General features: G+C 44.6%; 2 protein-coding genes across 2 annotated transcripts in view; both read left to right on the top strand.

The window, feature by feature from the left end:
• Positions 1-7,826: 7,826 nt before the first annotated feature.
• Positions 7,827-45,962, top strand: gli1 (GLI family zinc finger 1). Its single transcript, XM_076141217.1, has 13 exons — positions 7,827-8,209; positions 37,762-37,872; positions 39,019-39,251; positions 39,534-39,620; positions 39,717-39,915; positions 40,056-40,224; positions 40,422-40,529; positions 40,775-40,915; positions 41,024-41,173; positions 41,249-41,413; positions 41,811-42,053; positions 42,361-42,685; positions 42,924-45,962. The coding sequence occupies exons 2-13, from the start codon at positions 37,802-37,804 to the stop codon at positions 45,476-45,478; spliced, it is 4,446 nt and encodes a 1,481-aa protein (XP_075997332.1). The 5' UTR covers positions 7,827-8,209; positions 37,762-37,801; the 3' UTR covers positions 45,479-45,962.
• A 6,623-nt stretch (positions 45,963-52,585) lies between these two features.
• LOC142991236 (zinc finger E-box-binding homeobox 2) overlaps positions 52,586-56,637 on the top strand; it is a 25,440-nt gene continuing 21,388 nt past the window's right edge. The window contains exon 1 of the mRNA XM_076141289.1: positions 52,586-52,823. Coding sequence (XP_075997404.1) covers positions 52,763-52,823 — 61 coding nt within the window. The 5' untranslated portion in view covers positions 52,586-52,762. The remainder of the gene's footprint in view (positions 52,824-56,637) is intronic.

Here is a 56,637-nt window from a genome sequence, read left to right as displayed (position 1 = left end):
CTTTGGTTTGGTATGCTATGGTTGTTGAGCTCCTACCGTTTGGATTATTTTGGTAACTCTTTTGTGTTGCACGCACGGACAAGTGAGGACAGGAAGATACCCTGGGGTCTACATCTTGCATCACGTAGGTTTACCTGTTGTTAGAGTGAGCACCACCCACTGTATTTTTGGGTGCTTAGCACCTGCTAGGGGGTTGGGGTATTGTTTTCTGTTGTATTTTTATTTGGTGCCACTAACAGTCCTCCTTGATCCCTGTGTTGCTTTTTGTCAAAATAAACATTATTTAATTGATATTCTTTCTTGGTGTTGTATTCCTGCACCCTCACCTAAGTCTGTTGCCTTATGTTGCGCCCTTCCCCTCTGAGTTACTACGGGGAAGTGACAGCTGACAAGTGAGTGATTTCATGAGTCAGAACACCAGTCTTGCTTTGACAGCCCTCAACCGCCCAGATCTCATTTCCAGTGTGTGATCGAATAAGTGGACTCATACATGCGAGCAAATTATTTCTCTCCCCTCAAAGCCATTTGTCATGAGAAGAGAAACAAACCACACCACGCCCACAATACCTTTCCAAAACCATCAGTCACAGGCAAGTCAGAATTGGTTGAGGAATCATTGTAAACATATCCAAACATGCAACGGCCCTTACAGATTTGACTTCAGTAGAACAACAATTATGAAAGTCCAGTCATGCATCGGAAGTCGTCTTTGGCACTGTAAATCTGGCACTCTGTTGGCTTACAAGTGGAAATGGCTTGGCGCTATCAAATCAGCAAATCAGCACCTTTGCAAAAACAGCATTCCAGGTCTGTTTCAAATGATGTTTTTGCTGTTACGGTTCATATATCATACAATAAAAAGGTACCCCAATCAGGATTCCATTTTGAGTGGACTGCATAAAAGGGAACTGACACCCTCCTTGCTTGATTCTTGTGGTTCTCTTGAAGATAAGCAATGGTTATGGATTTTGACCAAGGATGCACATACCTTGTTTGGAGGTACAGGTAGTTGAAACCTAGGACATGAAACATCTAGGACAATGACACATCCCCCAAGACTTCATCGGTTTGATTATAGACGCTAGAATAGAAAAGCCAAAAACAAGTAAGACATTAGAATGTATTTTCAAAATGCACCTCACACATGGCCAGCAACACGCAACATCAGTGATCAGCAGCTTAATTCAGGTGGGACATTGCAGGTCAGCAAGCAATAACAAGTTGATACAGGGTTTGTAGTTGGTGGAGTTGCTGTGGTCCTCAAACATATCTGTTAGAATGTAAAAGTTCAGTTCACTTGAAAGGCAGGCAGTGGCTCAGTGGGTAGAGCTTCCGCTTGGGAATTGGAGGGTTGCCGGTTCGAGCCCCTGCCGAGGCGCCCCTGAGCAAGGCACCGAACCCTCAATTGCTCCCCCCTCTGCGAAGGGTGGTATTGTAATGTAAGTCGCTTTGGATAAAAGCGTCTGCCAAATGATCGTAATGTAATGTAATGAAAGAGGTCCATGTTACCTTCTGTACCTTTGTCTCGCCAATGAGCTTTAGCTTGCTGTCTATTTCTGTGACAATTCATGGACTTGTAATTTGAGGGGAGTGAATCTTTCAGTATATGCTTGTTATAGGGGATATCTTTAGCAAAATGCATATGCACAAAATGTTCTTTCTTTGCTTTTCAAGAAGTGCTAATTTGAGATGCCCAGTGGGACTCGACGCTCGCTTAATCAGTAAGAATCAACTGAGAGCTGCAGCGCCCTCCTGAGGAAAATGGGAGAATTATAGAATGCAACAATAAGAGATAACGTCCCTTCAGTTGGTGTTGTGTTTACTGTCCACAACTCATGGGGGGAGCTGGATGTAAACAGATCATGATCTAACAAGAGATTATAGCTCAGGGAATTCATGTCACAGTCCCGTCACTGTTCCACCTTAATCCTCATTCAGGTCATACCACACAGAATGACCTGTGTGGACCTAATTCCCTCAAGGAAGACTAATGGAATCTCGCCAATCAGATTACTAGATGGCACAATTTATGCGCTTACAGATATGACATTCAAGATTTGCTGTTAATTCAAATCAATGACTGAAATACAATAGTTGAGATACTGTTTATCCCTCCCATCAATATAAGCATAAAACTAATCCTAATCAGTAATTTAGAATACAAACTGTAAACAGATAAACCTTCAGTATATATCACTATAGTAGTGTTAATGCAATATTGTTAATACAATAATATACAATTCAATATTCTTGTACAATACAATATTGTTGTAAAGACTAGACTGACATACTGTTTGTAAAGGATGAAGCCTTTCATTTACCAGTTGTATTGTGTATCGTGCCTCCAGGCTCTGGCTCTTGGCACCTTTATGTCCTGTTGTTCGACTAGAACTTAGCTTGTTGGCACTCTTGTTCTCTCTGAGCTAGATCTTTGCTTGTGTTGTGTTCTAATCATATATGTACGTCACTTTGGATAACACTGTCTGTAGAATGATTGAATGTAAATGTAAATGTACCGTGTTCTGCATTCAAAGCCTATTCAAAAGAAGGAAATTATCTTTCAAAGGGAGGTCACATCATGTTTTCTTTGAAATATGAGAAGGCAAACCACCCAATTCTTCAAGCACGGGTTTTTATTGTGGTAGATTTGCATTCTAAGCAGAAAATGAAACTATGAAACTGCCTGTCCAAACCACATAGTTAATGGTCTGCTGAATGGTAGACATAATACATGCTATTATCAGAATCTATCAAAAGCTGCACAAATGCAATGTATTTCTGCACGAGCAAGTCCACTTCAGAACAATTCATATTTTACCAGTCTGTGTGTAATCTGTGCAGTTACTTTTTCATTTACATTTGCATACTCACCCAGCTAACATATAAAGAATCTTCACAAAGGCCTCTCCTGTCTCGTCAACTAGTTGCTGAGATGATATGGGATCTGGTTCAACTGGTTAAAGTTGCAGGGCTGGAAAAGACACAAGGCAAAACTGCAATGTATTTTCAAATATTGCTTTAAATGCGAAGTTAGATCTATGTGGTGTGTGCACCAAAATTCTAACATCTGCCTTTTGGAGATGAATAAACACTCAGGGAACTGATTAGCTTTGTTTATGGATTTCGTTTCCTTGTCAGACTTCATCAAGTTGACTTAAAAGCATTTCAGTGGTGTTTTGGTTCATCTTGTCAGACTTGTACAACACCGTCCTCTGGTGATCAAGACTGGAATAAACAGTTGTATTGTTTCTAGATTACTTGGAGAACTTGCTAAATGTTTATTTCACAATCAGCAGGATGCAGCATAATTAAATTGAAAAAGTTAAATGCAACCCAACTGCAATGCAATCCAGCGTTAAATATGAACTATTGATTACATACGTCATACATCTAATGCATTTACGTGAGTTATCTGTAAACCTCTGGGGCCAAGGTGAGGTTTTATACTATAAAAAATAATGACATTTGTGTTTTCTGTAAATAAGCCACGACAATACATAATTAAAAAGCTCAGCAAATGTATTAAGGCCTTTATTCAATGGTTTTCACTGATTATAACACAGTGTAACTATGATTCGTTTTAGTTTATTTTTTTTTATTTTTTTTATTCATCAATGAATCATTAAAATGTCCTTGTCCATTCTAGGTCTTCTTTAATTGTTTTACAGTCTCCTCTGCATAATCCATTCAAAGCAGCACTGTTGATTGCAATAGCACGTAACTTGACAACAGGTGTCGCTATAATGCTTCACACTGTGAGACACACGTGCCAATTAAAACGTACGCTTCCCCGTTCACACAGTTACACGTCACATGTTATCAGAGGTCTCTTTATCGTAAATAAACGATGTCACCCCTACATAGATAGATAGTACAAGAGTTATTAAATCTGTACTAACTATTTATGTGTATTTAATGCTTTGGCTGTGAACCTGACTTTTGGCACCTGCAAAGAGACAAAGTCAATATTTATATTTTGATGTATTCAGTCATGATATGAAAAACACTTTGAGAGTAAATTTGGATTAATAAACTATTACCTCTACACAATGTTCTGTATTAAATGATTGAATGATGTATTATTAAACTGAAAAATATCTTTCTATTTGAAAGTCTGTAGTATGGAACCAAGTACAAAAAAGTACAATTTGCCTTTTGAAATGGGTAAAGTATAGCAGACCTGCTGTATCTGTTTAACATGTCGACAGTTTTACAATTTTATGATTATTATTTTATTCTATTTAAAATATCATTAGTTGTGCAACAAAAATATATAGGGCCGTATAAAAGTTATCAAATTCAAACCATTTCCAGTTTGATCTCATGGTTAAAAAAAAAAAGCTCTTGTTTATCTATTTTTATTTACTTACATTTATATGTTGATGTTATTCACAGTGCGGTGCAACTGACTAAACTAAACTAAATCAAGCTGATCAAGCAAATCACTGTTTTTCTTACCTGGTGGTGCAAACCTGCTCTCCTAATGTTTATCTCTCCTCTTTAGTGTGTGAGGGCCTGAGGTGAGACTAGTGCAGGGAGAGAGCATCCTTATAAGCAGTATCCACAGAGCCACACACTGCCTGCCTGCCTGGGACCCTGGACCAATGGGAAGAACATGCATGCAACGGACCATCTGCAATGGAAAAACAAATCCTGTAAAAGATTTGGTGGCTTTCACTGCTCGGGGTGAAAGGTGTCCAGCTGCCCACGAGTCTAAGTGACAGATGCTTTCTCTACCTCTCACTGGATAACACACACATGTTCCTCTGCATCCTCCAACAGCCTGAAGTAAATTTGGATGCAGTCCACCCTCTACCTATTCACCACTTTCTTTAAGTTTTTGCAGTACAAGTCGTGTACAATAAAACAGACGGATCACATTCACTTGTTTTATAAGTCAGAGAAGGATAAGGTAAAGATACAATTGATAAGCATTCACATCAGTCAGCATTGCTCCTGTGGTTGTAAATGACAAAGGGACTATATATTGACAAAGGTTCTCTGCTTAAATGCTTGAGCTACAGTTTCAGTTTAAAATTTAACATAACTTTACCAGAAGCATTTGGTCCGTCTTACTTACATTACTTACCCTCTGTGTAATCCCTTCAGCACTGTAAGCCCTCTATGAGCTTTGGAAGAGGACATCTGTAAGGTTTATTTCTGTCCCATTCACTGTTCCTCTGCAGACTTCATTGAGAATTTATTTCCAATTACCAAACATAAGAAATGAAATGATACTAAAATAATTCATGCGTAACGTTTCAGGGAAGGGGCTTTTCATTTTTGCATAGAATTTGCATGACATCGCCTCTTTGTTCGGTGTTTTACTGATGTATTAACTGGATAAACAACATTCCTTTTTCCCCCCCAAAATGTCGATTTCCTCTCTGACACATCTGTGTGAGAAATGCTGGAATTTATTTTGTAATCTTTGGTCATTTGTGAACAAAAATAACCTGACACAATCGGTTCAATTGAGCACAATTGAACCCTTGCACATGCTGGATTTGCTCCTTCACCTATGTAATCCCTGTCCCATTCTGGTCCTGCTCACCTGATCAGCCTGGATCAACTTGTCTCTCTGTTACTCTGTAGTCAGATGAAGCATATGGCTCCAGCATCTGTGGGTCTGGTTGCATCCAAGCATTCTCCTGCTTGGCTGAGACAGAAGAAGCTATGTTGGGACTAAAGCCCACAACTCTCATTGACAAAATCTGATTTAGACTCTGCCCGTATGTTCACAATGGGCTCCAGCCTCAGATCAGGTCACCAACAGCTCTCTCCCCTGTGGACATGAGAAAGACACCTTCATACCTAAACACTTGTGTCTGTTCGATTGAAACAAACAGACTGAATCACTTTACCTTAACAGTAACGTTGTTTAAATGATGAGGTAGTTTGTTATGTCGCAATACTGAGGAGTTCTCTTCAAATTCTGTTGTATTAAGTAACATAGGACTTCAGAGACTACAACGCTGTAACATTACAAAGACTGGCTCTGCTAAACAACTTTAACCAACATAAATGAAAATATGTACACACCGTGTCATGAAAAGTCACTTAATAGGACTGAAAGTGTCCATATTAGGTAGTCTCTTGTAGCCAGTTAGCATGCATTTAGCAGCAGCTAAAGCCTGGCTGGTGAACGAGGAAAATAGTCAACCTTTGCGAGATTTTATGAAATATTTAAAACTTCTAAATAGTTATTTGTTCGCCTTATTCTATTAAATTATTATTATTATTATTATTTTTTGCTAATAAATATGATTTATACAGCAGCTTGGGGCGAGTTCTGCTGCTTGTAAGGAACTACCTATCACTGCGTTTCACAGTGGCTACTGCCATCTAGCGGCGTAAAATAGGGATCGCACGAGAACAGCCAAGATTACGAGTAACATTAAATCTGTCATTTATTTATAACAAATAATATTAGGGAGGTATTTCTGTTTTCCTCTGTGTCCCTGCTGTGTTTTGTGATCCTTGTTAATTTGATTTGTTATTCAATATTTGATGCCAATTCATTGAACTAATATTTTGGAAATGTGTTTGTTTTGAATTAAATAGTTTGCTCTTTCTGCAGAACTTTAAAAATCTATAAATCTATAAAGTAAGAAGAAACCAGAAACGTGTTTTGAATCGTATTCACCAACATATTGTTCATATCTGGAGACAATTTTAAGCACTGTTTGTGTTTGGAAAAACTGTATTCTATGTGTAAAAATACACACACAAAAAAAGAGTTTACATTTTTCTTCTCTGTCCAGACCACATTAGATAATACTGCTCAACAGCTACTCGGACCTGGAGCACATTACCTCTTTAAAGCCAGAGACTTGATTTGAAAGTTTGTTTTAGATTTCCCATGCCTTTGTTCTATTTTCTCTCCAATCCCATTTGTGAAATATTCATTTTGTTTGTCACTTTGTTTGGCACATTTTACAATTTGTTCTGCAGACCACATAAAACCAGATAAATCCAGGTCTCGATTTTGTTTTAAACCGTAAAGGGGCATTCCGTGTTTTTTTTTCCTAAACAGACGATTTACAACACAGTGAACATCACAAACCTCTGAATTAGGACTAAAATTGGAACAGTTTTTAGAGTTTAAAGATGGTGTAAAACCTCATCCGTAGAACATTTACTCTACATGTAAACACACAAGAAGAAAAAGTGTTACAACTTATTATCCACTCAGATCACATAGATAATCCAGATCCGGGTGAATCCAGACCTGGAATAAAAATTCACTTTACTTATCCGAGTCAAACCTGTAGCACAATCACACTACGAGACCAAACTCAGATTTAAACCCAATTTCTGAAGCATTAATCCCATCTGGGAATCCACAGGTTAAAAACTCCAGTCCGGGTTTTGCGGCGCTCTGCAGCATCCACACACGTAACCAGCCACACACGCTGCCTATGAAGTTACACCATCAGAATAAACAAAACATTTATAGACAGATCACTCAAATCACTCGATAGGAGGACACTTTTTACAGTCACAACCATGTCAGTACAAGCGTTACATAAGTACATATACGCATGCTCTAATGCCTTTATATAACCTAAACGTAAAAGTAAAAGACTTTTGGATTCACTTTACTTTAAGAAAAACAAGAAATAAGAATCATGCATCGTGCTCGATATTATGTGTGTGTGATCTGGTGTACATGTTTAAATCTGAGAGGGGGAGAATTTTCAGCCAGCATGCTTCTTTTTTTTTAAGAAAAACAAAAAGTGAACTTCCTGTTTCGGGGTGGTCCACAGACTTGTGGAGGGAGGGAGGGAGGGGTGAGGAGGAGGAGGAGGAGGAGGGGGCGCATTCCCGCATTGGCCGTGCAAGCCAAACTCCAGCGCCTTGCGGGACTCCACAGCCCGAACATGGGGTTCACTTTTGTCCCCGTTTGCTCAGAGTGACTCGGAACGTTTGTGGAGAGAATTAACAAAAAAGGGCCACGATGGAGAAGAAACACCCGTGAAACAGGATAAAAGTGTCGGTGTGTGTGTCTCTCTCTGTGAATGTGAAGAACTCCAAGTCATCTCCATCCGAGCGCGTCTGCCAGAGCGGAGAGAGAGAAAGAGAGAGAGGGGAGAAAGAGAGGTAGGCTTTATTGGAATCTCTCAGACTTCCACACGGTCCCTCTTCCCAAGGAGCCTGGGAACCGAGTCCGGCTGTTTCATGCTGAATCTCCCCGCGTTCACTTAAGGTAAGAGGCGCTTTTGTGATGATTCTGATACAGCAGCGGATCAAACCGGGGAAAGAAACGAGTTAAAGCACCGGAGGAAAGTTGTGTTTATGTTACTCGGCGTGGTAAAGAAAATCCCAGTAGCGGATCTTTTTGCAGTAATATCATCCCTGGTGTTATATAAGATCATTCCCTTCTGCTCAGGTGATGATGTAAAACTAATAACTACACTCTCTGTGCCGCCTGTTAATTGTGCAGTAGTTGGCCTGGCACGTTATTTTCCAAGAAATGATCCCAAACACAGCTGGTTTGGGTGGATTCGCTCTGAAGCGGATGAAGGAGCTTCTGAGACCTGCATGGGGAAAGTCTCAAACCTCCAACTTTCATTCCTTCACCTCTTTGGGAAGCTTCTCTCTCTCTCCCTCTCTCTCTCAAGGCTTTGACTCCCTGCACATGAATCCTCATCTGGTGTGGCCCAGGGTCACAGGGTGGCCACCCGGGGAACAGCTGTTTCTTGTAACCTGAAATATTTTAGGTGCCAATATCTTTTCCAAATGTGTTTCTGTCAGGACACCCACAACAAACTGCAAACAACATCATCACATAGACCCAGTGTCCCCATCTGTGGACATCCTGATACTGACTTACTGGAAAGACAAACTTTATTTCTGACTTTGTTTCCTTATCACCCCTGAATACTCTATCTGTCTATAATCTGTGTCATTATCTGTGAAGAGGCGACAGTATAGCTGCTAATGTGGGCAGATTAGGCTGCTGGTCTGTGCTGTGGTGCTGTGCTGAAGAGCGTCAACACTGGACTGAATAGAAGAGCCAAACTCTTATTTATTCCAAACTGACAGTGAGAAGTGCTAAGCACACAAAGTAGTAACCTTCCTAAACAGTATGCACACACAGGCACACACACACACACACATACACACACACACACACACACACACACACACACACACACACACACACACACACACACACACACACACACACACACACAAACACAGCAGATTTGTGTGAAGTGTGAAAGTCAAGAGAAAAGACAATGCGTTTTAAAACAATGTGTTATTACTGCATGAGCTTCTGAATCACTGCAGTCTTTTTTAAAAACAAATATAGAAATAGTCTTAATTTTAAATTAGACTTGGAAATTTCAGAGGAACTTGGACTTTGTAGGGCCTCTTGTGCTCAGAAGGAGCTTGTGTAAAATAAAAACAAATCTTTAAAACATGCCAATTGTTCAATTCTGAGGAAAAGATAAATAATAACAAATTAAATGACTCATCAATTGGAATTTTTTGTCTAACATGAATTAATTTAGTTGGTTATCAATCACATAATCCATTATGGAGAAGCTTGTGGGCTCCTTGTCAAGGTTGAAGCAGTTTATGGTGGAAAGTGCACTTGTCCTTTGGCCATGTGTGAAAAGCTCTGCAGGGGAGCTTCCTCGCCCTCCCTGCTCTTTATCAGTGTGTTAAGGCCAAAAGGCACCGTAATGAGAATGCTCTTAAACAAATAGACCATACAGGAAGGAACCGTCTGCCCTCAGCCAGGCCTAGGGTCTGGATCATCACAGAGAAAGTGGCTAAGGTGATAAGCTGATGGAGCTGGATACAGTTGGAATGAGTGAGTGAAGCTCACATCCAAAACGCCTGAAAAACCACCAAAACAAACCTCACACACGTGTCAAACATCGACACATCGCAAGTGTTCTCTCCTAACGTGCATTCTTTGTCATTCACAGTAGGATGACATGGAAGGCACTAACAACAGTGTGGGTTTGAATTCGAATTTAACACTTTCGAAAAGTGCAAGGGGGGAAAGAAACGCCTCTAAAAGTGGGGAAAAAAACTATTAGTGGCTGAGATTGAGTGAGAACAGAATTCATGGAAGTTTGAAACTCTTCCAGTCAGCAAGTGTAAGTGAAGTAAAAAACAAAAACAAACTGTAATTACATGGAAAACATTTTTTTACATCTGTGTTGGCACCTGGTCATGTGACACACACACACACACACACACACACACACACACACACACACACACACACACACACACACACACACACACACATAAACACTAAAGCAGGCAGCAACAAGTGGTGCGTTTTTGTGTCCAGAATCCATTTTGGTCCCCTAAGCAAGAAACATGCGTCACGTGACACTCGCAATCCCGTCTCTAACCCCACTCCCTCCCCCCACCGCCGCCCCACTCCTCCTCTCCAATACCCTCCTCCCGCCTTCCAGAAAGAGGTGGGGTGAGAGGGGGAGAGAGACCACCCTCACTGGGATCACAGCCCCTCAATCAGGCCCTTTCACACCCTGTGAACCTGAAACAATCAGGGTTTAATAGCAGCTGTCTGTCTGTACTGGCTGGGCCAAACCCGTGAAGCTCTGGACGCAGAGAGTGAGACAGGCCGCAGTGATGCACTGATGGATACGCAGACAAACACACACACACACACACACACACTTTCGGTCTTTATCCCCTGCTAGTCTTTTCGCTCCTCATCTGTTAGTTTTCTTGCAATTACTTGCTAAGAAACGATGGCGTTGGTGGTCTGCACCCTCCGCTCACCAATGTCAAGGCCTTTTACTTTGGTTCACTTCATTCACTTTGTGTAGTTTTCAATCTTATTTCTGTGTACAGTTATACTGCAGTGATCATTGTAGTGGAGTTTCCTGTAGAGAGAATCCTCCTTCTTCCTAAAGATGATGGCGGGACGGGACGGAAAGGCGGAATGAGGAGACACGGGGGGGCGTTACTAAGTAGTGGGCTGACACCAGAGGGCAAAGGCATTAGGCACTGAGAAAGCTTGAATTGCATTAACCGCGTGGCACAATGGGACGGGGAAATGTCGCCGGCATGGGAAATATTCGGAAAATCTTTCTTCCTGGTCAGTCGGGTCCATTCCCACCCATTATTAGGCGGAGTGGGAGGTGTGGAGACGCAACATTTGGAAGACAATTGGAAGGACAAAACCAGAAAGATGTGGACTATATATCATTTAAATTTAAGATCCCAAAACTAATTTGAATCATAAATACCAGATTTATTTGCATGTCTTACTCACAAACATCTGAAATCAACTCTGGTCAAGACGTCTATGTGGCGGCAGGAAGCGTGAAGGAGCGATCATTGCCGTATCTGATGTGCAGGATGTGTGAACATTTGGTATGTTCACCAGTGTTTTTGTGCAAGCATGTCCACGAGGAATGTGTGTGTGTGTGTGTGTGTGTGTGTGCGTGTGTGTGATGTAATTTCAGGCATGCCACTGACAGTAATAGGCAGCGTTGATCTGCTCTCCTTCATTCCTCCTCCTCCTCCTCTTTGGCTTTGAATGAGGGTGGCGGTTTTAATGCGTTTGGTTGAGAGTGTGCATTGTATGTGTGTATGTGTGTGTGTGTGTAGTGTAGTGCATATACAGTATATGTGTGTGTGTGTGCTTGACTGTATAGTCTCATGTGTTTGATATTAGAAATCAAACCGGTGGTAATAGGAGCCAGGTGAGATTGGGAATGGCTTTCATCTGCGCTACCCAGAGTGATCCGTACTCATTCCCCTTGGTTACGTTAATAACAACAGGCCTGTGATTGGGGAACCTGCGAGTGTGTGTGTGTGTGTGTGTGTGTGTGTGTGTGTGTGTGTGTGTGTGTGTGTGGAGGAGGAGGAGGCAAGAGAAAAGACAACTTTGGGAGATTGTGATGTGCTGATTTAGTTAACAAGTAAGTATTTGTGCACGCAGGTTTCATATTCTCTCAAGATTGTGTACCTGTGTGTGTGTGTGTGTGTGTGTGTGTGTGTGTGTGTGTGTGTGTGCGGTCAATGTGTGTGTTCTGATGACTCACGCCACGCTGTCCTGTCGGCACTGCGGAAAGTGAAGAGGAGGCGGTGTTTATTGTTTCACTGAGTTGCCATAGCCACGGTGCGTTCAGGGTACTGCCATCATCAATGTAATTACAATGCAGCGTCTGCCAGTCAACGTCCCCTTTGACTTCCAGCAATTTTGGAAAACTATTAGAGGAGCGTGTCATGAAGGTAGAGGAGGGGCGTCTGAGGAGGTTGGTGTGATTTATTTTTTTGGATTTAAATGGATGCAACAAATCCTAACCAAAATCTTTACTCTGACGTGATTCCCTGTCACATTTTACTGCTGGAATATTTATTTCTGACTTTGGAGAGAGAGAGAGCACAGAGACTGATACATATCCATGTTGCGTGTGTGTGTGTGACGGGCCCTTCTGGACAACAACTCTGTTATCTAAGATGAGATAACGCACTCAGAACCTCTAACCCTTGCAGTTCCACACCCACATGCATCAGAACATCCACACCACACACTCCTCATAATACACACACACACACACACACACACACACACACACACTCCTCTTTAAAACAGCACGAACATGTGTGATTGCATATCGTGAGACTTTAGCATGTGTAAGTTGTTTGTACAAAATGGAGGACGTTTCGATTTGTTCCAGGCTTGCAGAGTTACAATAACACAATTTAAAACAATAGAAGACTCAAACCCCTTTGGATATGTTTGTGAGAAAAGGAATAATGCGGTCAGACCCACAGAGGAAGAGGAAGAAGCCTCCCCTCTTGTCTTTTCTTCTGCTATTTCTTCTCGTCCATCTCCTGTGACTCTCATCCTCCCTCGTTCGTTGTCATCCCTTCTTCCCCTTCCCGTCCTTTTTCTATTTCTGTTCTGGCACTTTACTTTTCAAGCGACGGTCGTGAAAAGCGACGAGCGGCTCGCTGATGCCACGTTTTCCCGCTCAGGTGCCAGGAAACAGGAAATCAGTGCACACACGGTGACAAACAGGGATGACTTACTACCTCTGTAAGCCAAATGCAGGCTGAACCGTCACTGATACGCCGACATGAATCTGCTGTGGGTCAAAGGTAACAGCACCCTCAGTCAAACAGCCTCATATTTACTACAACCTACTTTACATGGCATGCAGAAAAAATGATCAGACTGCAGGCCTTCCACATGGAAAATCGTCGAGTCGTTCATGGTTTAAAAACTACATTTGCAGCTTCATTTTAATTTCAATTTAATGAAACATCTGTAGATTTTTTTTCTTTGCCTCAAAGAGAAACATCTGCAATCACACTGAACCCATTTAGTCCAAACAGCTACAACATAAACAGTCACAAAAGCGATGTGGTGAACTTGTTTTGTTGGCTTTACAGAGTCTAAACTAATGTAAATTAACTGGAATTCAAATATTGTTTGTAGTTGTGTTCCTTGCGGTCCATTGTCATACACCAGCAATCTACTTTCCATTGAAGTTGTTATTTAGAAAAAAAACCCTTAGGAAAGAATAAACTATTGAAAAGTTTTGTTTTTGAGGTGTAATTACGTTTTTTGGGGGGTTTTTTGTTGCGAAACATTTGCCAGCAGCCCATAAGACAATCCCTTCATGCACGGCGGGAGTGAAACAGAAAAATGTAGTTCCTGTGCATTTGCTGCATCTTTTTTGCAAAGATAAACACGATTAACCCTTTGGAAAAATACTATTACTGGCACGGGGACGTCCCAGGGAGCTTTCTTTTTCATTAAGGGTGGAATTTGTTGTTGGAAAAGGAAAGGAGCAAAGAGAAAAAAGAGCGAGGGGTGAAAGAGAAACATTTCATAGCGAGCGTGGAGGGGAGAGTGAGAGAGAGAGAGAGAGAGAGAGAGAGAGAGAGAGATGCAGATTGTTTTAAATCCGCAGCGAGTCAGGCTCTCAAATTTATGCCCATGGGCTGCTTCTTGGGTGGGCTGCAGGGAGGGCGGCGCGCTAGCTGGAGCAGGGGAAAGTTGCCGACTCCAGACTGCTCGCCTCGCTCTGAAGCTTGTCTTTTCCTGCTGGAACACATTTACGACTCAACCGTCCTGACTAGCTGCCTGCCTGCCTGCCTGCTGGCCTGGCTGACTGACTGGCTGCTTGGCCCTGCCCTGCCCTGACTTCACTGCACTGCACTGACTGAATAATTTTGCCACTTTCAACCACCACAGTTTTCCCAAAGTGTTACATGGTATTTTTTTTTACGACGGCTTTTCCCTGAGTTTATCCCTGGAATGTTGCTGGAAGCTACAGCATGGTGGTGTGGGGCGACGAGCACGGAAATCAGACAAAACATTATTATACAGTAACTGTGTTTTTCAGTAAAAAGACGTCATGTTATTAAAGGAATTCCAGGTTTCAGCTGACTTTCTCCTTGACAGTTAAGAAGCAGTTTGTGCTCACAGACAATTCCCGTCTAAACCCAAGGACTTCAGATCAGATAAGGCTTAATTCTGCCTCCTCTGTGTTTCGTGCCAGCAATGACTGTTTGTTTTGCTCAACATGAGAAAGATCCGGGCCACATCCAGCCTCGTTTAAGATGGAGGGAGAGCAGCTCACTCAGCAACCAGCTGAAAAACACACCATCAAAATGGTGTGTTTTTTTTAACAGTGGAGATTCAGGATGTTAGACTGTTTGATGTTATCGCTCTCTTACCTGCTCCATTTAAAGATTTGCTTCAATCAGTAAGATTTTTCCTCCCATCTGTACTCACTGAGAGGTGAAATCGTTCTTGTTCCTTGTGTTGTTTGTGGCCGGGGAAGGTTTCTCCTGCGTCTGTGACAGAACAGACGAGAGATGACATCAGCAGCATGTAAATCAGCTTACAGCGGAGGAATAATCTACTTTCAGAATAACACACACATGCGGACACACAACAGCACTAGAAGACTCCGAGCAATAGTTATGGTATTTATCTGCACATTTACTGCAGTCAGATAAATAATACATATCTAGAACCGAAACAGATAGATAAGAAGAACCTTTTAAAAGCTCTATATGGGTGCGTTACGTCTCCTCTCACTTCACCGTGTACATCTGGCTGCTTTGCGAGCTAATTCACTCTGAAGGTATTATGGTTATTGGAAGGCTTGTAAACCATTTAGTCTTTATTTACAAGAGAAAGAAAACGGGGTCTGGCTGACTGCAAAGGGGGCTAGCCGGGGTCTTGGCACGGGCGCTGACCCCACTGTAAGAGACGAGAATGACTGGAGTCCTTGACAGACGGGCCCAGAAGACATCTGGTCTTATTTGCAGCAAACTGCAGACCTCTCCTCAATTACATAATTGTGCCCATTAATTACACGAAGAGGGCGCTCATTTCCTGGTAGCCAGTAACGAACAAGAGTGGAAAAAAAGCCCCAGTAAAGGGAAGACACACATGATTATAGTGTGTGTAGTGAGACATGAAACATGCAGGAGTGGCTCAAGGTTACTAGGCCATATTTTGTATCGCTGCTGTTAGGAAGAGTGTGTAAGCATCAGATCACGGTGCTGCAGCTGTTGGTTCAACGCCATGAAGCGACAATTATCAGGACAGGACAGGTTGTTGTTTGGTCCGCATCTGTTTCTGGCCACACACAAAGCTCCCTGCAGGTCATTTCTGCAGGAAAACATGCTAAAGTGTCTCACCTACATGTTGTGTTGTTGTGATGGATGGATGGTGTGTGTGTGATGGCTTTCACACTAAGATAGAAAGCTACTGTTTGATCGTTTCAGCGCGGTCGGAAGGATTGTGTTGATGCAGTCGTCCAGCTATTAACACAGGTCAGTGGACACTGAACGCTGGATCTGAAAATGGAGTTGGTTATCTGGGTTCTCATGCCGTGAAATGACCCACTGCTGTACTCGGCGTGAAACAAATGTTGGAATGACAATGCGGCTGTTGCAGCTGTTGTTTTTTCAGGTCCTGAGCTGTTGTCCTCTCCTCCTCCTCCTCCTCCTCTACCACCACTTCTTCCTCCTGATGCTTGTCCACCTCAGCTATTCTCCACCCCACTCTCCCTCCCTCTCACTCTCTCTCTTTCTCGTCGTCAGTTTTGCACCGGTGGGTTCAGAATGGGGGTGTCAACACAAATGCACCTGCTCGAAAAAAGTTTGAGGAGAGCGTGGGACCATTAGAGAGAGCGACTGTGTGTGTGTGTGTGTGTGTGTGTGAGGGAAAATATCTTTTTGTGTGAGTGTGTGTGTGTGTGTGAGAGAGAGGGAGAGAGAGAGAGAGAGAGAGAGAGAGAGAGAGAGCGAGCAGAATACAGTGAAAGGGAGAGGCTGTGAGAGTGGGTTTGGACTGTGGACAGGGTCGAGGTACCATGCTGGGCATTTATGCCAGGCTTATGCGACCAGACTCAGCTGAATACACAGCCGGTCAACAGGGATCCACACTCACTTGTCTTTTCACACACTGATTCTCTGTCTCTGGCTCTCTACAGTATGTTTCGGCACGGCAACCGCCTGGCAAACGGTCCAGTGTGCTGCTCTGCGTGTTGCCAAACATATGCCGGAGCAGAAAATGAATCAGAGGATAGATGGGCTGTCTAATCACGTCTGTATACATCGCAGGCTCTGTACTTATGCAAATCAATCTCAAAGCCGTCCAAAAAATATGCTTAAAGGTTCTTTCATCGTCGTCAGCTGCCAGTGGTGCTTACGTTATACTATCTGTATGATCCGTCCAATCATTCTGTTTACAGGAACAAGAGCTTTTATTTGCATACAGTAGTAGAATGTGTAGTAATCCAGTGTTACACATGGTGAAAAGAGAACCAGGCAGAATGTTTAAGTGTTGTTAAGTTGTGTGTTTCTGTTCTTATACTCAATTAATAAACAAAACATTATTTTGGTTATGGCCTGATTGTTGTGTTTGGTAGAAGGACTATGTTGATTTACTGGCCATGTTTAAATTGTTCCGGAAAATGCTGTGTCTAAATGTTTGACTGCACCTAGGACTGCAAATTTGCAGTTAGGGTGCAGATCCCATTTGTCCCACCACTGCCAGTGAGGACTGCTGACTACAGTGCATGTGGGGAGTTAATTCCTCCTTAGAATACACATACACACACACACACACACACACACACACGCACACACACGCACGCACACACACGCACACACACACACACACACACACACACTCATACACATACACCTGTCCAATCGCTGTGAAGACCACTAAGCACCTCATTATTGCCTATATTCCCTCTTCCTGACCTGCATATACAAGAAATACTAGAAAAAGGAAATATGATCAAATGCAACTGATAGGATATTGGCTCACAGTGAATTGTGATCAATATGAAGGAATAACAACTCATGTCACCTGCTTCTCCTAAACTCACAAGTCTGCAGCAGGTTGTGGGTTCCCGACTGCTGATTATTTCCCCAGCAGTTAAACCCCCATGACCATTACTATGTTCCCATTCTTCCCGTTCAGCACGAGACAGACAGTTGTTATGCTGCGGTGCATTTATTGGCCCTTATTAGCTGGCACCTGTAGCCCATTAAGAGGCCTGTGAGTCTGCTGACGGACTGACAGATGGATACAGTCTAGGAAGTACTCAGTGCGGTGAGTGCAAACCTTCATTTGCTGTATGAATGGGGATTTTTCATGCCAGAGAGAACAATCCCCGGGATTTTTGAATGCGTTTCAAACTTCGAAAAACCCACAGGATCCTCCATTCAAAGTGATTATTTATCGACCCTTGTCTCCCTGCACAGCTGTGGAGCAGAAATGCGATGAGTGCCTGTGTGTTCGGAGTGTGTCAGTGTATCTTTGTGAATGTTATATGTCGTATGTGTGTGTGTGTGTGTGTGGGCGTGCGGTGGGGGGAAGGGTCGCAGATGTGGCTGTGGTCTAAAGGAGGAAAGTTGGTCCAGAACCTGTGGAAAGTCACAGTAGCCAAGCACGTGTCAGGTAAATGTGTTGTATTTTGTTGAGAACATTTCACTTTAACTGTGTTTATGTTTAAAATGACTTAAAGTGAGTGATATGACTAAATGTAAGTGTTGATTATCCAGTGGGGAGCGGCTCTCTGACAAACCAAAGACACTAAACTGACAATAATGCATCTGTTGTTTTAGCTTTAGAATGAAATGTGTTGTCAATTGGAACGGATGTACTTCTATCCTTCCAAAAGAAAAGCACAGATTGGAATTAGTATTGAACGAGCTTTCAAAGTCTCTGCACCTAACAAGGTCATTACCATCATTGTTTAACCTCAAGGAGACGTATGGCCGTCATGGATAATACAGGAAGTCCTACATCTTCCGGTGACTGAAGCTGCATGCTCTTATTTTGGAAATACGATTCAAAGATTCTTGCTCGATCGTTTCAAATAGAAGCAGGAAAGTGTTTTTTTTTTTTAAATTGTTGCTGTTTTCTGAGACAGCAAGAAAGCTTAAAATGAGCAAAATTAGTAGAGACAATAGTACGATGTGTAACAACTGGAGGCGGTCAGTTACAAATGGTGCACAGTTAAGTAATGGCACAATTCTTCTTGAACTTTGGGCTTAGGACATCGGTGTTTCTGTGCCTTATTTGCATCATTCCGCCTCTACTCTGGCCTGTTCCTCTGCATATCTTCACCTCGGACAGACACATAAGATCGACACTGAGTTGTCAAAAGGAAAATAATGGTGACAGCTGGTTTGGGTGGACAGCATTCACCTGATAATGTGAGCTTTGCCATACATTTGGGTCATTTTGTTTCCGCTTTCAATTCATGTTTTGACCCTTGGCAGATTGGAGCTAGTACAGTATGTTTAGATTCTGATTATGAGTTAGTTATAATCCACTCATGAGAGGCTACATTCTTGTGCATGCATTCCCACTAGATGTTGGGCTGAGTCCGTCCCCCCGTCCCCCCGCCCTCCCTTCTTGTGTGTCCCGGCTCACACTCCAACTTCCTGTGGGATAGACTAGAGCCTGGGGGGGGGGGGGGGGGGGGGGGCAGAGGGATGTCTGTTTCCAACCAACAAGCTCTGTCACACATGCTGCAGCTTGTCAGGCTGAGTGTGTGTGAGGGCGATTGGGTGTCAGAGCGAGTATGCGTGGAAGTTGCCTATATGTCTGTGTGTGTGTGTGTGTTTGTATGGGTGTATTTAGATCTTGGGAGATATGTACGTTTCTTAAATCTCAGACATGATGAAGAAGTCAATCAGTGAGAGCTCGCTGTGGTCCTGGTTCACCTCAGGTTACCTGAACACAACTTTGTGTTTGTGAGGTTTTGCCTCAGGGACTGTTGGCAAAACATTTACTCCCTTATTGACACAGAACCTTTTATTATCATTTCATATTTTTCCTGCTTGCCGGACAGCCAGAATCTGAATCTAAAGGGAATTGTGCAGGTTGCTTTCAAATAAGTTACATTAAAAAATTCATTTCAGGCCTACAATGATCGTTTTCATGCTTTCAGATCAGTTAATGAAGGAAAGAAGAATCTCTTTGAATGTGGTTGAATGTGAATCTGGGATGTAAAACAGTAACCATAGAAACATCATATTACATCTAACTCAGTTTCTGTGCAGTTTCTGTGTGTTTCAATGTTTTTGCATTCAAACACAACTCTTTAAATGATTGCGTGGTTTAAGCGAGAGTGAAATGTGCGGCATTATAATTTCACGCCGTCGGGGATGGGGCATGTTTATGTGGTTCTACGTCGTGCCTGATCACTCACATGCTGTATGTTAAGACACTGTTTGTGGTATTCACACGTCAGTGGGATCTGTGTGTGTTTCTGTGTAAGCAAAGCTGTGTGTGTGTGTATGTGTGTCTTTAAGTTGAACATTCACACACAGCGGCTTGCTTTACCTCAGTGCTTACTCCCCCGTTGGTTGGCCATCAGAGCAGACTAGTGGTGTGTCTGAGGTGTGTGTGTGGCTTACCACCATGTCATGGCCTGGAGGGCACTTTCTGTCTGTTGTCACCTATGCACACACACATTCACACATGCATGCTGAGTTTCCTTCATTGATTGATCCATCATATACAGTATACAGCACATTACAAAACCATATATTTAAGCATGTACATTGTTCAACTATCTTCAAATAAGTAGAGGACATGTATGTACACACACACAGCCATGCACACACACACTCACCTTAGCTAATACACCCTCTAATACACCAACAGGTCAACAAGGGAGTTGTTTTAACCTCAGCCAAGTGGGGTTGGGAAGCTGAGGGGAAGTGAAATTAGCAAGTAATAGATAATTCACTATCTCTCCTCCTCTCCTTTCCTCTCCTCTCCTCTCAGTAAACACGTTGAAGAGCAAACGTTTTTAACTTGGAGTGTGAGCGCCGGAGCTCTTCTGCTAACTGACCCGGGGCTCTGAAGAGCGGCACATAACAGGCACCCACATTGGCTTTTGTGTGTGCAGGAGGGTCTTTACATAACCCACATAACCAAGCACATTGTCTAGCAACCAGCCGGCTACTGAAGAGTCTTGTAAAAAAAAAAGGAGGAGGGGGTTTGCTCGAGTGGCGGCAGTGGAGAGGCGAGTGAAGTTAAACCAAGTCACGGTTTAGGTCTGGTTTGTTAGTGGGATAATGGCCGAAGGATATTGATGCAATGAGATCTCAGAGTGGTGAAAGGCTTTAATTAAAAGAGAGAACTCTGGAAAAATGAAAGCCAAGCGCTGATTCAAATTTAATGATGCCTCTTTATACTAAATAAACTCAGTTGCTACAGGTTGTGAGCCCGACGTGAAAAGCCATATTTTTACTAATGTAAATCACGTCTAAGTTACCTAACACCCCTCGCTATGTTCCCCGCCGCTTTGCTCCACAAAGCCCGGCCTTCTTCGCCATCTTTCCACTGTTTGGGTCCGAGCCAGAATTCCCTTGGAGCTGCCCAGGATGTTGAGGTATATTTTTCCTCCCAGCTCCCAGCGATTCGTTTTTGCAAGATGTTTTCTTTTGGCAGAAGAGAGATGTTTGCATGTCTCTCGCATTGCAGCGATCACACCCAACGAGGCCGGTGGGTGATCTCTGATAAATAAACAACCTGCTGTTTTTGAAATATTTTAGAGGTGAATCTTGTTCATTGGAAGGAAAAGCAGGATCGTATGATTGTTACCTGAGTTTGGAAGATGTAGAATCCGCTATGGAACTTCCAGCTGGAGTTCTCTTATGCGTTCTTATTCTGCAAAAAAAAAGGCTACAACTGTCCACGTGTCATCACTTCTCAGCTGAAACTAAGACGCGTGTGTTGTCCGAGTTGTTTGAGTGGCAGCCCGACAGCTTGCGAGCTGTGATTTTGAAGCGAGGGCTCATTATCAGAGCCCCACACTTCACCTTAGATCAGATGATAATGACCCATTACTGCTGACACTCCAGGCCCCTGTCATTCCTAACAGCTCCCTGCTAGGGCAGAGGAAGCTTTTACTGCCGTTCCTGAGATGTCACCATTGTCTTCCAATACACAAAGACAAGGTGTCCTGATGGCCCCCCGATGGCCCCATGTGTGAGCCTCTGGACGGCCCCTTAGTCGCACCGGGACTTTCTCGCTATTGTCGCCGCGCTGCAATCAAGGGGGTTTGGAGTTTGGGGGGAGGTTTGGATGAGGTTGTATGGGTGCTTTTGTAATGATGTGTGAAATGGGAGTATGGGTATTAAGGGTCTCGGCTCAGTCGGGGGTCTATTGTGCCGAAGGCTGAGCCCCCTACTGGCATCCATGATCTCCTCCATTGACATGTTAGGCCTTCTCACTCTCTCTCTCTCTCTCTCTCTCTCTCTCTCTCTCTCTCTCTCTCTCTCTCTCTCTCTCTCTCTCTCTCTCTCTCTCTCCCCCCCCCCCTACTTTATGTCGTCTTATCTTGATACTTTCTAGCATTCGTAAAAAGTCAATTTCCCCTTGCTACTTGATCTTTCTTCCCCGTCTTCTAATAATGCGCCCGGGGCGATTCAGACGCGGTTCGAGATGTGTGTGTTGGTGTTTGTGTACATACACCTATTTGCACAGCGTTACACGGCTTGTGCGAGGCCAACAGAAGTCGCGCGATTGTCAATAGTAGAAGTCTATAAAAACCAGCCGTCGACAAAGAGTGAACAAACAGCCACGGTTTGTTCAGGATTTCCCCTGACAAACACTCCACGAGCAGGGCGAGAGAGATGGAGAGTGAGAGAGAGGAAGAGAGAGAGAGAGAGAGGATTTGACTCTGAGATGAAAGCCGATCGTTTCACACACTCCAGTTTATACAAGGAGAACAGGTCGACATATAAACACACACACACACGCGCGCACACACAATCATGTAGGTGAGTGAGAAGACTTTGGTGAGCACAATGTTGCCAGAAGGTCCAAGAGTTCACCCTGCTGGGGGGGTCAATGAACTCAGCCCACGTGCTGTCTCTGACATCACCATTTGACGTTCTAATAGCAAATGACAGGGTTATCTGAACACGCCGGCTTCCCCTGTAACATTCCTTAGCTGGTGCGGGTTAGTTTGGGACGGGGACAAATGTTAGGGCCGAGACAGTGGAAGACAGAGGAAGCGAGGAAGGAGCTGTGAGGCCTCGTAAAGATGCTCAGAAGTGTCGTCAGGAAGCCTGCGCGTGTTGAATGGAGCAGCTCGTGTCTTCCACTTGGGGCTTTTTGTTCTGTAAGATTGGCAAACTTCCTGTCGTACTGATTTCACGCGATGCTACACATACTCGTGATTGTGCTCATCAAGGGTTGATGTGATTAATAACCTTTCAAGATAAGTATGAATAGTAACTGCTGTGGCATCAACACGCTTTCCTTATAAAGACCTAATCTGGGATTCTCCTTTAAATAACAGAAACTGTAGCACTTTTTCAGATGTATTAATGTACTTTGTCCTCCATTCAGCCACCTGCTAATTAGTAAATGTGTGAAATGTGAATGACAACAGTATCTCTGGCTCGCACTGTCCCTTGGGATGAGCCGCCACAATGGGAGCGCAACCCTACAGCCCTTGAGCAAACAAAGTGTTCTTGAATGAAGGAGCCATTTAAAAATGATCACTCTCCACAAACAGAATGTGTCCCTCCTCCCTCTGTCCTGCTGCCCCCCTCACTCCCCCCACCCCTCCTCTCTATCTCATTTTCTTCTTCCCTTTTGTTTCTCTCTCCCTCTCTCTCGCTCTTTCTCTCCCTACTCTCTGTTCATTTGCCCGTTAAAGACATTTGGTCTGTGCTAAACCTCAAGTGACAAACAACCCTTCCCCTCGTCATCAAGGGCCGCGTCTGTACTCTTGTTTGTTCGGGTCTTTTGAGGGGGCCCGTCGGTCGAGGAGTGGTAACGAGAGAAGGTGCTACAGCGCGAGGTGCACAAGTTGCAAGTGGAGAACGAGTGGCCAAACTTGGGAAAGAGGGTGGATGGGGCAGGGGGGTGCCGAAAAATGAGAGCACTGGGATCGGAGCTGGAGAGGGATTGATTAAAATTCATCCCACGGTGCAAACAAAAGGAGGAATGGAAAAAAAGGGGAGAATGCAGGAGAGAGGAGAGAGTAGAGGGGTGGGGGGATTTGGGGTGAAAGGAAGATTGTAAGCCTCCCCTTCTATCCCCGGCAGATCCCCGAACAGCCCCCCCACCCAAATGACTGCCTTTGACTCACGGCACAATTATTTTCGGAGACAACGGAAAAGAGTGGAGGGGGTTACTGAGGAGGAGCAGGAGATGGATGGATGAAGAGGGAGAGAGGGTGAGCGAGAGAGAGAGGGTAAGAGAGAGAGAGAGAGAGAGACAGAGAGAGAGAGAGAGAGAGCGAGCATTTCTCTAAGCTTTTCCTCCCCAGAATGGTTGAGACAAGCTGAACAGGGGGTCAACAATTGACTCAATTACAAGACAAACTCTCCAAGGGCCCTACACCAGCACTCACCGTGGACCCTGAACCTCTCGGGCAGGCTGCTGATTTTCCCTCTCTCTCTCCCTCTCTCGCTTTCTCCCCTTTCTTTTCTTTGCCGGTAAATGTTTGCCCCTCTTCAGGTGCCCCCTGGCAGACGCGGCATCTCCGGCCCTAGGCGAGACTTTAACCTTTTCAGCCGCTGAATGATTCTCCCCTCTGTTCCTCGCCGAGAGCCAGAAGGAGAGAGCGAGAGAGAGAGAGAGAGAGAGAGAGAGAGAGCTAGAGAGCGAGAGAGGGGGAATGAAGAGGCAGATGAAGGGCTAGAAAGCTTCTCTTTGTCAGCCTTTATAGCTGGTAATGAATAAGAAACTGCTGACCCAAAAGTACTTTTTTTTGCACTGCACAGGTGGAATTTTCCTTTTCATTCTGTTTGTTTCAGATTGAATCAAATTAAACACGGGCTGAAATTTGGACTTTTTCCGTTGCTCATCAGTTCTATTGGTTTTTGGTTTTGGCCCATCCACTGTCACAGGGTCTGAAAACCAGAACAATTAAACTGAATGATCAACTGCCACAGTTAAGGCTGTTTTTATTGTTTAGTGTAGCGCGTCAAATTGCAAATAAGCGTTGTTTAATCTGTATTTTAAAAGAATCAATTAAGCAATTAACCGTTCAAAGAGGCTTCAATTATTCCAGCGATACACTCCCAGCTCCATTATAAAAGAGGTATTGTAATCGCACAATAACTCAGTATGTGTCTTCTGCTTGTTTAATGCTTTAACATCAAATTAAGAAAATGTGATATTAAATGAAAGGAACAAGCTCAATCTATCAGTGGTAGAATGATCATTGAGAGTGCAAAACAACGGCAGTTCCGTAATCATTTCTGCAAGGTTTCACCAATGCGCCGCCGTTGAACACCTGTGTTTTCTGTTTGTTAGGGAATGAGAAGTTATGGGAGCGACTGCCATTGTTCCCACTGACCCTGCATTGATAAGGTCAGACAATACAGTGAGGAATGGGATTTCAACAATAGGTCTCCAGTCCTTCTCTTGTCCGTCAAAGGGATTGCTCAAGCATAGTGCCCCTCTCTCTCTCTCTCTCACGTTCTCTCTCTCCCTCTCTCTCTCTCTCTCTCTCTCTCTCCCTTCTGATTCCCCTCATTCCCCCTTTGTAAGACAGAAAGGAGGGCATGAATACCACACACAGACTTTGAGTCACCCGCTGCACAGCACAGCAACATTGCTGCTGCCAGATTCTTTTTTTTCCATCTCATGTGAATCACTCAGGAAGGGAGCTGGTTAAAGTGTGATGTGTTTCTTCCTTTAATTTCCCTGATACTTAACGGCCTAAAACCTGATTTTTCATTGATTTGAAGCAGTGATTTAACATTTGATAGAAATCATGTTTTCAGAACACAACAGCAGATATTTAGGAGGACTTGAAGAGTGAATGAGTCAAACTTTATACCCTGGGGTTTGTTGTATTGCTTGTGTTCTTGGCACCGGTCAGTCAGTTCATTCACGTCATGAAGTGGCTATTCTCTGTATTGTTTGATATTATATCCGGAGCTTTACAAATAGAAGTTAAAGTTCCACTGTTGCTTTAGTTTTCCCAGAATTCTGCTAATGAACTTCATTACTTGCTTCTTAGCTGGACCACCATTTTGCCCGTTTTCTCAAATGTGAGAGAATATGAGAGTCCATGTCATTTGTTTTATAGACTGTTGGTTGATTTGAGTTGTACTGGTCAGGTTGACATCTCAAAGGGGCTCTTCTTCCCTCAGCTGCCGTCTCTGTTCATGTTTAGTAACCCATTCACTAACTGCTGACGTCAACTGTGCCCTTCTTATTGTGTTTACCTCATCAGTTCCCTGGGTCATCCGGCCGTCAGCCACACACTGCGTGTATACGTGTGTGTGTGTGTGTCTGTGTGTCTGATTGTCTTTATATTTGTATATTTGTACATCTGTGTCTGTGTGTATATATTAAGCGTGAGTGTATGCCTGATTGTGTACATGTGCAAATGAGTGTGCTTTGTGAGTGTGTGTGTATATCATGATGACAAATGTCTGAGTGCGTACGTATTGGTGTATGTGTGTATGTGTCCCTTCTGCGGGTCACTGAGCACTGCGCGGAGATACCAACTGGAATCCGGGAGCTGGGATGCAGTGAAGAGGAGGCCCTTCCTCATGCACGAGATAGCATCAGTGTTTACATGCACAAATAACTGCAAGCCCCAGTTGCTGCTAAACAACTCCTGAATTTTTTTAGTTGGAATCTACAGAATTTGACAGCTTGAGACAGTCAAACGTGTTCATCTGAGCAGAGCAACACTGATGGAGTTCAACCTGATATGTCAACACTGTGTAAAGCCACATTGCTAAGTTAAGATCCTCTGAAGAATCCAAGTAAGAAATCACTCCATTCTCTGTGTTTAACACCGTTCTTGATCATCGACTTTGTTCTTCAGCATCGGCTTTGTCTTATCTCTTCCATACTTCCATCCCCTGGAGTCACTGGGTGGATGACCAGGACTGTTGGGTTTACATAGCCTGACACGTGCTCACAATTTTATTCAAGCCTCCAGTCGGCGCTTCTCAAGAGGCCCAACGATCTGACTCAGCTTGTTTGACATGATCAGTGTGTGGAGTGTGTGGAGTGTGTGGAGTGTGTGGAGGCGACTGAATGAATCAATGAATCAATGAATCATCCGCTACAGCCAAACCGACGTTCCAGTCCTGCTCCAATATAAGAAGTGTTCCCAATTGATTCATGTCTGAGCTCACACACAGCTCTAATCAAACTTAATAATAATCACACACAGGAACGAGTCCTGCAAAAACAAGCCTGTGATGTCATTTCAACTTTTTTTCCTTCATTTATTATTCATTCTTTTGCTTTGGTGCACAGAGCGAGCAGCTGGTCAGGCTCAGGCAGGACAGCGGGTTGAAGTGACGGCTTTGAGGACAGAATGACGTTGTGTAATGTGTAGCAGTTACACTTTATCAAAACAATTGTGGGCCGGAGCGATTGAACGAGAAGAGATCAATGAAAACACCAAACTCGTCTTGTGTGGCCTTTGGAATTGGAAAAAAAAGTTCTCATCGTGCGTTCGGAGAGATTTCACAATGAATTTAAATTATTTGCAGTCCCACTGGATTTAACTCCACATGTGCTTTTGTTAAGCTCTCACATGTTAGTGTGTGTATGCGTGTGTGTGTCAGGAAGATTGAGAGAGTGGCCACACTACCTGTATTGCTCTCTCTCTCTATCTCTCTGTCTCTCTCTCTCTCTGTCTCTCTCTCTCTCTCTCTCTCTCTCTCTCTCTCTCTCTCTCTCTCTCTCTCTCTCACTTCCCACTCTCACAACCAGCTGATTAGCTGATTTGTTGCTTTTTAGTTATGTTAATGCCACTTAATTACAGGCTTGGTGGGAACTCAACACACACTCTCACACACACTGCACTCACCCCCTCCTAAACACACACACACACACACACACACACACACAGACACACACACACACATACACAGTCACCAGTTATGTAAAATTTCTGAACAGGAAACATCATGTAGTTATGTGGCTCAATCGTACATGCATGTTTGCTCTCTCTCTCTCTCTCTCTCTCTCTCTCTCTCTCTCTCTCTCTCTAGTATATATCTTCCTTTTCCTGTGATCTCCAAGCAATAATAACTCTCTCGGCAGATGCTGCAGGCCGTCAGCACGGTGGCGTCAGTTGGTCCTGGGATCTCTGCGATGTAACTCTGCGTTGTCTGCGTTTGTTTAGTTTGCAGACTCCTCAGGACAGCCATGACTCGTCTCTCACTGACAGCGCATGAGACTGCCGCCCTATCACGACTCAACCAAGTCTTTAATTCGCTCAGTAGAATGTGTGTGTGTGGGTGCTTGCCTGTGTGTGTGTGTGTGTGTCTCTGAGTCACATGCTAAGCTCCAAAAATCAGCTCAGGGATCCCAGCCAATTAAAAGCTAATGCAGGCCCGGATGCCTTGCCCTTACCAACATCTGGGTATTAAACTAAACGCCTGCACTATATTAGATATGAAGTCAGCTCCAAGCAGGACCACACATGAGACGTGCACATGTGTGTGTGTGTGTGTATGTGACTGTATTGGCTCAAATAGTCGCTCTGTAATTTGTCGACAAAGATTGCTTCAGTAAATTGCGAGTGGAATAGAAAAAACATTTAAAAAAAACTGAGAACATCTTTTGTTTTCAACTGGGCTAGGTTGTGTGAAGAGATCTGTTATCAGATTGCAGCAGTCATCACTTCTCATTTGATTTATGGTTTTGCTGCAGAAGACGCGCAAATCCCACTGGCACGCAAAGAGAACGAGCCGCTGTTCTTGGACAGGCGGAGTCAAATTTGAGGGTCATTCTCCAAGGAGCAGAGCTGGAATTTTCTATTTCACTACATTTATTTGATGCATTAGGGAAGAGAGAGAGGGAGAGGGGGAGAGAGAGAGAGAGAGAGAGAGAGAGAGAGAGAGAGAGAGAGAGAGAGGGAGGGAGGGAGATAGGAGTCAGTTTGGGAAAGCACAGCCATGAAAGCGATATCACACCATATAGTACAATGACCTCTTTCAAGCATATCAAACACTGTCTCTCTCTCTCTCTCTCTCTCTCTCTCTCTCTCTCTCTCTCTCTCTCTCTCTCTCTCTCTCTCTCTCCCTCTCTCTCTCCCTCTCCCTCTCCCTCTCCCTCCCTCCCTCCCTCCCTCTCTTTCTCTCGCTATCTCTGACACACACAGACAAGACACACACACACTTGCACGCTTCTTCGTGTAACTGCGACACGTGTAGACAAGTCTTCACGTGTGTCTGTGTTTTGCTTTTGCAGCTAATTTAAGAGCACAATTTACATGCAAAGTGAAAGTGAGTCAGCCTGAGACTCTCACTCCAGTTATACTGTAATGTTTACAAGCCAGGGTAAATGGATTTACAATCCAATATTCTATACTTGTCGTTGGGAATAAGCATATGCAGATTGAATGATTTGCTCTGCTTGTTTAGTTTTACGGTCGGTTTCTTGACAAACTTACGTCACAGTCAGCTCTTTGGCTTTGTGCCTGGAAGGTCAGCGGTGGTCATTCCTGTTAGACTTGCACTCTTGCCATTATTAAAAACCTAGCTGATGATAAATGAAACGAAATAAGCTGATTGATTGATATCAATACAGCCTGTCCACTTTGTGTCTTGTTTCCCGTCTGTGAGAGGCGCTGAGAGCTGCCGTGGCCGGGTGTGTCTGTCTGTTCCGAGGGTCTGCATCGCGGTTTTCTCCCACTCGCCGAACACAAACACACAGATGCTGTATATACACACACACGCGTGCACACTGACTGTCTTTACATCTATTTCTGCCTTTGTGTGTGTGTCTCTCTCTCTCTCTCTCTCTCTCTCTCTCTCTCTCTCTCTCTCTCTCTCTCCTTCACACACACACATACACATGCGTTCGGTTTCCGCCCACACACACGTCCCCCTGGAGCCCCTCTGTCTCTCTTCCTTGTCTCTCTTCCCTCATGAGTTTTCCACCTCCTCTCTCCTCCCTCACTTCCAGCTGTGTTATACTGCTATGGAATATAAGTAGCGGCAGGCCGGCTATAAATATCTCCTGCCCACCCAAGACTGTTAGGATTATTATTTTTCTTATAATCACTGTGGTTTTTCTATAAACCGAACAGATTATTATCTGGTTTTTGTTGCCCGGTGCGGGTGCCTGTTTCAGCCGTGTAGCAGCTTCTACACAAGGCCCTTTTTTCCTTCTGCCGCTACGTTTATGTCAAGTGGGACCCGAGACAGGATTGCATGTGTGGGTTGAACATATACAAGTTTTTGAGAGGAGGGACGAGCGAGAGACGTGACCAGAAGCCGCGAGGGGAATCGACCGAACCAGGAGAAGGAAGGAAGGAAGGAAGGAAAGTAGGGAGGAAGAGGAGGACAAGCAGCTGGGTGAAGCTCAGGAGTGCTGGTGGAGCTGAGGAGGAGTCGCCTTGTTGGATTTACTATGACAAAGCTCTTGTTTTTTCTTGAAAGATGGGGGTTGGGCTCCCAGTTGTTTATAGTTGGCGCACTCGCTCGCTGCAGTCTACAGCTGGGAGCCAGCTGTGTGAATCAGCCTCTCCTCATCTGCTTTATCCATCCATCCCTCTCTCCGTCTTTCCTCCCTCCCCCTGTTTCCTCCTTGCTCCGCTCCTTAAAAGGAGTTCAAAGGGATGTTTGCGGTGAGCGCGCGGCCTACCTGACGCACGGCGCCGCCAATACACAGACACAGGCGCTGAAATAAGAAGGAGGGGAGAGGCGAGGCGAGAGTTTGATGTTGCACGTTTTTTGAGGAGAGGGAAGGTGTGTGAGTGGGAGTTGCAGAGAGGAAATGGGTGGAATGGAAGGCTGGAGGTAAAAGGGGGGAGGGAGGAGAGAGTAGAGGAGAGGAGAGGAGAGGAGAGGGGGCTCAGGAAACCACAGGTATGCGTAGGATGGCGGGTGGGTGGCCCGGGGTGGAGAGGACTGAGAAAGAAATGCCAGTAGAGAAAGCTGGAGGAGGGAAGGGAAAGCAAATGCTGGCGAGGTGTGGTGAAGGAAACAATCGTCTCGCCTCTTAGCAGACCTGAGAGTTGTCGGTTAGGTTCCCTGTATTGGCAGATGACTTGAAGCAATCCAACAGAAATGGTGGTAAAAGAGTCACCTTGGCATTTTATAGGTTTTATGTGATTGTTTTGTTAAGTAATTTTTTGCTGTTTTTCACCAATGCGAGCTTCATTGTAGTCAATTAAATGAACAGGATTGCCAACTTCTAAACCTTTAACAAAGCAAAGCACAGACCTTCTCTGGTCATCTGATCGTCACAGAGCTTCTTTTCCTGCGATGCTCTGGTACTCCTGCGTCCTCACGTCTGTCATCAGTCACTAGGCCTGTGTAGCAACAAGGGATCAACGTCTGCCATTTTTGGACAAAGTGAGATCCCCGGTAGCGAGAGAGAGCGAGCAGCAGCAGCACCGTCGCCGCCTCCTCCGCCCGCAGCTTGCAACACACACACACACAGACATGCGAGGTGTGAATCAGTGGGGTTGAAACATGGGTTATGGTGTTGACTGTGTTAAACCACGGAGTTAGTGTGGTAAACATTAGTTTAGTGCTGCAGGGATTCTTCATCTCGCTCAGCTCGGCTGCCAAATCACAAGCTTGGCATCTCACACCTCTGGCACAAGCTTATCGGTGGTATTTTTGCTTGGTGAAGCCGGCCATTTTGGTTGAAATCTTGATTCATGAATCAGAATTTTGGAGTTCTATTCTATTCTAGTTTCCATAACATAGCACCTTATAACATACCTTCAGCAGATGTACTTAATTACCATATTGGTCTGAATACACAGTAGGAGGAGCTGATTATAAGAAGACCTCACAATTTGCAATATCAGTGGGGAGAAAAATACAATATAGACAATTAAATAACCATCAGGACCGAGTTCATGAAACCTCTGTGCAACAAAACATGTCAAATGAGTCTGTATCTCCCCTGCACCACACACTAATGGGCTTTACTGAGGCTGATGCATTCACTGAGACATGACAGGTGGACAGGAAACCCGCTTGCAAACTCACAAATAATTCATGATACACACTCTACAAGAGGACTTGTGATTTTTGTTGTTTGCCCTCATTTTGATAGGATAGTGAAGTAGGATGCGCTGCATATGTTCAACATGTGTCAACGCTGTAAAACTTGAGGAGGCCTACAGAGACTAAAATCCTAAAAGCTTCGTTTGAGCTTCAGCTTCTTCTTCACATTGACAAATTTAAATGTACCTGCCTGGCGAGTATCAGGTGTTGACAAAGCTGGCCAATCAGAAAAGCCTTTTTTTCATTCAGTGTGCACAGCGGTGGTGCGGTGGGGGGAGAGTAAGAGTGGATCAATGTCTCTTTTACACATCAGCAGTTTTCAAAGAGAATCTAAATGAAATTAAGAAAATGTAAATCAGCGGTTAGTATTAGGCTGATTGAATAAATTATTTTTAGATTCATTGCATAATTTCCGTTTTTGGAGCTTAACATGCAATACACCTTAACACTGTGAAGTAGCTTCCTACTCTTTTTTACACTCTTTAAAATTAGACTTCATAGACATAATACAAATGTCTATGGAGACAAATACAAAATACACAAAATGCCAGTGGCTTCTAAATCAAAATGGCTATTTCATAATGAGATGTGACGTTAATCTTCCCAGCAGCAGGCAAGCAAGGCTGGCTTACTGTACGTTACAGTGATGTCGCCATGATGTGGCCTCTCAGTGGTCACACCAGTGGCCCCCATCACATTACAGCAGCTGTGAGGAATTCACAGAGTCTGGGTAAAGGGGTAAAAAACACAGGGGAGGTGGGGGAGTAGAGGAGGGGCGTCTGTGTCGGGTGTGTGTGTGTGTGAGATGGGGGGTTGGGGGTGCAAAAACAAAGACAGAATCTAAAAACAAAGTTTACCACTGAAGGAAAACAACGGGGCTCCAAAGAGTCAGTGGGTGAGGATAGAGAAAGAAAAAAAAAGCACAAATGCAGGAGAAAATGAGGTAGGATCCGGCCTGCGGTTGGTTTAGAGTCCGAGCCCCGCCCTCTTTCTCCCTCCCTCACTCGCTCTGTCTCCGGCCCTAACACAACAGAATCCCCCACAAGCCCAGCCACATCAGGAACGGCTGGCTACATTATAGCTGCCATTATCGTCTCTCAAGTCATAACAGCCAGAGAACACCCACCTCGACTGCAGCCTCGCCAGGAGGGGGAGGGGCGAGCGAGAGGTCGCAAGAGCAGGGAGAGCTGAGAGAGAGAGAGAGAGAGAGAGAGAGAGAGAGAGAGAGAGAGGGAATGAGGGAGAGGGTGGAGGCAGCCTGCAGGGAGGAGGGACAGCAACAGATAGTCAGAGATAGAGAGCCGGAGAAATGGAAAAGCAAGAATGAGAGTACATAGGAAGGGAGTGAGGAAGAGGATGAAGAAGAGAAACCGTCAGGGAGAGAGAGGGGACGAGGTAGAGGGTGTGAGAGACGGGGGCAGGACATACTTTCATATGGGTGTTTATGCTGCGCGACATGTTTCAAAGCTGTATCAGAGTTTTATTTAGGATGTGGTGTGGATGTGTGTGTGTGTGTGTGTCTGTGTGTGTGTGTGTGTGTGTGTGTGTGTGTGTGTCCCAAAGGTCTAAGGATTAAATTTAGCCAGCGCACACATTATCGCTCATGTATTCACATTCAGATGTCAGAATGGCAGAGAAATAAGGTAAAGAGGAAAGAAGCTGTCATGAAATGCCTTTTATACATTGACTGTGTGTGTGTGTGTGTGTGTGTGTGTGTGTGTGTGTGTGTGTGTGTGTGTGTGTGTGTGTGTGGAGGGGGGGATTGAGCCCCAGTTTAGTGTTACACCCCTGAAGAGAACAGAGCAGAGTGTATCGGGGCCTTTGTCTGAGGGCACCAGTGACCTGTGGAGATGTGTGTCCTCTCTGGAGGTTTCCTCAAACGGGGCCAAACCACCAAATCTTCACAAACTGCAAACAAATGACAACTCACTTTATTAATCGACTGATTTGTTTATTTTACCTCAAAATACCACCTAAAATAATGTGTTTTAGATATACATCATTTAATAAGTTAAGTCCTACTTTTATTATGATATTTGATCCCTCGGTTGCTGCTCAATCGAGTTATGAAGGCGTTTTGTTTTCAATGCCGTCGGATTCGTAAAGGTTACTTTTGTTATTACACTTTGAAAAAGTCATGCTTTAAAATGTAAAGTTGTGTTAGCTGCCACACATAGACTGACAACAGAGTCCATATCATAGAATCACAGATACAAAATTGTATATATGCACAGCTACAGTACATGGAAGAGAAGTACTGCTTATTTTGAATATAAATGAAAGAATTAATGCATTAATCGCTATACTCTCTATGCAGAATGGGGTGAAAAGTGAGGAGCCCAGCATCACTGACGGCAGCTTTTGAAATTGAAAGGCGCTGAGGGCTCCTGCATGCTGCTTATAGCCGTCTGGTACTTTTAGATGTGTGAGCTCCACACAGGACCCGGGGTCACACCTGCTGGAGCGGGTGGCACTTTTTGTTGAGTGCAGGTCTTCACTTTGTGGGTTTCCATGGGTTTTCCTGAGCCTTATTTGGGTCTAAGTTATCTGACTGAATACCTCATCAGTTGGAGCCATCAGCATTACCACATTTGTGAATCTTCCAGCCACTTTAGTAAAACCAGGCTTACAGTGAATCCAGGAATGTTGCGCATACAGTAAAGTAGAAAACTCGGGGTTTCAAACGAGAGCCAACACGGGACAAACAGTGCAGATCCAAACAAAGAGCATATTTCATTATGCACACATGGAATACAAGCTTTCATCACAACCTTGGCTTCTTCAGAAACCACCACTGTACTCAAATAAAAGAAGAATGATTCCCTTGATTTTTGCTTTGTTATGCTAAGATCTGCATTATTTACTGTGGATCTTTCATTGATCTCTTTCATACCAATGTAAGCTCATTACCCTTTTTAAATCTGGGACATTCTCAGTATTTTATTGAACTTGTCGCTGCTTGTTTTCCTCTATTCCTCACATAATTTCCTTCTAATCAATCTGAGGAGCTGATGATGTCATTGTGAGACATTTCTGGCAGGTGTGTCTTAGTTGTACTGTATGGGTTTGTCGGCGGTGCAGCCATAGTGAAGCGTGTAAGTGTGTAAGTGACGTGTGTTTGAGTGGGCAGACTTTGGGTGTAGGTTGTGGCTGTGGACACGGCGTTCTTCTCCTCAGCTCCTGGGTTTGTGCCGCAGCAGCAGAGCAGATTTGTTTAGTTAGCTGTTTGATTTATGGCTCTGGGGTTTTTAATATGCTGCTGCCCCGTCCTCCCCAATGCCAGCACCACAAAATTACAACTCCTTCAGCATTTCTCACTACGTATTGACCTAAAATAGCACAATAGCCCCAACACCTGTGTCAGCACCTAGCACACATGGACTCTTCCAAACATTCCTCTATACGCACACACATGCACACACACACACACACTTACAGGCAGCACAATGCAATTTCATGGAGTTGAACTAAAATTCATCATTTTTAAATGGAAAATCTGACTTATTCTTTTCTCAAAAATTCCAGTTGTAACCTATAATGTGTATCCATGGCAACATTTAATTGAATATATACGGGCTTAACATTACTGTGACTCATTGCTTAAGAGACTAAACTCTATGCTTGTACACATTAAAAATGGACATATATGTATACAGATACCACAGCTGCATGCACACACGCAAAAACACACACATACACACTCTTCCTACCTGTAGAAACTCAGCAAACCTTTTTTTCAGAGGTGGTGTCAAACATTACTCACTCTTACTCTGAGATCCACCACCATTTATCATGTCAAACGCACACACAGACACACACACACACATGCACCAGTGAAAATACACTTGTCATACACACCTGCCACTAGACAGGACAGACTACTGTTAGATTCACACTCACTCTTACACAAACACACACACACATTCTCTGCAGACTTGGTTGCCACTTGATTCTCATTCTTGCCCCACAGGCGAGACTGACAGGTGTATCAGTGTGTGTGTGTGTGTGTGTGTGTGTGTGTCAGGCTGTCTAGGGACCCCCCCCTCTCCTCGCCTTTGGTATTTATTAGTTCTGGACAGCTGAGGTGCTGGACGAGATCTCTATTTAGCACTTCCGGCTAATTATCATACTCGCGTCTGAACCCGACGCTGAATATGTGCAATTACCCCGGGCCGCCCACGTCATTTTGCCGCCCGCTATCTTTGTGTACCAAATCCCTCTGGTGGCTTGTGGTCTTAAATAGGTCCCCACTGCCCTTTTAACACTTGTGCTACTGCATAACGGGCCTGGCAACCTGTTACACTTAAAGCACGCGGCTTTCATCTGCAGCAGACAGCAGCTTTCCTAGTTTGGATTGAAAACTTTGTCACATGAACTGCAGCAGTGTGGTATTCTGTTACTGACTTCCCAGCAGAGGAGAGATTATAATCCTACATAATATAGTGTCTTTATGTCTGTACGTTTCTGTTTGTGTGAGTGCTTTTATGAATGTTTTGATGTGTTAATCATACTTAAGTTAACATCGGCTCATAACATTGGTGTGTGTGTGGTAATGTGTTTGTCCTAATTACATCTCTAACCCATGTAAGAGCGCACAGGTTCTGAATGTTAGTACCTGCACTGATGTGGTTGGATGTAATGAGCAAGTTTTCCTCTCAGGTAGAATTACCTTTCCGGGTTCAAAGCAAACCCCAGATTTCCTTCTACTTCCATTTTTCTTCGCCCCCTTTGCAGGAAGTGAAGGTGCGGCAGGTTTCCGTTGTCTGTCAGCAGCGTCTGAGATGCGTGATTCTGTTTAGAGAAGAGAGATTATGGCCAAGCTCATTGTTTGTGTCGCACTGATTGTCTGATCTGTAGCGGCATGTCAGGACACATCAGCACCTTCACTTCAGCTGCTTAGAAGAACCCACAAGGCCTTTACAGTCACATCTACCATGTTGGACTTCATTTCATCCATTTAAACAAAAATCTAAAGACATATCTCTGCTCTAATGCCTCCGAGAAACAGAAATATAGTTGCAGTCCCAGTTGCATCATATGTGAAATATCTCAGAATGGAAGTTGAATGGAAATGGAAAGTGAGAGAAATAGAAGAGACTTTTGAAAGCTGTATATCTCTGTGATCTCCTTGTTGTCCCATCGATCCACCACAGTTACGTCACAGTCATTTGTGTCACTGGACAATGAGAAAGCTTCAACCAAAGGCTGCATTTGTGTTCCCAAGAGTCAATTTTATTTCTCATTGTGGCCAAAGAAAGGATGTCTGTGTTTTGACCAAATATGGTTGAAACGCTGTGCTCACATTATGAAATGACAGATAAACTGGGTAGGGACGTGTGTGTGTGGATGCATTACTCCCCCTCTCTATCTCTCTCTCTCGTTCTCTCTCTCTCTCTCTCTCTCTCTCTCTCTCTCTCTCTCTCTCTCTTTCTCGCTCTCTCTCTCTTCCCGTGTGAATATTTGTTACCTGCATTTAGACTATGGTGCATATCTTAGTTATATGTACTTAACTATGCGCTATCTCAGTGTTATTAAACTAAATATTAATGTTATTATTTACTTAATATTGATTTATGTGACAACAGCTGAAAGATATTATATTCCTACAACATACACCAATCATTAGGAGGAAATTGTGTTATAACTTAATGTAATCATATTCAGGATTCTATTAGATTTCATGTCATATTTGTCCAAATAAGTAGAGGCAAGCATGCTGACATTTGTTTGTTTTCTGCTTGTATCTCTGTGTTTTCCGAGGATTTTTAAAGGTTCTAAGAGTTGGAAAACAGCCGCTCACTTCTTAGTCTCAAGTTAACACCTTAACCTCAGCGTGACTGAGCCTTAAATCACACTCAGTGTCAACATACCTGTAATGAGGTTTGTCCCCAGTTCACCAGCTCCTACTGTACTGTTTGTGTGTGTGGTTTTAGCAAAGCTCTTTAAAGCAGGGGTGCTAACACAGTACATTTACTTAAGTACTACACTTTTACTTCACTAACCTTCGACTTTGACTGCTAATATAAGTAACTTTACACTGTGGTGATACTATTTCTTTGTCCGGCGCTGTTTAAAATACACAAGTCCAGCTGTTTTCCTTCATTTGCTTCACTCTGTTATTAACATCCTACCCCTTCTTTTTCTCAAACCACAATTGATTTTGTGTATTTAGCTTTTTTTTTCATGTGTGTACTTTGGTTTGGTTTGCTTGTGGATTGTGTTTATTTGGTTTTCCTCTCCTGTGCCTCACTTGTGTTCTGGCCTCTTGTGCTGCAGGTCCAGGGTGTAAAGGGGAGCAGCAGGTCTGGGAGCTCCAATGCCAGTGGACATGCAGCCACACCAGGGGCTGTATCACTACGAGACCTCACCCAGCCAGCCCTCCAGAGCGTAAGACAACACCTCCATTTGCTCCGCACTCACTCATTATCCTGTGGCCACACTTAAACTCTTTTCATCTGAATTGCACACATACATCACGGAGGATAAACTTCAAATCACGGCTGCTCGTCTCTCTGATCCAACGCTGCAACCTCAACGTCCTCCTAAGTCCCGGCCGTTCAGATATTACACAAATTCCAAGGGTGCAAAATCTCAGGTTGTGCTGCAATTGTTGTGGACACCGTGCTCGCTCGGCCCCTCACTCCTCCCCCTCTCCTCTCCTCTCCTCCTCCTCCTCCCTTCCTAATGCCACCCAGGTTGCGGGTGGACTCGGCCTCTCTCTCTCACTGACAGCTGCTAATTACAGGCTGACCAGGCCCTGCTGCGCTCTGCATGACTGCCTCGCGCCCCGCTCAGGTTACCTAGAGAGAGAGAGAAAGAGAGAGGGAGAGAGAGAGAGAGATAGAGAGAGAGAGAGTCTGAGAGAAAGGTAGGTGGGCAGGCGAGTCGGGAGAAAAGAAGAGATAGTAAGAGACAGAAAGCACGGAGGGGGTAGAGAGGGAGAAACGGAGAAGTAGAACAGAAGGGATGAATGGGAGACAAGAAAAAGAGGGAGAAAAAAGAGAATGGCAGGGGGGAAACCGGCACAGTGGATTAGAGCGGACAGATTAAGCTCCTGTGTGGAATACACGTCGTGGTGAAAGAATTAGAGAGCTGAAAGGAAGATTTAGAAGGTGGATAGATGAAGTTTGTCCCAGTAGAATGCAGAGAGAGAGAGAGAGAGAGAGGGAGAGAGAGAGAAAGACAGATAACAGGAGAGGGAGAGGTTTGAGCTTGTCAGTGAGACAGGCAAAGGTCAGAGAATGAACTGAAAATCATGAGAAAAATGGAAAGTTCCAATGAGGCCCCCCCCTCCTCCAGATCAGTGGGGGAAAACCCAGAGGAGAACAGATCCAGTGCATCCAGAATGAGGGCTATGTGCCATCTAGTGGTGATTAGAAGACATCACAGCAGACAGCGCACAGATTTTGACCCCTCAGTTTGGACTCACATGCGTCTCTATAGAAACATAACAAACACCTATTAAAATCTTTCTTTTTTCCACAATTATCACACCAATTAAAGGTTATTCCCTGTGTCCTTTGTCATGTCCAGCCTAGTCCCGTCAGGACAGTCTCACTACAGCGATGTGTCCTCGCTGCGTGCTCCACTCCTCAGCGGCCCCCCACAGGACTGCAGAGCTATGTATAATCAAATGACCTCCAATATGACTCATGGCTCGGGTGCGGGACAGGGCATCGGCCACTGCTTGGATCAATACATGAGGCCCCCACAGGCCCCGCCGCCGCTCAGCATGATGGGCCACAGGGGCATGGCGCACACAGAAGGTGAGTCAGAGGATCACATTACATTACCTCTCCCTAATCTTACATCTGCTACTGATGACTCCAAAGATAAAATGAGACAGAAACTCCCGTGTTCATGAAATCAAACACAGATGTGCTTTTAAAACCAGAGGAAATAAAATAAATTGGAAAACTGAACAAAATGATGTTTGTTCATGCTACAGGGTTGATAAATGTGAGTCTTTGCTCTCTGTTGAGCATCTCAAAAGTTTATTTTTGCTGAGGAATGTTTCAGCCTTTCTGTCTGTCCTTTGTCTCTGACAGGTGGCAATGGCGCCCCCTATTGTAACCAGAACAACATGATGTCCTCGCATCACAACTTCTGCCAGGGCCAGCCGATGGAGGGAGACGGTAAGAAATCAAATGGCCTCTAGTGAAAGTGTTTCCTTTAAATATAAATATAAAAGGTTTTTGTGGGATTAAAATTAACCCTGCTGTTCCCTTTAGGCTCCAGATTCTCTACGCCTCGTTCCATGCTGAAGCTGAGTAAAAAGAGAGCCCTGTCCATCTCCCCTCTGTCTGACGCCAGCGTAGACCTGCAGACCGTCATCCGAACATCACCCAACTCCCTGGTGGCCTTTGTCAACTCTCGCTGCAACCCTAACGCGGCCAGTTCATATGGTCACCTCTCTGTGGGCGCCATGAGGTCAGACATACAGGAACTCCTCCTCTAAACAAATGCATTTAGCAGTGTCCACCTGATTCAAAGTAATTCACAAATGCGCCAAATTTCCCTGACAAACTGCTTATAATTAACCTGTTGTTGTCTCTTCTTTTGTGCCACAGTCCAGCTATGGGCTACTCCAGCTCTATGAACTGTCAGTCCAGGTCACAGGGGTCCATGTATGGAGGAGGCGGAGGAACGCCTTTGGGTGGACACACTCCCGGCCCCTGCCAAACTCCCCGCTTGCCTCCCCACAATCCTCGCCTCCACGCTGCGCCCAAACACGGACACGTAAGGCCGCTTCCTCACCCACGCTACCCAACAGAACAATGGAGCTGTCAGCGCTCCTTCTGCTATTGACATCCGGCAGCGGATGCATGAGACGAATACAAAGACAGATAAATATAGACAGCAACTAAGGCAGTGCATCAGTAGCCGTGTTGTTGTGAGTGTGAGACTTATGAATGGTTGTTGTTGGTATTTTTTAGCTGAAGACTGAGCCGGGGCTTGGTGGGATGATGGATGGAATCAATGTGAAGAGCCTGGAGGAGAGGTCAGAGGGCGACGTGGCCAGTCCTTCTTCCACTGGTACTCAGGTACAGTAACTGTCTCATTCAGGCTAATTCAACATATTTTAACATTCGTTTCATTAAAAATTTAGGTGGAAATAAAAAGCGTAGATACACACTATTGACAGTCCAGGGGCCATTAAACAGTATAGGGGAGGTTTGTCATTAAATGTGTACATTGCAACAGTCATCAGGAACATTTCACATTCATTTGGTGCACTACTCCATCTCTCAAATTCAATCTAAATCATCTTCACTTTGTGTCCCACCAGGATCCTCTCATGGGTCTTTTGGATGGCAGAGATGACTTGGACAAGGAAGACGGGAAGCCTGAGCTGGAGCTCGTCTATGAAACCAACTGCCACTGGGAGAGCTGCGACAAGGAGTTCGACACACAAGACCAGCTGGTTCACGTAAGAGATACAGTAGAGCTGGAAAAATAGAGTGAGAGTGAAAAAGAGTTTGGGAGTTAACGCCATTGATTATCAACGGATCTCTGTCTCTGTTCATTTGACCCGCAGCACATTAACAACGAGCACATCCACGGGGAGAAGAAGGAGTTTGTGTGTCACTGGCAGGAGTGTTCGCGAGAGCAGAGGCCCTTTAAAGCCCAGTACATGCTGGTGGTCCACATGCGCAGGCACACGGGGGAGAAGCCACACAAGTGCACTGTGAGTGTGTTTAGATCTGTGCATCTCAGCTGTCTCATATATCTGGATGGGTCCTTATGTGTCTTCCTGTTTCAGTTTGAGGGCTGCAATAAGGCCTACTCACGCCTGGAGAATCTAAAGACCCACCTGCGCTCCCACACCGGAGAGAAACCGTACGTGTGTGAACACGAAGGCTGCAACAAGGCTTTTTCCAACGCCTCCGATCGGGCCAAACACCAGAACCGCACTCACTCTAATGAGGTACTGCACAACCATGACAGCCGCACAGTTCATTAGTCTCTGCACAGTAGTGTGACAACTAGATCAAGATGTCTTTCGATGTCTTTTGTCTTGGTTTTATGGATTAGTAAACAAACAGTATTCATTGTTCCGTAGACAGTCCACTTATTAATTCAGTGTTCCTCAGTCTTGGCCCTTGAGTACTTTAGCATTGCATAAAATAATCTCTTCCTGCTCTACCCACACCCGATTTGATTGGATTAATGATTACGAGCTCTGCAGTGTCTTTGAAGGAATGTATTTCTGTAAGATGTCCATAATGTTTCAGGCCAAGACTTGAGTAACTTGTCAATTGCACTAAAATACATTTTGAAATGTGGACATGTCATTAAGATTCAGGCACTTTGCCCTTCCACAGAAACCTTACGTATGTAAGATCCCCGGCTGCACAAAGAGGTACACAGATCCCAGCTCTCTGCGTAAACACGTCAAGACAGTGCATGGCCCGGAAGCCCACATCACCAAGAAGCACCGCGGAGACACTGGGCCTCGACCCCCTGGCTCAGCTATGACCCCTGGAGGCCAAAACTCTGAACTACTATTGGAAAAAGAGGAGATGCGCCGGGAGGACTGCAAATTGTTGGCTCCCGATGCCGCTCTGGTGCGTGATACACTTCATGAAAAGTGTTCAAATTTCCCAAACTGTGTTTAATTATGGTTATTTTTCTATGTCTTGGCTTATTTGCTCAAAATCAAATCCTATTTCAAATGACTGCTGAACTTTTTAAGCATCCCTAATGTTTTTCCACATTGTATTGTATTAATGAAAACCAGAGGCTATCTGGAAGGCACAAAAACACATTCAGAACTCCTAAATGCTTTTATATGTGTTGGAAAATGGAGCAATAATAAATTAAGTTTAACTTTTAGCACATGGACCATAAATGTCACTCTGATCTTCCTCTCAGAAACCCCAGCCAAGCCCCGGTGGTCAGTCATCTTGCAGTAGTGAACGTTCTCCACTGGGGAGCGCCAACAACAATGACAGTGGGGTGGAGATGAACCTGAACGCAGCAGGCAGCCTGGAGGATCTCACAGCGCTGGAGGATGGTGTAGCAGGAGGGGGAGGAGGAGGTGGAGGTGGAGGGGAGGCAGGAGGTGCAGGAGGAACAATGGCCATGTCAGCTCAGGCTCTGAAGAGGCTGGAGAACCTGAAGATTGATAAACTGAAGCAAATCCGCAGGCCCACGCCTCCTGGCCGCTCTGCCGGTAACAAACTTCCTGCACTACCCGGTATGTTGTGATGAGTAAACATCTTGATGGTGACAGCTGGGATGATATTATGAGTTTATACTATTCTATACTGATTGATGTAAAGGTCGTATTCGTTGTTCAAAATACATATTTAAAATGTAGGAGAAGATATTACAAGCCCTTTAGACTAATTAGAAAGTGTTAACATCAAAATAGACATTGTTGTTTTGTGAATATAAACTATTACTAAGTAAATGCTCATCTTATCTCTCCTCAGGTTCGGGGGAGACTATAGGAATGTGTGCGCCTTCTCCACTCCTCTCTAATCGGCGCGTTATGGAGCTGTCCAATCACGAGACATCTATGGGCTGCTCCACCAATGACAGGAGAGGAAGCGGCACCAGCAGCCTAAGCTCCGCCTACACAGTGAGCCGCCGCTCCTCCATGGTGTCTCCTTACCTTTCCAGCCGGCGCTCCAGCGAAGTCTCACAAATGGGAGGTCCAGGTGTAGGAGGATGTCAGCAGGGTGGAGGAGACCCCCTCTCTCCTGAGATGAACCGCAGAGGCGCTCCATGTCCTGGTGGAGGGTTGCCAGGTCTTCCTAGTTTAACCCCAGCCCAGCAATACAGCCTCAAGGCAAAATATGCTGCAGCCACTGGAGGCCCACCACCTACTCCCTTACCCAATATGGAGCAACCAGGTACTCCAGGCAGAAGAGGAGGTTGTTTGAGTGAATACCAGGGGCAGCCTCTGCCCCCTTTCCTTCAGCAAGGTGGCCCGCGGAGGCACAGCACTAACACCGAGTATGGGACAGGAATTATCTACCCTCACCAGGCTCCGGGTATCAACAGCAGGAGGGCCAGTGACCCGGTTCGATCATCGGGAGATATGCAAGCTCTCCCTAAGGTCCAGCGCTTCAATAGCCTTACTAACGTAGCCATGATGAGCAGAAGGAACGCGCTGCAGCACTGTGGCTCTGACGCCAACATAGCCCGGCACATGTACTCCCCTCGGCCACCTAGCATCACTGAGAATGTAATGATGGAGGCAATGGCAATGGAGCCACACCAAGCCTCTCTGGATGCCAGGGACCATTCCATGATGATGTCCCCTGGGGAGAGAGGCTTCATGGGATACCAGCAACAGCATCACAACCTAGGAGTTGGGGGAGGTGGAGGACCTCTGACAAACCAGCTGTCCCCTCGCCATGATCCTCTGGGCTGCCCAGACCAAGGATACATGCAGGGCCGCTACCAAAATACGGGAGGGGAAGTTAGTTTGAGAGGTGGTGGAAGTCAGATGGGGCAGACAAGACCTCTATGCCCAGAGGGGGTGTCTAATACACTTCTCCAACAGGCCGAGTACAGCATGAGCACCTGTCAGCTGAGTCCATCGGGTCCCCATTACCCCAGCATCGGGCAAGGTGCTGAGCCTGGACCGGGGACAGGCCCGTGGAGTGAGAGCCACAGTCAGGTTCAAACTCCTAGTCATGGTCTCCAAAACCAGAGAGGCATGCAGTATTCAGACCCAAGCATACAGTCTCAGCAGACACAGACCCACTACAACAATCAGTCTGTTTACAACAGTCCAGAGGGAACCCACAAACTCACCATCAAGCCTGAGCAACAGTTCCATCCTGGTATGGGAGCTGGAGATGCTTGTCAAAGTGCCAAGCTTCAACAGCAGCGGCTGCTCCATCAGCAGACTCAGGGTTGCCCACAGCAAACCGGCCAGGTTATGATCAGGAACTCTAACAACCCCAGCTGTGGCTTTCAAGGGCAGAACCAGAACACATTCGCCAGTGGAGGGGCGGGCTTGAGCCTGGGCTGCGCTGGCTCTGCACTATCTGAGGGACAGAGATCTGAGACACCCATGATGCAAGTGAAGGAGATGATGGTGAGGAACTACGTGCAGTCCCAACAAGCCCTGATGTGGGAGCAGCAGCAAGAACAGCAGCAGCAGAGTGCGATCAAACCTCCTCCTCTCTCTGATAACATGGATATGAGCGGCCAGGCGGTAATGATCCAACACAGTCCACAACATCAGAACCAGAACCTTTACTCAAACCAGCCATATCCCTCCTACCCCAATCAAAACCTGGTCATGAGCCCTCCGGCCCACAGCCGGGGGCCCAGCTCCATACCGCCCAAAGACCAACAGCTGGCAGGTCTCCAAGCCCCCTGCTACAGCCAGGAGATGGTGGTGCCAAGACCCCCTCAGGGACGGAAACCTCTCAGCCGTCAGAATAGCCTGTCCCAGCAGGCAGGAGGGGCCTACCTAGGCAGCCCGCCCCACCTCAGCCCCGTACACTCCACTGTCAGCCCAAGACGAGGAGTCCGGCTGCCTCCCGTCCAGCATACACAGAACCCACAAAACGAAATGTTCTCTCCTTCTAATAACAACAACATGTACTACACGGGTCAGATCAACATGAATGTTGAGAAACACGTGGACCCTCAGAGTGGACCTTGTCTTAATCAGCAGCACAGTATGGGGTCTAACCTGGACCCGAGCGGTAATAAGACTGCCCCCTTGGCTCCCTACGCTGAGTCTGGCCCCGTCTCCAACACCCTGGAAAACCTGGACCTGGACAATGCTCGCATAGACTTCACCTCCATCATCGATGATGAGTCTTCCTCTTTCAGCCCAGTCAACAATCCCCTCCAGGGACAGCCAGGCTCTTCCTCACAGACCTCCTCTCGTCTCACCACCCCTCAGACTTCTGTCAGCCTGGCTGCAGGCACTGGCCTGTCCAACATGGCTGTGGGTGACATGACATCCATACTTACCTCACTGGCTGGGGAGAATAAATACCTAAACACTCTTTCTTAAACGAACAATCACACAGCGGCATTGGCCAGTCCTTAATGTTTTAATCAGAGAAATATAATCAGTAGCCAGGGGCAACCAGCCTGGGTTTAAAATCCTTTAGTACTGTTGCTTCCTGTGATTGTCCCTTGTACTTTATAAACAAGTTCAGGTTACAGTAGTAAGCAGTTTGGTGGACAAACATTTGCACGCAAGTGTAAAAGCATCGTTGCTCTGGGCTGTGTTATGCACCTCCATACGCCTTAAGTCTTGTGTCTCAAAGTGTGAACCAGGGGCAAAACTGGTGATGTCTCTTTTAGTACAGGACCCCTACATGACAGAACAGTCTGTAATTATGGGTTGCCGCTTGAGACCAAGTTACTTGTGATGCTGGGTTCAAAAAGAATCTCTGTCCCAAACCATAAAGCCAAAGGTGCCTGATCAGCCTCCCTCACTGTGCCGTCTCCTCGCTGCCTCGGTACTTCCTGTGCCTCACACAAACCTCTATGCCTGACTTCAAAAACACATTCTGAACTATTTTTACAAACAGGCATTCCAGTCACATGGGTCTGTGGCAACAGTGGAGCACAGAAGGATGCGTGTAAATAAAATGATATACATTTATATATGCTGTGTACAGTATATGACAACGGGACAGTATTCCCACTGTCCCGTGATAGACTGCTTGGATTCTGAAGGCCAACTTTCACATGTGAGTTTGAAGAGCTGATTGCAGACTAAAGAGTTCTTTTAGTGTTTGACAGTTTTTTTTTTTCTCAGTGCTTCTTCATATTAACCTTGCTAGGGTTCTTTTTCTTCTTCGTCTTCTTTGTCAATGAACAACACATTCTGTATTAGTGGTATATCAGTATTCCCACAAAGCATGCACAAATATAGACACGCTCGCCTCGTCTATACATACACGCAAACACTCAGGACCTTGGATCACTTGGGTTCATTTGATGCCTTTAAAGACAGAGAGTTTGCACTCCACATGTTTACTGTAAGGGTTCCTAAAGAATCTGTGTACGTATCGTTTTCAGCAGTGTGATTTATGGGTACAAATGTTAAGAGAGTGCCTTGCTCTTTCTCTCATAATGGTCCCAGCTCAGCTGTATCTAATGTTTCCAATTATAAAGCCTTCACTCATCTTTTAAGCAGACTCTTATATGACTAAGCTGAGATTATCGGCCGTGTTGACTCAGACCTGACACGTATTTACACCTTCACAAACCAGTGATAGTTGCTAATATTTGACAAAACCGAGGTACATTACAGATACAGTGCTGCTGTACGTTTGCTCTAATCCCAAAGAGGAGTAATTTGGAGAATATCTGCATGTGTGATTCAGGATTGGGTGTTTGGAAGGGAGGGGGGATTCGATCGCTATCGCTACCACTGTAGAGAAATACATATTGTATGGGTACGCCAAGGTACTTTTGTGCAACCTTTGAGCTGTATCACCTTGAAGATTGTTGCAGCTCTCGGTAGCGGAGCTAATTTTACACTGTGGCTTTGCACTGACTACAGCACTGCGTGGGAAGGTCTCTGTATCTGTCTGTCTGTGTTGATATGTACGTGCAGCAAAGACCCCACGTGGCCACATTCACATGTTGTTGAAGGTATGTTTATGTGCACATTCAGAATGAACTCATCATCCACTACAAAGCATTAGCAAGGATTAACATTTCTGGGTTTTCATGTTGGAAAAAAAGTGTACAACCTGCCAAAGACTTAAAGCGTAAAGTGACTGAGAAAACCATGCACAAATAGTTTTTGTTAACAAAACAAACTAACACTAGCAATAAGGACACGAATATTGACAGGTAGTGCTGTTCTTTAGAATGTATGAGATGTTTTGTATAAAAGTATCTTTTATATTAATGAACTCTATGGATGTTGCCTTGTGTGTTATTTTTGTAACTGTCATCCTTCATTCTGACTTTTTTGCTGGCAAAAGAATATCACCTATAGCAACAGAAAGCTATAATAGTCGCATTAACTATAATAGACAAAAGCCAAGTGTTATATTTTGTGTACAATTTTCTACATTTTTATACAAATGTGCTATATTTTACCAGTTCATGAATAAACATGTTGAGTTTGGGATGGATGGAAAACAGCTTTATTTGAATGTTGCTTTGTCTCTGAGTGACGTTTTGTAATTTGTTTCAAACACCCGAGCCTCAGTTCTGCTCAGAGGGGGTTATTATGTGGTGACATTACTATGCGGAGGGGTTTAAGATTCTCCAAACAACAACACCCCCATCAGATCAAGATATTAGTGACAAATCTATTGGTTGTCTTTTGTTTCTGTTGCCTGGTGATCTAATGCAACGGTCTGTTTCCCCCAACAGAGGGCGGTACAGCCTGAGAACAAGCACAGGGATGGGGTTTTTTATTCGCTACACATAAAGGCCCACACCTTAACTTGCAGAGTGTACAATCTATGTAGCTTGCCGCTAAGCGTCCAAGTCTAAACAAAGGGACTAACATCCTTCATTGTGATTCCTCGTTCTCAAAAGCCTGAAAAAATGAGTGAAATCAGTCAAACTTATCCGTCAGAGCTCATTCCTTTCACATCCCAAATTATCTCTCCATTTATCCCAGATTACTTTAAAAAAGCCCTGTGTGTGTGTGTGTGTGTGTGTGTGTGTGTGTGTGTGTGTGTGTGTGTGATTGAGCCGTGCCTGTCACAGCAGCCCACTCTGAGCCCCAGTGAGCTGCTGTAAAAGCGAATAAGTGTAACTGTGGCTCCCTTTGGTGACATCACAGCCTGGACGGGCTCTCTGTGGTCAGTGTGGACTGGCAACCGGGACTGCTAAGCACTGAAAGGAAAAGCGCTAAACAAGCACCAACATGGCATCTCTGCATTACAGGACATCAGACAATGGGGGCGAGAGGGGAAAATGAGAGCGAGTGACTGTTAAGATAAATACCCATAACACTATTCATACACACTTTGCTTAAAGGGACTGCAAAAGGAAACTAATAATCAGGATAGTGACTATAAATACACGTCAGTCACTTGATACACCATGCGGCATGTGTCTGTAGAGCTGAAGTAAGTTGTTGATGTGATATTTTTTCGTGGTAATCACCATTACTTTTTACAGTGTTTGGCTCTTCCTGCTCCAGGGGCCCCAGTTTGCTCAAACTATATTGGCATTGTGGTGTTGTGGCGTGGCACGGCAGAGACAGACAGCCACTACAGCCTGGCACGGGTGCTGAAGTTGACTCATTCGCTCCAGGGTGAAGCTCTCCTGAGGCACCGCTGGTTTGCGATCTGGCATGTCCACGTTTGTGATTTGAAACAATAGCCCGGCTTCCAAAACGGGGTCAGGCGGGGTGTGTCCGGAGAGGGGGAGGGGGGGTTTTGCAGATGATAGGGGATCGTCCCTTTTTTTTTCTTAGCTTTCTTTCTACAGCTACAGGAAAAAAAGAATTCTCTGCACGTCTTCCAGCGTCGTGCGGCCTGATCTGACGCATTCCAGATCAAAGCAGAGAACTTCAGAGACAACAGACACTAATTAATTTACAGCTTTTAATGTTGCAAACAGACTGGTGTGTCCTCACCAGAATCCACGAATTAACGAGGGCTCCTTAAGTGTGTATACACATTTAATGTTGCTTAATAAGGCCCAGCTAACCTTAAAGTAACTCTATGTGTCTTGTTAGATGTAAGGGAAAACACTCCTTCAGTCACACATGTATACATCATTTGCAGCTGCATTCAAAATGTTAATTTAAAGAAAACAGTAAACAAAAAGCATCTGAGCCATGGATGGTAGAAGACATGTTTGTCTGATTTTGTGATGTTGACATTGTTACCATCTTGTTTTACATACTGTAGTAGCCTATTACAGGGAGATGTGTTAAGGGGGAGCTGGCCTTGTACGGGCGATTGGCTTATCGTCCCTTCTTCCCTTTAATCACCACTATTATGAAACTAATCTATACTAAAACCACTGCTTCACATTAAAAACCTGCCAAACATTTTGCATCCAGCTGTCCTCTTTGGTTAAACTACCCAACTGTCGCTGGTTTCCCACTGAGTTTGTGGGGTTTAGTTCACTTCTTAGTAAAAAAAAAAGAGAAACCACATGCTCCCTCTCTAGATGCAAGAAGTGATTTAATTAAATTTAAGGGTAATTAAATCACTTCTTGCATCCAGAGATAGAGTGTGTGGTTTCTCTTTTTCACTATGTATTTTTTTCCACTAGCAGCACCTCACTAGAGCCCCGCGGTGTGTGTTTTATTTTCTTTACTTCCTAGTTCACTTCTTAACATATTGTCCTACGTAATAAGTGCTCTGTTATGTCTGACTATATAAATTACTGTGTTGGATGTCAAGAAAGGCTGTCTGTCCATTCAAAAAGTGGCACCTTCCGTTAGATGGTGCAGAATTAAAACATGCTTTGTCCCAACTGGGCTATAAAAGTAAATCTTTGTTTGACCTAATGACAAATTTTAGGCTGGGTGAACGTTAAAGTATCTTTGGGCTTAGCACTTTAGTGCTGTAGTGATCATCATATAATTAGACAGATGGAAAAGTAAGAGCACACTGTTGCAAACATAGCACCGGCTCACACGCTCTACGACATCATCTGCACTTTTCTGTAGAGATACAAATGGAAATGCCACAAATAAGAACTGAGTTTTTCAAATGCTAAAAAGTGGGCAGCATAATGACTTTTCTCTTTTCTTGTCTTGCCATTCAGTGGGAGGCTTTTCTTTCCCTTTGTCACTTAGGTTGGCATATAATTAACTCCTGCTTAATATGCTGTTTAAGGGCTCTCCTCCCCATGCCAGAAGCTTTGAACCCATAGGCCACAGACAAGGACAAAACCCCAGTGGGACTGCTTCCTTCCATGCTCCTCCTTGTGTGTGTGTGTGTGTGTGTGTGTGTGTGTGTGTGTGTGTGTGTGTGTGTGTGGCAAAAAACCTCCAGCTGCAGGATACACTAGTTTACTCCACACAACTAATGGATTACAGGTTAAACCACACTAAGTATGAACACCTACTTTGATAAGTGCAATTAATGATCAAATGCAAACACGTGTCATATTGCGTGTGTATGCTCTATTTCTCGTCTTTATCACTGAGCGTATAAAGCCGAGGCACATGTGAGACTTTTTTTTAATTCAAGTGTCTTCAAAAAATCTCTTTGGTTGTTTTTTAATTATAGAAAACCTGATTAAAAATGTACAAATAGCTTATCAGCTCTCAGACAGACAGTTGTGAAACGTTTTGATCATCGTCTGCATGTGAAAATGAAAAATTCACTTTGTAATCCGTATGAAAGTACTAAGTTTTGAGTCGACTGAAGTAATGAGTATGATAACTGAAGAAGCAGCTCCCAGGACCTCTGCAGCACCTCTGCACCTCCGTGACCCTCATCTGCAGCGGAGTTTATTGCCCCCTCCTCATCCTCCCTCTTCTTCTCCTCCCTCTCCTCCATCCATGCCGCCACAAAGGCATGTGATGACCCTTCTGTCCCTCTCTTTCTTCCATCCCTCCTCTCCCTCCCCACCTTCAGGATGCTTTCTCCTCCACAGTCCATTAGCAGACAAATCTGCCGCAGTCATATGATGGCTGAGGGGAAGAAGGGGTTTTGTTGCACTTTATCACCGTGACAGAACATAGAGGGGGGAAAAAGTTCTTATTTTAAATCTCACTGGGAAAAGTTGACGCGTGACAAATGGAATGTGACAAATGGAAGCGCTTGGTGATATAATATCGTAGCTTAAAGACAATCTGGTACAATTTGATGCATTGTAATGACATTATCAGAATTATTTATTTTATCAAAGAAGTGTGGAAATGAGTTTGGTCTACATCTTATTTCGAAAATCTGCCATGAAAATGATCTGTGCTATTTCTGATCAGTGAGAAGTCTTCATGTTACATCTTTATCTCTTATCTTTTAATGATTTCTTAAGGACAACAACTCCATATAACTGAATAGAGATCTTTGTTGCTATTTCTCATATGGCCTGAACATCATGCTCCTGTCATGGTGCTGTAGGGGTTTCAACTTATGCTTTGATGGCTGCAGAAGCCTCAATTTTATCAGAGAATCCACATTTATAATCGTTTCTTTAACGCAAACCTGCATTTACTTTACACCAAATCCTCCTCTAATCGCTTTCACTGTGTCAGATCCCACCTTGTTGACTCCATACAGACACATTATGCGCGGTGAAAAGCTCCCCCCGGCTCGCTCTTATTATCCCACACAGTGACTTAGAGGTGGTGCTGTGGGGGGGCTCCTGAAAGCCAAGGTGGGGGTCCTCAACGCTGACTTAAGAGTTTTATTTCGGATGTTTTTTTCAGTTGCAAAACAGATTACCGTGCAGGTCGAAGCACAAAGGGCTCGCCAACGCACTACTTCCTACAGCCATCACAGGAGTGAATGGAGGCGCAGGACGGGGTCCACGCCGGGGTCCTTACAGCGCAGGTGCGACGTGCATAACACTTAAGCCATAAAAAACACGTGGAGAGAGGGTAGGGGAGGAGGAGAGAGAGAGGGGGGGTATATACCTGAGTTGATCAACCTGAAATTACTGCACCCACACACACATACACACATGCATACACGTGAACGCACCAGACCACTTCATTGTCTTCTTGTCAGTCAGATGAGATGTCAGATTGACTCGAACGAATCGAATTTTGTCAATGAGTCGCGGCGTCGCAGCTCCCATCCCATAATGTGGAATCATGAGGCGAGAGCGTGAAATGTCAACAGCGTGACACGCTCATTCCCCCATTATCTCGATATAGCGACTTTAAACCGATCGCCACAATCACGTGAAAGCATTTTACATTTTGATATGCAAAATCGATCATTAACAGCAAAAGTTGAGGTAGATAGATTAATACGTAACCAAAGCGTGGGTGGATCTCTTCTTCTTCGTCTGATTCTATAATGCAGCAAATTGTATTAGATGTAATAACAAATATGACCTTTTCTCCGTGAGGTTTGGTAGCAGGAGCCCCGCACACACTGACCTCAGGGCCAACCTCTGCTGCTGACATCACTCTCTCCCTCACGGCTCGTCGCCTCCGCTTGGAGTCCCATCAAGGTCTGAGTCTCCCGCTGTGACCGAGGGCGATGTTTCACACCACTCACTCGCAGGCAGGGACTCGATCGGGACAAACACAACACACACGCACACACACACACACATACACACACATTCACATACACTCACACAGTCGTTTTCTGCTCTCTGCTCCCTGCGATCGATCTCCTCCTGTGGACAACTTTTTCTTTTTTAAAGAACAAGAAACGAAATAAGTGTGATGATGACAGAAGAAAGCCGGGGCAAGCGGAGGAAACAAGCCAACCCCAGGAGGAACCGAGGTAAGACGCGCTGGAGAAACTTTTCACGAGTTTGCAACTGATGCGTTCAAAACATCAGCGTAGCGTCCAGAAGCTTCTTTTATTTAAGCGTCATGTTTCCTTCAACAAAACAACTTTAATAATACGATCTTACCAAACATGTAAGCTACTATTCGGCGCTTTGACTCTATTTGTATTTTAGGCGCGCCTTTGCGTTTATTTATGGCGATGCGGTTCTTGTTGCCCCGCAGCAGCAAATTGCACAGATGCGCGGTTCACTTTCGTCAGGTTGGTTGCAGCCGTTTGGGATGATTTTGACCTGCAGGCGGACCGGAGGTGAGCGGCGATCCGAAGCCTATAGAGCCGCTGTATGTGGGGGGGATCTGATCTGATCACCATCACATCCAGTCTCGCTCCAGACTTGATGGCAACGCGTAACACTGGAAAGTTTCTCATCCAAAAAAAAGCGGAAAGAAACGCTGTCAGGAACTTTGGTGTGAAGTTTGTTGCGTTGCTTTAACTAAGAAATCGCAGTAACACACACTTTCAGTTTTTGTTGTTCACGTTGAAAGATTAATCTGCTCTGGGATCGATCCAACTCTCCAGCATCTCGCTCCTTTATCGCCACATTTGGCCTTTTGAAAGCTTCTTTTTGTAAACTTAAGGCCCACAGAATGATTTTACTGTAGAAGACATGTGAAATGATAGAGAGAAAAAGAATTAAAATTGAGAAAATACAGCAAAAGTGATGAATGAGTCGCACGTGGGGTTTTTATCAAGTGTTTTATTTCCATTTATTTGAAAATAAGTTGAAGCTAAATTAGAGTTTTGAAGTTTGGCTTTGTCACGCCTATAAATAATATTCATCCGTTGTTTACAAGATTTTAAAAGAGAGGAAAATCACTCACAGTCTATAGAGGTACATGCAAACTATTCCACAATACTTGCTGTAGGTTCACATTATGCATAAAGGTTAAATCTATCATCTATAGCTTCAGTATTTGAAAGATGATGTCATTTCTATATTTTCCTGCAAGCTGCTTCTGCTGTATTCTGCATTTACAAAGTCGTGTTTTGTTTCGGATGAAGTGTATCAGACTACAGGGACAAACAAAAGCCAATGTGAGGTGTGTGTGTGTGTATACACATCTGTGCATGACAAACACATGACACATACACAGACCCCCTCCCTCCAACCCACACAAACAGACACACACACACACAAACATTTGTTCTTCTACTCTGAATTCTTCTCCGAATTTATTTTCAGATCAAAACCCTGAAATTAACCCTTTTATTAAAATTGCACGCAATACCCTCAAAACAACCACATCTGTTTGTAAACTCAATCACATCTATTATTCATTTTTTCTTATCAATGCTACTTATAACCTAAACAAATTATAAGAAATATGTTCAATCGGCCCTTTAAGTGATCCATAAATAGCACAGAATTGAAGTGAATTGAGGATCATCAACTAAAGTGACCAAACTTTGGGGGTTTCTCCTCATTGTGCTGCTAGAAGAACACTAGAAGAACACACACACATACCCACACACACTGTGCTTGTTTGACTCTAATCTGACATATAACTGTCACACAACGGTTTGCTGTAAGCTGTGTGTTTGCTTGTTGAGTTTATTAGTTTGCTGAAAGAGTTTCCTCATTTTGATTCAGGCTGAGGTGTGAAGCTCAGCAGTGTGACACCAGGGTGAGATCCCCTCTGCCTGCTTAGCGCTAATGGGTACTGGCGTGTGTGTGCGTGTGTGTGCGTGTGTGTGTGCGTGTGTGTGTGTGCATTTAAACTCTCACCTTCGACTGTCACATCGCACTTAGTCCACCCAGTACCTTCTTCTTCTCCTTCTTCTTCTTCTTCTCATTCTTCACAAATCACCCGTGACGTCGCCCTGGTGTGAAAGCTATCAGCTGGCGGCACACTCACTGACGGGGACATGTCGCCTATCAGTCTACCTGTGAAACTGTCCAGCTTCCCTCATTCCTGCAGTGACCTCAGAGGAGAGATCAGCTGCCACTTGGGTCCACTTTGCTTTAAAGTTAGGATCTGGAGAAAGGGAAAGATCTGAAGAAGTGAATGTAGAGAAGTGGGACAGTGATATATATATATATATATATATATGGACACTGAGCGCAGAATCAAAGAGTCTGAAGCGTCAAGTTGACCTTAATCTTGTTGGAATAATGCTTGTGATATAATTTATTCTACATTTTATAATAATCTTATTATTTCTCTTTGCATCATCATTTTGTTGCACCATTACTGTTTTTATATTCTTGCATAGAATACGTGTCATGTTGAATGCACTGGATACGTCGGTGTTCACAACCCATGCAGCATGGAGGCTGTGTGTGTGTGTGTGTGTGTGTGTGTGTGTTTGTGTGTGTGTGTGGAAGTAGGAATGTTCTGAGTTGTGTGTGAACAGGGAGTTAGAGGTCCTTGATAAAACCAAATGAATTTGGCAGAGCCGAGTCAGAAGACAGCGATTAGAGGATCCTTTCCAAACCAGAAGAAAGGGAAAGAGAGAGAGAGAGGGAGAGGGAGAGAGAGAGGGAGAGGGGTGGTGGTGGTAGTGGGGGGGGGGGAGAAACAACACAGACTGACTTTTCTTCTCCCTCCAAGGCGCCTATTGATTATGTCTCTGTCTCCCCCAATAAAACTGTCAATGTCCGCCAATATCAAGCAAAGTGAGGAAATGACTACTCTTCATTCCAGGGAGATTGGAAGCAGCCTGGGACAGAAAAGCCCAATACGTCCATTAGAAAGTGACGGCCGGTGTTTGCAGGAATTAATTAGCAGAGTGCTGATAACCAATCGTACGACATCTCACCCCCACCCCCCCTTGATAAACAAAAACCCCACAATTTGTAACACCGCAGGGAGAGTGATGGCGTGATATCTTTGTCCCTGTGGATGGTGGACATAATGAAATTCCTGGCTGTAGTTTTTAATTAGGCCAAAGTTTTATGACGACAAACTGATGATCTCCTACATTATTGGGTCACTTGATAAAGAATTTAGATCCTATCTCCCTTTTTTGGTCAATAAACATGATGAGTAGATGATTGTGGCGGTGAACCCTCTAAATGAAATCATCTTTGTGAAGAAATAGAAGAGGAAGAAGTTCAGTTTCAGGTTGTGGGAGAAGATCTCAACACTTTCTTGAATGGACGCTCATCATCATCATCATCCTCATCATCATCTGCTTATGTTAATTGTTGAGTGTTGAGTTGAGAATGCTGCCAAATGGAGTAACACGCAGAGCGACACCCATGCAACTGATCCAAACCTCTGGAATCAGATGCAGGATTGTGTTTCATAAGCGCTCGTACAAACATATTTAGTCCCGTGGCCTTTCGCTTTACCATGAAAAGACTCTGCTGCTCGCTCTACACCGCTGACTTGATTTGCCTTTTTAAGCCCAGCTCTCTCTCTCTCTCTCTCTCTCTCTCTCTCTCTCTCTCCCCATTTCCCTCGTTCCCTCTCTCTCGTTTTCCTTCTTTTTTCAAGTGCCAATTTATTTAAACTCTTTTCCCCTTTTCTTCTTTCTCCTTCATTGATTTCCAAACCCCAGTCTTTGTATGCAGCTGGGGCCCAGCTGTGTGTCTGTGACTCTGAATGTGTACGCGTGTGTGTTTGTGTGTGCGTGTGTGTGTGTGTGGAGGTTGGTTGGGTGGGTAAGTTGGGGGGGGGGGGGGGGTTCTGGCACAGTGCTGCCACAGTGAGCAGAGCACACTGTACACAAAGGACTCAGAACAGCAAAAAAAAGAGAGGGGGAAAGAGAAAGAGGGAAAGAGAATAGGGGGGGAATGTTGGAA

The sequence above is a fragment of the Genypterus blacodes genome, unplaced genomic scaffold, assembly GCF_046128005.1.
Source record: "Genypterus blacodes isolate CSIRO-AG114 ecotype Tasmania unplaced genomic scaffold, CSIRO-AGI_Gbla_v1 ptg000017l_1, whole genome shotgun sequence".
NCBI classification, from domain to species: domain Eukaryota; kingdom Metazoa; phylum Chordata; class Actinopteri; order Ophidiiformes; family Ophidiidae; genus Genypterus; species Genypterus blacodes.
Note: the sequence above shows the minus strand (reverse complement) of the source record. Positions and strands in the feature narration are given on the sequence as shown.

What these genes read in the sequence shown, in the direction of transcription:
- gli1 (XM_076141217.1), top strand. Translation starts at nt 37,802, where the DNA reads ATGCCAGTGGACATGCAGCCACACCAGGGGCTGTATCACTACGAGACC. An exon ending in GGGCATGGCGCACACAGAAG is followed by an intron (nt 39,252 to 39,533) that starts GTGAGTCAGAGG and finishes TGTCTCTGACAG; the next exon opens with GTGGCAATGGCGCCCCCTAT. An exon ending in ACCGCACTCACTCTAATGAG is followed by an intron (nt 41,414 to 41,810) that starts GTACTGCACAAC and finishes GCCCTTCCACAG; the next exon opens with AAACCTTACGTATGTAAGAT.